This window comes from Toxotes jaculatrix, chromosome 12 (assembly GCF_017976425.1).
Source record: "Toxotes jaculatrix isolate fToxJac2 chromosome 12, fToxJac2.pri, whole genome shotgun sequence".
Taxonomy (NCBI): Eukaryota; Metazoa; Chordata; class Actinopteri; family Toxotidae; genus Toxotes; species Toxotes jaculatrix.
In genome coordinates, this window is record NC_054405.1 from 1,906,701 (window position 1) to 1,978,789 (window position 72,089).

At 41.6% G+C, this 72,089-nt stretch overlaps 4 non-coding genes across 4 annotated transcripts; 1 reads left to right on the forward strand and 3 right to left on the reverse strand.

The window, feature by feature from the left end:
- Positions 1–16,296: 16,296 nt before the first annotated feature.
- trnaq-cug lies at positions 16,297–16,368 on the forward strand. The gene has a single exon. It is a non-coding gene; the product is annotated as a tRNA-Gln (tRNA).
- Positions 16,369–39,233: 22,865 nt separating this feature from the next.
- On the reverse strand, positions 39,234–39,397 carry LOC121191317. Its single transcript, XR_005895085.1, has one exon. It is a non-coding gene; the product is annotated as a U1 spliceosomal RNA (small nuclear RNA).
- Positions 39,398–39,864: 467 nt separating this feature from the next.
- On the reverse strand, positions 39,865–39,979 carry LOC121191323. Its single transcript, XR_005895090.1, has one exon. It is a non-coding gene; the product is annotated as a U5 spliceosomal RNA (small nuclear RNA).
- A 400-nt stretch (positions 39,980–40,379) lies between these two features.
- LOC121191321 lies at positions 40,380–40,570 on the reverse strand. Its single transcript, XR_005895088.1, has one exon. It is a non-coding gene; the product is annotated as a U2 spliceosomal RNA (small nuclear RNA).
- Positions 40,571–72,089: the final 31,519 nt, after the last annotated feature.

Consider the following 72,089-nt stretch of genomic DNA (forward strand, 5'->3'; position numbering starts at 1 on the left):
GCAGGTTGTCAGAGATCAGCTGTGCTTCTCTGGCCTCAGCTCTGAAGTACAACCCCTCCCATCTGAGACACCTGGACCTGAGTGACAACGACCTGCAGGATTCAGGACTGAATCATCTGTGTGGTTTTCTGCAGAGTCCAGACTGTGGACTGGAGACTCTGAGGTCAGACTCCATTGTTTACTTGTGTGCTGAGATGAATATGATGTGAAAGTTGTGCTGACAGTAAAGTGCAGACATCACACTGATATTATACTGATCCACACTGAGGATCTTCATGGTAAAGTCTGTTTTCTTCTTCTGTGGTTTAGTCCACTGACTGTGGCAGAGCAATGTTGAGCTACAGATTTCAAAGCTTCATTTAACAAGAAAAAAGCTTCACTCTTTAAATCACATCCAAGTTTTTTCCACACTCACATCAACAAATATATATTCAGTATTTTCTTCTTCCAACACGACTAGAAAGTGATGAGACTAAAGTCAAAGTGACTCAGATATTCAGAGAAAACTCAGCATGTTTGTTAAATGTCGTCACCGTTACATGAAGTGAAAATCTTTTCCATTTTGTCTCAATCATTTGTTGACTTTCCTCCAAACTTCAGCCTGACATGTTTGTTCTCTGTCAGAACTTTAGGATCTTTAGTAGAATCTGAAACAAATGTCAACAACATGAGTTTGTATAGATGGAGCCACTGGTGGAGCTGGAAGAGTTTAAGAGCTGAAGTCACTATGTCTTTATTGAAGCAGCAGCATGTTGTCATTAATATTAATGAGAGCTGTGTTTGACTTTTAGTATCTGACTGTTTTTAAGCTGCATCCTGTTGGTTCAGGTGTTTGGAGTTTCCATTTTCCAAACTTGTACATTCTCAACCTTCTTCAGCTCTGAACAGATGATGAAACACTCAACGCTTTCAAGCAGGAACTTTGTCTCCTAAACTCACATCTTTTATTCTTTATTCAGGTTGAGGGGCTGCAGTTTGTCAGAGATCAGCTGTGCTTCTCTGGCCTCAGCTCTGAAGTCCAACCCCTCCCATCTGAGACACCTGGACCTGAGTGCAAACAACCTGCAGGATTCAGGAGTGAAGGATCTGTGTGGTTTTCTGCAGAGTCCAGACTGTGGACTGGAGACTCTGAGGTCAGACTCCATTGTTTACTTGTGTGCTGAGATGAATATGATGTGAAAGTTGTGCTTTATTCAGTATTTATTAGGTCAAATCTCCTTCAGAATTTCTAACATTCAAAGTGTGAAATGGTTGAAAGGAAGTTGTGAAAGTGCTGACTCTGATTTTCAAAGTGATTTTTAAAGCTTTGAAAATGATTTGGATTCTGACTCTTACAGTCCACATTGACAGTGTCAGCAGTTTGACTGAGTTGAGCTTGTGTTATTCACAAAGTCTCATTGAGATCAGGATGTTTGACAAGAACTGATCTGTACAACACGTGTGAGCAGGTCTGAAGGCACAAGTGTTCATAGCTGCTCCCAATGGCCTCACTCACAGGCACAGTGAAAAGCCTGCTGTCACAGAGAGGACACGTCACCATGGTTTAAATACGGAGAGGACATTTTCACACAGTGTCTCCTGAAGACATTCATAGAGCTACACTCAGCTGCTGAGCTGAACAGGGACACAAATATTTGTGGAACCAATGAAAACAGAGCAGAGAGAGAAGTTCAAACCCTGGCTCCTTTCTCAGCTCCACACAGCCGACCAATCACTGAGCCCACTGGGTGTCAACGTCCCACTGTGTCTTTCTCACAGGGACACAAACTGTGGGACACAGACCCCCCCTAAGCTGACAGCCACCAGGAAGGTGGGGCCAGGAATCCCAGAATGCAATGCTGGAACAGCAGATTCAAATGTGTGAGCAGAGAGTGTTGGATGAAGCTGAACTTGCTTTGGACCAAAGACACATGACTGGAATGTGATGAAATGTCTCATTCAACACACTGCACATGTGCTGAATGTCTGCAGCTTCTCAAACTCTCAACACAAACTTCAGCCACACTCAAAACATCAAAGGCTCAAACTATTATTTCACACAATATGAAAGATTTCATTTGAAACCTTAGTGAACACTTTGAAAACTTTCTTCCAAACTGTTAAACCTGAGTGTGAATGTGGGACTTTTTGAAGGAGATTTGAGCTCAGAGATTTGATGCTGATCCACACTGAGCATCTTGTTCAGCTTCATATTTCAAACTCATTGAATGAAGATTCAAAATCCAACACTTGCTAATTGACTCTTTACTTTGGAACAATTTCATCTTCACCTTCAGTTGACTTTTATATTTCTTCACATACAAAGCAAATATTCCACATTAAGACAGAAAGAAATGTTTCTTCACTCTTTGCTTTATGATCTGTGATGTTTATAGTGACTGAAGTTAATGAGAGCTGTGTTTGACTTTTAGTATCTGACTGTTTTTAAGCTGCATCCTGTTGGTTCAGGTGTTTGGAGTTTCCATTTTCCAAACTTGTACATTCTCAACCTTCTTCAGCTCTGAACAGATGATGAAACACTCAACGCTTTCAAGCAGGAACTTTGTCTCCTAAACTCACATCTTTTATTCTTTATTCAGTTTGAGGCTCTGCAGTTTGTCAGAGATCAGCTGTGCTTCTCTGGCCTCAGCTCTGAAGTCCAACCCCTCCCATCTGAGACACCTGGACCTGTGGGGAAACAACCTGTTTGATTCAGACCTGAAGTATCTGTCTGATCTTGTGAAGAGTCCAGACTGTGGACTGCAGACTCTGAGGTCAGTAGAGGGTTGGAGTCAGTCCATGCTGCTTTCATCAGTATTGTCCTAAACACAGTTCGTATCAAAGCAAAGATCCAGTGTCTCCTGTAAACCTCCAACCTTCTCAGTGGCTGCTTTCCTCATTGAAGCTGTGAGAGGAGAACGGGGACAGGCCTCAGGATCGGACAGAAAGACAGAGACGCAGAGGACAGTCAGCCAATCACAGCAGCCACAAGCTCATTGTGATCTGTTGTTGTTGTTGTGTTCATGTCAACAGGAAATAAAGCTGGATCACAGCTGACAGCCTCACAGGATGTGTAGAGACAGTTGTCCTCATTGGTCCAACTGTCCTACCATCACATCTAATCTGAGACTGTTTGTTGTCTCATTTCAACACTAAAGAATTGATGAGTTTGATCTTTGTCACAGCTCTGAGATCAGTCTGACTGCAGCCTGCAAATCACTGGCTCTGATTTCAGAGAAGCATCATGACATTTTGTCAGCATGTGGTCTGATACAGAGCAGAACCTCTGCTGAAGTCCAGTGATCACATCTGTATATCTGTCCATCTGTCAGATACTTTCAGTGACAGCCTCCATGTTTATTTGTCAGCTGATATTTCAGAAGCAGATCAGATGTTCATCAACACACAGAGACTCTTTCTTTAAATGGAACATGAGTTGACATGTAACAGCAGTGAATCCATCACTAAACTGTTTGTGCAGTAATGAAGCTTCATGACTCAGCAGTTTATTTCCACTGTGGACTTGAGTGAAATGTTCAGAGGAAACAGACTTGATGCTAAAAGTCTCTGCAGGTGTGTGAGCTTCCAGCTCAGTGTCTTCACTCCAATACGTTAACATGAGAGCTGAGAGGAAGCTGCTACACTACACAGCTGCTCCACTTCTGCTCTGAACAGGACTGAAGTCCCTGCTGCTCTTTATACTGGATGTGCTGCATCAGTGACTGACAGCTGATGAAGTGAGTCTCTGTAAACACTGATTTATCACCTCTGTTGTCTGTCTTCTTCTCTCAACAGCTGGGTGCTGTGATCTTTCTAAAGGAGAGAGTGAAGAGGACGGTGTGTGTGTTGAGAGAGGACGAGCTGTGTCCTGATGATCCAGAGAGGTTGAAGCAGCAGCAGCTTGTGTGTAGAGAGGCTCTGATTGGTCCATGTTACTGGGAGGTAGAGTGGAGAGGAGAGCTTCATCCAGCAGTGACTGACAGAGGAACCAGAAGAAGTGGAGAAGACTCTCAGTGCTGCAGTCTGAACTGCTCTGAGAACAGCTCCACTGTCAAGTCCACCATCATCCCTGTGTGTTCCTCTGGATCTGAAAGAGAATCATCAGTGTATCTGGACTGCTCTGCTGCTGCTCTGTCCTTCTACACAGTCTCTGCAGACACACTGAGACTCCTCCACCTCCTCCACCCTCCACCTGGACTTTGTCTTTTTTTATTCATTCACAGATGCTGAACCCAAAGTGATAAATCAGAGTAATCAGCTCCATCATGTGGTGTGATAGAGAATTGCAGCTAATTTGCACATTATTTTTTTCTGTCTTGCAGATCTTGAAGGTTCATAGTTATACAGTAAGTTGAGGCATCATTATGTTTCTGCTGTACAAAGTACACAAGACATATATTATTATTCACCATACTTCTTATTCTTTAGTCCTGATGAACGTTCTAATTAAATATGTTTCAGTCTCTTTACCTTGCTCTGACTGACAGACATCATGTTGGACCTGTGTGATGAAAAAATGTCATGTAAACATGTAAACTGTCTAAACTGACAGACATCACTCACCTGTACTGATATGATATGCATCAGTGTTGGAAAGAAAGAGCTACAGGTTAATGTGATAGAAACACATGTTTTTCTGTTTGGTCCACTCATTATTTGCATCTGTCACTGTAGCTTTTTTAGACCCATGGTGATAACTGACTTTTGTATGAATGAATCCTAAATAATCAGCTTACAGTGGGTATGGAAAGTATTCAGACCCCCTTAGATTCTTCACTCTTTGTTGCCATTAGCTCAAAAGCGTGCTTCTGCTAAATACTGAGCAAAGGGTCTGAATACTTATGGCCGTGTGATATTTCAGTTTTTCTTTTTTAATAAATCTGCAAAAATTTCCACAATTTTGTGTTTCTCTGTCAATATGGGGGCCTGTGTGTACATTAATGAGGGAAAAAAATGAACTTTGATGACCATGCTAATGATTTTAGCAAATGGGAACACTTTCCGTACCCACTGTATGTTTTTATTGTCCTTGTTTCAGATCAGTGAGGCACTAAAGAGTGACTTCCAGGTGTTGGCTTTTAACTCTGAGGATGCAAAAATGAAGGTTTCCAAGAAAAGATGAGAGAGAACGACTGAAACAGGAAAACAGAGTGGGTATTAATTGCAAGTCTCTGAAACTAATAGAACTTTTCTCAATCATTTGAACCCACTGAGATTTAAAATCCCTTCTTTTTTTTTTTTAGCAAGCAGAGCAATAAAGTGAACAATACAGGAAGTTACAGATGGACTGGTTGTTTATAACAAAAATAAACATACAATGTATATATGGGATATTGAATAGATTTAGGAGATCAGCTTGTGTAAAAAAATAAAGTGAAATGTTGACTACACTTGATCAAACTATTGTATAAACTATTAGTAAACAAGTCAAATGAGAGACAGCAACAACAGGAAAAATACACATACAGGTAGACACCTGTGCAACAGCTTCAAAAATGATGGTACTCATTCACATTTAATGGGATGAAAGTGTTGTGGCGAAGTGGGAAGCAACCGTGTTAACCAGGAAGGACCCAAATGCAGGACTCTGAGACAATGAAGTGCAGAGTTCACTTTTATTGAGAAAATGGCGTGGTGGGGAAGTGAGGCTGCTCTCGACTGAGGCAAGGCAAAGTCCGTTGCAGGTAGAAGGTAATGGGTGGAATGGTTAATGGAGCCGGGGGGAGCAGGTGTCCGGGAATGATTATCCTGGCAGTGGAGAATGGACAGGTGATCCTACAGGAACAGAGGGAGGACAAGATGAGTACAAGAATTATGACGGGAATCCAAAACACAGGTAAGTAACTTAGTAAGTGTTTCAGAGCCAACGTGTCTACCGGAGACGTGGTCAGACGAACTGGCGACGACAGGACTGAGGAGCCAGCTTAAATCATGAGTGGAAGATAGAAGGCTGATGATGGACTCAGAACAGCTGTGTCAATTACTGGTTGAGAACGTGACGTCCCCACGCTCAGTCCTGGCGAGAGAGACACACACACACACACCACCACAGACCAAACAGACAAACGAGGACAAACAATACACACAAGGCAGGGGACATACAGGATACAAAAGGAAGGAGGAGGGAAACCTGAACTAACCCTGAACAGAAAGGTGACAAATAAAAAATTGGGACTATGCTGTGTTAAAAAATGAGCCTTGTGTCCATATAGTACAAGAAAAAGAGACAAACTGGAAGTTCAAGGCTGAACTGCCAACCAGGCCAAGCAGGCTGCCCTATAGGTCCTCAGACCCTGAAACCCCCTTGTTTTGAAATGTGTGTCTCAGTTTTATAAATATCAAATGAAATGATGAGAGAGAGCCTCTCTATCATCTCTTTCTTTTTTGTAATGATCTTAAACTAACACACATCAAACCTGGGGCTTTGTAGTTTTCCATCATAAGATCACTAGTTGGTGTAGGACATATAGAGTGAGGTAAAGAGGACTCAGGTGGGGCCACACATCATTTTTGCCCCCACTGCCCAGAGTGACTTTATCCAGCCATGATCTCCCTTGATCTTCTTTGCAGGATAAACTTAACAGGAACATCACAGCCTCAGGTATTTAGTTTTTTAGTCAGGGTTACAGTCACTGTGCATGGTAAAGGCTTTAATGTGCCTCTGCATGAGCTGCTATGGTTGCTGTAAATTCACACAGAGTAATGGAACAAAAGTATCCTCCACAATCTGTTGTGTTACAGAAGCTCAGCATCATTTTATTGAACAAAGTCAAATCCATTGTTTTCTTTATACAAAGTTCCACACCACTTTTTTCTTTCCTTCATGTTTTAGTGCAAATCAATAGCGTTAGATGCAAAGCAAAAATCATTCAACCCCAATCAAAGCATAATATTCATTTCTTTTATTGAATTAAATGTAACCTTCAGACAGAAGTAACCCTGCCCAGCTGTCAACCTGCTTTTAAAGCAAACACATTCAGTGTTAGCTTGTTTAAGCTTCTTAGGGAAAAATCAAATCTTGCATATTGCACAGGTTTGCATTCATCCTCCACCTTCAGTAACTTGCTGCTTTTAAAGATACAGTAGTTTCCACTTTGAGCCGGACATTTTTCTGTAGATGAACCCACATTCATTATTTTATTGGCCAGTGTATAAGTGATGACTTGTTATGTTGTTGTTGTTTCTGTACTGTCAAGTTTTAATGTGATATTACAGCAATGAATAAAGAAATAAGCAGATAAATTAGGAAAGGAAAGAGAAAAAAAAGGGACATTTCCACACAGAGTAGAAAAATGTTTTTCTAATGAAGGGAAACATCAGTGAGCTCAGCAGGTTGAAGGGAGTAACACATTTACTGAGTGTTGAGTCAAAAATAGGAGTTAAGCAGAGCTCCATCTTAAACTCTGTGTTAATGCTTCCAGATGTGTGATCTGCCTTCTCACCTCCGTGACCACAGCTGCTGGAGGAGAGAGTCCACCAGGAGCCAGATGAGCACCGGCACCAACAGGGTGAGACTCCTTTCTTTTACTGTCTGGGCAAAAATGTCCATCCTGTTAGATTTGTTATGAGCTTGTGCTGATTTGAAATAATCAGATTTTGAAGATTATCTTTAGTTTGATTTAGTGCTTTAATTCCTAATGTTTTTAAATGAGTGTAATTGTCATTAACCTCAGTGATTCCACTGGTTACATATTATAAAATGTTCATGTAAGATTGAAGGGAAACCAACACTCACGAGCACATGTGGCATAAAACTATAAATAGTTTTATGATTAGTTGAAAAATACAAAATAATTATTAATCATCAACCCATCAAGTTCTACACTAATACAATCACACAGTTATGACCCTCAAGAAAAGACAAAGACGTTGTGTAGACAATGGACTTGTTTTGCTGGTGTACATTATTTTCCTTTAAATTTGTTTCTAGTTTGATTTGAATTCTGAACAAATGGTCACTACTGAAGGTGAACTGTGAGGGATTCATGGAAAAAATGTGATTTTTCCTTTATTACTATACATGAAAGAGTTTATTTGCATTTAGTTTGAAGGGAGTCAGTGGAGATATTAGATAGTAAAACGTTACAGACTGGCGATGCCTCCCACCTCCAGGATTGACATCCTGTCACTTTAACTTGGTCCTGTCCAGTGTTGCCATGGCTGCCAGTCACATCATATCCCCAAGTTGCTGAGATGTGGTTTTGCCTGTAAAGTCCTGATGTGGGCCTCTGTCCCTCTGCTGGGAGCAGCAGAAACACCTGTCTTCAGTTTCTCTGTTTGTCCTGTAGACAGCCGTCCCACTGATTGTTTGTCCTCCTGCAGGTCTTCATGCGCTGCCCGGATGATGCTGAACGGTTGTGCTGAGTGTGCGTTTGGTTGGGCCTCGGTCGGTGCTTTATGCTAAGTGAACAGTAAGTTTGATGAGTGTCTGCTGTTCAGAGACCAGTGGGAGTGGTTGTATGTTGATGAAAGCTGTGGATGGTGGAAGTGTGGAGTGGAGGTGTGTGCTGGAGTGTTACGTGTGTGATTTCCTTGGCTGTTGCTGTGAATGGGGGCTTTGTGGAGTGGGCTGTAGCAGCTCATTGTTTGGCCGAGGTGATAAACCTCACTCGGTCTCATCAAGCGATCGAGCGAGTCAGTGTTTGTCGTCCTGAGCAGCATCCACACTCGTTAAATATGTGGCGTTTGCTGTGTGTAACAGCACCTCTGCTCTTTTTCCTCAGAGCTTCGTGTTGAATCTACTGATGTTACAGCAGCAGTCTGAGAGGACTTTAAGTCAACTAGTTTGACCTGGACCTTGACTTTCTCGCTGTGTCCATCTCTGTAACAGGCTGCTGTATGCAGGAGGAGACCAAGGGAGCAGGAGACCAGCTCCAGAGCCCTCAGCAAGAAGACGCCATGAGACTCCTGCTCTCCTGTTGGACCAGAGCCCCAGCACCCAGCCCTCCACCAGACAGTGTCCCGCAGGACGTCAGTGCTCTAAATGTATAGACAAGTGTTGGTTTTCACCTGCCTCCTGTCTTTGTGTTGGTCAGAAGCATTTTATCCTGGCTCAGTGGTCACCACACTCATTTGTCCCACTTTGCTGCAGCAGTCTAAAGGGTGTAGCTGATGCAGTCTGACCTTCCTTCTCCTCCACTCTCTGTCTCTGTAAAATGATCCAGCCCAGAGTCCTGTGGGAGGACTCTTTTTTTCCAACTCCTTCTTTCAAACTTTCATTTTCTTCTACACTTTCCTAAAAAAAAAAAAGTATATATGTTTATTGCATGTTAGTACATAGATGTAGTAGTAAGTTATGACTTTTTACTCTTTTTACTGTTTAGATAAGTTTCTAGTCTGTTTAGTGTGTAAGATACATTTTAACTCTTAATTGTATTTAATAACACTTAATAAAAAAAGTCATGGTAAGTATTTACCCTGACTCTTTTTCCAAGTCCTTCCTTCAAACTTTGATTTTCTTCTAAAGTCAAAAAAAAAAGGAAAAAGGAATTAGCATTTAGCTGGTTGAAATACTTTGCTAAATACTTTGGGACTTATGTACTAAGATGCACAAAACCTGTATAAGTGCCAAAGTATTTAGAAAAGTATTTCAACCATTGAAAACATTTCTAAATGTAATAATTCTGTCGATTGAGACCAAACTGACTTCCATGACAGAGGTAAAAGGCAGTTCATATGTCAGTATAATGACAGAACATACACAACAGAAAATACTAATCAAAAATACAATACTTTTTTTTTGGGATGGTTTTTTATTCTTTTCTGACCTAATTTTTAGTTTATCTAAAGATTTTTTTTGTTTGATAAATTTCCCATTTTCCTTTAAATTAATGTTTAAAATTCTAATGTACATTTATTAACTGATGAATAAATTCAAACGTGCATTAGGTGTGTTATGTGAGAGCATGTCACACTGACTCCAGCCACTAGAGGTCAGGAGTGCACAGATTTAAAGTGCTCTGATTATGTCAGTTTCTGAGTCTCACAGTCTGAATTAATGTGAGTGATTTACTACCCAAACTTTCACATCTCCTGAGCTCTGGAGCCTGAAACCAGTGGAACACACATTCATTTAACTGTCAGATGAATAAACAATGCAAGTGGTAACTGTAAGTGGTAACAGTTGGTCTAATGACTGTAGTGATATTTCAGTATTTCAGCAGCTTTAGCAGCAGTTCTGTTTTTTCATCCATCACTGTGCTCACTTTTTCTCTGAAGTTTCCACAGACAGTTGAACCTGTTCAGCTCGTTGGAGTCTTATCTTCACCTAAACAGGGAGAATCAACTATTCTGAGCATCTGAACCTCGTAGACGGTCAGTCAGATTATCTATCACACACTCAGAGGAAAGATCCAGTGAAGCTGTTTAATTCTCTCTTGTCTCTCAGTCTTTAAAGAAGGTGAGAGGAAGGTTAAGTTACCTTCAGGTATTTGTTTTCATTTCCAGGTACAGAAAGGTCCCATTTTCTTCTTTGGTGTCTTGAACAGGTGAGGAATCCCCTGAAGATGAGTTCATGCAGCTCCCACGCTGTCTGTGAGAAGCAGTGTTGGAGCTGGCCTGAGGAAGCACTCGCTCAGCTCTCAGACTGCTTCTCACAGACAGAGTGGGAGCTCCTCAAACACGAGGACCTGGCTGAACACACAGAAGCTGTACTGAACTACATCAGGTTCTCTGTGGAACATGTGACAACAAAAAGACTCATCCAGGACTTCTCCAATCAGAAAGCCTGGGTGAACAGCCACATCCGGTCATTCCTCAGAGTCCCCGACTCCGCCTATAGGGCATGGTACAGCGCTGCTAGAGCTGACCTGAAGAGGGGGATTGATGCACCACACCTTACTCTTTTACTCTTCATTCTCTAAGTCTTTTTCTTCCAAAAACTTCTAAGTATTCAAGTCTTCTGCTGAGAAAAAAATCGCAAAGTAAATCAAATACAGGAGATCAGAGAACTTGAATCCAGAAAGCTTTATTCCTCAAAAACAGAATTCAAAAGCGTGAGTTTCTTCTGCAGAAAAAACTGACTTTTACCATCTGTGCATCACTTATTATATTGTAAATTGTAGGTGTGTTTCAGACCTAGGGACATGTCTGACCTTGCCCCTTTTTCCATTTCATTCAGAGTGTAATAGTATCTGTGACTTTACTGTAAACATTACATACAAACATTACGGCACATAACATACAAGCACATAAGTTGAAGCCTCTTACTCTTCTTTTCCATGCATGTGAGCGACAATAATATTAACCAGTAACCGTGTGGTGGAATCTTTCAAACTTCCAGTCTCTTCATGCTCTTTAATCACAGTCATCTCTGCTGGGTTTGAATTTGCTCCACATTCTAAAAAAGAAAACATTAGAAACATATTTACAACTACACTTAGATCTATGTTGTAAACAAATACATTCATCTAATACCTGTACATATTACTTGCATTTTTTAAGAATTATGTTTAATAAATAATGATTAAAATCTAGTTGTATACAAGCTGCAAGGACACTGTCCATCAAAGGCTGGCATCCAGAATCACTTGTGTCTCTGCTTAAAGTGCTTGAGACTGACAGTGTATCTGTCAGACTTGGAGAGGAGGAGCCTTCACACCCTTGCTGCAGGACACTTAGATCTGAAGATCACACACACACAAGTATAAGGCAAATAAAATCTAAAGTCCAGCACATTAAAACTATATCACAGACCTGGCTGGATATTACCTGTCTCAAGACAAAACATTACCATTACCTATAACTCTGCTTACCACAAGTAGTGAGGGTCACATATTCTGTCAGGTCTGAACGATCAGCCAGGTTCATAGATGCTTCAGTAGATGGGAGGTCTGAAATGCAGACAACACATACAGCTTAATATGAACTGATTAAATACTGTACTTTAGAATTCTTATCATCCACTTCTCACAATCACATATTTTTGTCTGTGTCAAGATACAAATCTCTCAAAATATAAGTGCAGCAAAATATGAATGTTTAAATGTCCTACCATCATCACTGTAGATGAAGAAACACAGATCTTTGAAACATCCTCATCCACCTCTGCTCCCTGTTGATCTGTGACTTTCAGTGTTGTAGTCTCTGGGATAAGAAACTTCTGCTGGACTGTACCATAACAACTCCACGTTACAACATGTTTACATCTTTATTCATTTAATACTAAACATCTGACTGACCTGCACTGAGAAAATCTGAGAAGCCTCTTCCAGTTTAATGTCCTTCTTCTTCCCTCCATGTTGTACTTTGATCAACATGTTGGTTTGACATAAAGGAAGAAAATGTCATATGTCTGAGAATAACATGTTCAAGTTAAAGTTTATCCCAACTACACACTGTTAAAATACACGTTTCTCACCGCTGTTCAAAACAGCAAGGCTACAGTTTATAAGCTCAACTGTTAGCATGCTAGCCAAAACTGACTTTTCAGCTGCGTCTGCGCCGTTGAGCCGGAAATTATTCTCTTAAAACACCGACATGCGGTTGCATTGTTGGATGGTTATTTCCAAAACAGTATTAATTACATTAATTAAATAATGGAGTAAAAGCAATGGGGTTACGTTCAACATCAAGTTCGCAGTCATTAGTGGTACTATGTAAGTAAATACAGTGAGAACAATGACAAAATATCACGCATTTAAAGTACTTTCTGATAAAAATCATGCTCTTACCAGCCTTGTGACGACGTTCCTTGTGCTGCTCATGCCGCGATAAAATGCGTCGTGAACTCCAGGGACAGAGTTAAAACCAGATCCTGAACACCAGGGAATAAAGTCCAAAATTCAACTCGGCCTGGGTGTACACCTTAACACAAACTGTAGTCAGAGTTATAAAATAAACCCCATAAATGTAACTCTTTCACACTTTTTTGTCTGACTCCAGATTTTAGTACTTTGTGAATTTGCTGTGTGTTAGTACATGTAGTTGTGTACAGTTCAGCTGCTGCTGTCCTTGGTGCTGAATTCACCAACCCAGCTGAATGGTCCTGAGTGCTTATTGTTGTAATTCATTTGGTATTTTTAAGAAGATTGAATATCATTAGTATGAGTTATGTTTTGGTTAATGTTAGGCTTTCAGTTATGATGGTTAAGGTTAGGTTAAGGGGCAAGGGAATGACTTATGGCAACATAAATTGTTACAACTATATTAAGACGAGAATGTGTGTATGTGTGTGTGTGTTTGTCCTTTGATGCCTTTGATGTATCAACATTCTACAGTCTGATGTCACAGGCTGCAGTAAGTGGACACACAGCCAGAGACAAGTTCAGAAGTCAAACAGGAGCAGAAACAGTTGGACTGGACAGGACTTGCTCATGATTTAGGAAGAAAGAAGCACTCAGATATTTCTGCACAATTATTGACAAGGAAGGGAGGAGCTACTGCTGTTACAAGGACAAGAGGAAACTACAGGAAAGTCCAGATCACCTCCAAGGTTTTCAGTAAGTCAAAACCTTTTTTAGTTGATGTCAGTGTTTTAGCTCAGTGGGATGTGTTTGTTAAATTAACATGATGTCTAATCACACAAGAACTTCAGCCCAAAGGTTTCAGTACATGTTCAGTTTATTTATGCTGATTGTATCTGTGAGATTTTCCTATTGTCAACTTAAGTATCCATCTTTGCTTCAAAGCATTATGGTTCATGTTAAAGGAAAGGTGCCTATTTTTTACAAATTTATCTTTTAAAGTTCAAATGTTCAAAAACATTCACATGCTTTTATGTAAATTGAAATCATTTGTGGTTGTTGCTTTGGATCCTCCTAAATGATGGAGCATAAAATCCACAGTCCATGTCCTGTGTAAAAGGGACGTCCAAAGTTCAAAAGAAGCAAACATGAGGCTTCAGCAGTCTGACTTATATAGTTGAAACAGGCGTCCTCCAAGTGTTTTTATCATTTATGTTGAAGATCAACCACCAGTGCTTTGCATGTGGAACAGTAGTTTGCCTGCAGCCACAGATCCAGACTCTGCAGCTCTGGAGGTGGAAGTAACTGCAGAGACGAGAAAGCACAACACCATGGGAGAGAGAAGAACATCCTCCTCTCCTTAGCTGTGTCTTCAGTAGCTAAACTTGTGTATCTATGCTGAAGATTAGAGAGAAAGCTCTGTTCTAAAACGTTTCTCTGTTTTCAGCTCTCAGGACTTTTGCAGCTTCTACCTCAGTCTCTACAGTTTGGAGTTTAGTCTCACTCCTGTGCTCTTGTTTGTACTTTGGGATATCAGCCTTATGTCACTATTTACTGATCATTTGCATTATCAGTAGCATGACAGCTGTGTCATGTTACTGATAATGCAAACCAAACTTTTCCTGCTTAACTGGGAAAAAGTTGTAGGACTAACAATATGTTCCCTTTTGAAATTAAAATGAAAGTTTAGCGTTCATGGTGATATATACATTGACAACTGGAAATTATTACTAATCATTGTAACTTATTTGGAAACCATTTCTGTACATACAGAGGGTCATTGGTAAATCTTTGGTCTAAGGTAGAAGGAGTTAATTTTAGAAAACCTAGGACAGAGTCCCTTCCTACATCTGCCCACTTTAGCCCAGTGGTTGTGGAGCATAAAGATAATTGTAGAAGAAGGCGTCTTGGACCTCCTGGCTGTGAGTGAAATGTAATGCAAGTACATGTCGGGTTTAATCTTCAGTGACATCAGCAGAAAAAGGGTGTGTCTTTAGATGGCAGGTGTCAATTTAAGATCTCACCCATTTACCTTGACTTTTTTCTGCTGGTTTTCTGCCACCACAAGTGAAAATGCAGTGATGTAACCACGACGTCCATAGAAAATTGATCTTATTCTTTATGCATCTTGTGTGTCTTGCCTATGAATTACAATAAGGTGCAAAACATCCATCATATGATGTTATAATAGATTATAAAGCTGCGTTTTGAGAACAAAATCCATCAACAGCCTCACATCTGTTGTTGTGGAAGAGAAAATTCCTTCTCAGTGAAATAAGATATTTTGAATGAAAAGCACTTGGGGATAAAATCAAAGTGAAGTTCTGTGTTACACCCACCATCATGTCTCCTCTGTTACTGCATTTAAGCTCCTTAAGGGGAGAAGAAAACTTCAAAGTCCACCTGTGGCATTTCAACACCTGACAGCAACAAAGCTGGAGCCTTTTTTCATCTGTCTGATGATTTAACAAACTATCACAGTCTGAACATGTCATGTGATGCATCTAATGCAGGTAATACTACTACTAATGATAACAGTCTCAACATACACACATATAATGATACTCTTAGAGTAAACATAATGTGTTGTCTCTCTCTCTCTCTCTCTCTGAGTGGATGGTGAGTGAGTGGATGGAGCGTTGCAAAGTGTTAGTGTAACTGACTCTTGTTGTTTCGTGTTGTGTTTTTCTATCTTTTTTCTTTCCTTCTTTCTTTCTTCTTTGTTTTAGCTGATTGTAGATCAGGTGCAGGGTTTGGTAGTGTAGCTACCTGCCTGGCTGGGCAGGATGCCAGCTGTGGAGATGGGCGCCGAGTTTGAGAAGGTAACACGCCGGCATGCAATCAAACTCGTGCACGGTGGAGGACGCAAATCTAGTGGTCGGTGAGGTGATGGGGTACGGCAGCGTGAAGTCTGCCTCCAGCAGGAATGGTGCAGTTATTTTTTTGAACAGCATTGCCAAAGTTAGTGAGTTGGTTGAAACTGGAATAGTTATCCAGGACACATTTACTCTTGTGCCTCTGCTGGTTAATCCAGCCAAAAAGATTATTATTTCCAACATCCGCCCGTTCATTGAAGACGAGACACTGTCCAAAGAATGAGGAGCAAACTGATGAGGAGGATATGTCTGATGAAGAGTTCTTGAAATTGTCTCAAAAAAGAAAAAAAAAACAGAAATTGTGCAAAATAGGGCAAAAACTTTTAAAAGAAGTAAAACTGTAAAATGTTCTATGGAGTGGAATGGCACTGTCACACCGACACAGGAGGATCAGCAGAGTCTGTATCTTCCTGCTGACATCAGAAAATTCCTGCAGGGAACTAAAGGCGGCAGGTGTGTGAAGGTGAAAGATCATATCCCAGATCTGAACCTTTTTACTGAGTCAGCGAGGCCCTTGACAAAAAAATCTGGGCATTTAGGTGGGGCAGCTGTGGCGGAGCACGTTAAGAGTGTGGCTTTGGACTGGCCTGAGATCGGAGGGTCAGGAGTTCAATCCCTCAACCAAGTGCAAAAAATGTTAAAGCACTTTGGTGTTCACTCTGCCACTCTATTCACTCTGTAAGTTGTCTCATCAGTTCATGAACTGAGTGACTGAACTCTCCCAGCTTCAGCCCAGAAATCTCAGGGACAGCTGTAGTGGTTCCATGGTGTAATGGTTAGCACTCTGGACTCTGAATCCAGCGATCCGAGTTCAAATCTCGGTGGGACCTGGTTGCTCTTTGTATTTTTAGGGCAGCCGTGGCGCAGTACATTAAGAGTGCAGCTTTGGACTTTGGACCAGCCTGAGATCAGAGGGTTGTGGGTTTGATTCCTCAACCAAGCGCAAAAAATGGATACGGTGGTGGTGAAGGAGACGTGTATCCTCTGCCTCTGCGACCATGGCTGTGGTGCCACTGAGCAAGGCACTGATCCACACCAGCTTCCCTGTGTGGGCACTCTTAATGGGGCAAGAGATAGACTTAAGAGAGCTGCTCTTTTTAAGCTGATGGAACTAAAGAAAGCTGATGTTCTGATGATCCAGGAACCCACAGGAACCCACAGTAACCTGGAGAATGAAGTTGATTGAAGGCAGGAATATACAGGACAGGTGTATTTGAGACATAAGTCCAGTTGTAGCGGGGGGTGGGGACTGTCTTCTCCAGAAGTTTCAGTCCTTCCTCCTGTGTAGTTGAGGAAATCATCAAAGGCTGTTTAATGAAAATCACAGCTCAGTATGAAAAGGTGACTTTAGTTTTTGTTAATATCTATGCACCAACCCATGGGGTGGACAGAGTGTTGGTGCTGAATGAACTGTGTGACAGACTGAGGGAGGTGATGGCTTCTGTCATACACACTGACCAGACTTAATGTGTACCTGGCAGGCTGATAAATGATAACATCACTCTAATTGGAGATGTCTTTGAGGTTTCTGGCTCACTGGGTGAAGATACTGGGCTGATCTCCATAGATCAGGAAAGAGCTTTTGACCGGGGAACACCAGTATATGTGGCAAACTTTAGCTGCTTTTGGTTTGAGCTCAGGTTTTATTGCCATGATCCAGGTTCCTTACGGTGACATTGCGAGTGTTCTGAAAATGAATGGGGGGCATTAGTGCTCCTTTTGATGTTCAGAGAGGGGTCAGACAGGGATGTCCTCTGTCTGGGATGTTGTACAGTCTGGCCATAGAGCCTCTTCTTCACAAACTAAGACATGATCTGGTGTTCATTTTCCTGGCTGTGATATCCCTGTGTCATTGTCAGCATATGCTGATGACATCATGCTGCCTTTAGGCTCCATTTTTTTACAAAGGCTGCTCACTGGACCTGCAGACCTGGTGTTTAATTCAATTTCAATTCAATTTTATTTATATAGCGCCTTCCACAATCAAAATTCTCTCAAAGCGCTTTACAGAGACCCAGAGTCTGACCCCAGAGCAAGCACTTAAGGTGACAGTGGCAAGGAAAACTCCCTTTTAACAGGAAGAAACCTTGAGCAGAGCCTGGCTCAGATGGGGGACCCTCCTGCCGATGGCCGGGCTGGGTGAAAGGAGGAAAAGGAGGAAGATAGGACAGCTAGGAATGGAGGAGAGGGGGAGAAGGACATGTAGCATAATACAGAAAATGGACAATGTTAGAGCGTCAGCATTTACATTACAGTTAGTGAACAGTTATTGGATAATGTGTGCTCAGCAGATTACAGTTATGATAGGAAACAGAGCACAGAGGCAAAAAGCTGTCATGACGTCATGATGTAATTATTTCCATTACAGTCTGCAAAGAATATTAATCTAATATATTAATATATATCTGTAGCAGAAAGGAACATTAAACATGTTAGAAATAGATCATTGTAAACAATAAACAGCAGCAGGTGGGTGGAGCCAGGACCATAGGACATGCAGCTCCGGAGCCAGAGGTACCTGCAGAAAGGTAGAGAAAGAGAGACCAGAGAGAAACAAACACAGGACTACGGGACAGAGAGGACACAGAGTTAATGACATGTAATAAAGGCTAATAAATGTGAGAGTGGGTCTGAGGAGAGAAAGAGAAAGAAGAAGAAGTGCGCAGTAGATCATGGGATGTCCCCCAGCAGCCTAGGCCTATAGCAGCATAACTAAGGGATGGTTCAGTTGCCTGAGCCAGCCCTACTAAGGGCTATATCCTTAACTGTACCAGTGTCTATACACTGTAAAAATGAATTTGGGTTTTTTTGTTTCCTCAACTCTTTTTCCTTAGTCCAACTAAAAGTATCTAAATCATTGGGCCAACTTGAAATATTAAGTATTAATATTGTCAACTCCTCAGTTAAATTAGAACAGTCTAGGTAACTCAGATTGTTGAGTTGTTTCAACCCTACAAGTCAAAGATTGGCGCGTTTCACTTGGAAAGGAGGCCATTTCAATCCAGACGCAGCATCGCCAGTGGACAAAATGAGGTAAATAACTACTTTTGTAAGTTATAAGGTTCAGTCAGTGCCATTCTTTCAGTGTTTAAATGGTTTCCATGTGAGGTTTCTTAAGTTATTTATTACAAAGAGCCTTTAAATCTACAAAATATTACCCTTTTTAGCTAGCAAACTGTCAGAATTCAGCAACGACATTTTGATATCAGAATTTCCCTGCCTATCTAAGATAAAAGCGGGCCGTCTAGTTGTTTTTGGCCACGGCTTTGGTTAAATTGTGTGTGCATGCATTGGTACCGTTCAGATTTAGCTTCGTTCTCCTTAGCTTTGTTTTTCGGCAAATTCACGACGCACACCTCCTTAGACCTGCTTTTATTTGCATGTGCGATTCCGGTATTAGGCGGTTTCAAATACAGTTGACTGTTCGATATGGTTTACTCTACCGTTACTGCATATTACAGTATTCCTGGCCGCTGTGAACACGACAGTATACAGTAACATTAAATAAATGTGCAAAGCATTTGGCTAGGAGGGGCAGGTGGGCGAGTGGTTTCAAATACAGCGCTCTAGTTCGCCTTTTCACTCCGCTTATAGCGTTAACCGATCAGCTTCCCGATCGTGGTCTGAAAGCACAGAGGAGCCGTGTACAACTGCAGGGACGAGCGATGATGCTTGTGTTTAACCCCCGTCACACAGCAGACGTTCAGTGAAGACCCAGGGCACTCATTCTTCCATGGCAGGGCAGCAGCTTTATTGTTTAACTCCGTTCTGTAGCTACATTTGACACAGGGTTATGCACGCTCTCTCTTTCTCTCTCCCTCCCTCACACGTACGCACACACTCACTGCCGAGTTTCTTAAAGAAGACACGCCACTCTTATAACAGATTGCTGTGGCTCAGCGGCAGAAACAACTTAATAGAATGCAAACAAACTGAAACCGGCGAAGATGCAACAAAATGCGTACTGGAGAGCAGTGAATCGTACTTAAGGGTCAAAATGGGTGCTGAGTACGAGAAATGCGTACATGTTGGCAGGTCTGGAGTTTCCCCAGATTGCATGTCGCTCGAAGCGATAGCGGTGAGGTAAGCTATAAGCTGTTGTAGGCTAATTCTTGCTAGTTGTTGATATGTTACTTTATTAAGTTTTAACATGTTTTTCATGCGAGAAAGGTTCCGTTTAGATCCCCAATAAAGTTTTCGGAGAAGTGAAGAGCCACCTGTGGGCCCAGCCGATCGGCGGCCGCCGGGGTGCTCGGCTACGAGCAGCCCAGCTGCTCACCTCTGAGTGTCAGCCGGGCTCTGTCGTCACCCCTGGGTAGAAAGCAAGCCGATTAACTTACCCACAGGTTTTTAGAGGTTAACGGCTGGCTAGTTAAATTCTTCTTGGAAGATAAATGTTGGTCTCATTGATGAAATTTGACAGCTGTGGCAGCCACACTGTTTGAATGAAAAGTGAAGCTACAGGTGTGTACTACTGGACAAAAGTGCACCGCTGCCTCTGGGTTCAGTATTTGGATAGACAGATGTTCACATCATAGAACATGAGAACGTGAGATTCAGAAGGCTACTGGGGTCTCAGCACTATAAATAAATAAAAACATATTAGTTATCAGCAAATGAGGTGTGGCAGTGTGGAGCAGTTCAACAGTGAGACTGCTGTATCAAATATGAGTCATTGTTGGCTGGTGAATTAGCTTTTCTGACATGTTGCTGCTTCATAAAATGTCCAATTTTTGGCAAAATGAAATATGAGTCCTGTAAGAGTGTAAGCTGAAAAAAAGAGAATCGTGATTGATTTTTCATTTATTTATTTTTGGACATGTTTCTGAACATGTTCCTTTTACAGGTCTGGAGGACTGGCTTGGAGGATCTGTGCCCCAGATGACTTGGATCTGCAAGTATTGTAAATTTTCCACACCGAACCAGCGTAGCATTATAAAACATTACAAAGTAAAGCACTCACATTACAGCAGATCATGCCCCTTGCCATGTATTTATAATGACTGTGTTTGTTCTTTTAAAACACAAGTTGCTTTAAAGAATCATTTGTTGAGGCATGGGTTTCATTCTTGTAAATCTGAAGGACTGACTTCTCGATTACAGTGTGATTTATGTGATTTTTCTGAGCCTTGCAGTCTTAAACAATATTTTACTCGTTTGAGATGTCATTTGAAAAATAGGGAAACTCTTAAGTGTCCTTTTAAATTGTGTGCATTCAAGTCCAATGTGTATTCTACCTTTACAGCACATAAAAGTCGACACCATAGTAATTGTGGATTTACAGATTTAAGAGCTGACCTGATTTCTGATTATAGTCCACCAATTTCTACCAGTGAAGAACATACAAAAACTAATCCTATAGAGAGTGATATCCCTCAAAATGATTGTGATGAAGATAATGAAGAGAATGGAGACTCAGTTAGGCATAGACTTACATCTTTATTCCTACGAATGCAGACAATTTTGCATGTCTTCAAAACAGCTACACAGGAAATAGAGAATGAACTCTATGAAATTGGCGTTTTGGCAGGAGAGTTCACTAGTCGGTCCATTGAAAATGTGTTAAGGATACATTATCATAACCTTGACAGCGCTGTTTTAAATCTTTTGACAGAAACACTACAGGAAACAAATCCTCTTTACTTACTTTCAAAGACAGGTCCTTTTGGCACTGACCATAAGAGGTCATTGTATTTCAGAGATAATTTCCCTGTCATTGAGCCAGTGGAGTACAATTTAGACGCTGGTGACAAGAAGAAAACCTTTGTTTATGTGCCAATTCTGAGTGTTTTAACCGAGTTATTACAAAGGAATGATATTCTTGACAAAGTGTTAGTTGAACCTTTTAACTCGCAGTTTGGTCATTTTAAGTCATATTGTGACGGCTCCTTCTTCAAGGAAAACCCACTGCTGTCCAGAAAACAGCTATCTTTTGCACTTAGGCTATCTATAGATGACTTTGAAATCTGTAACCCTCTGGGTACATCTAGAAAAAAAACAGAAAGTGTGTGCTGTATTGGGTTTTAGCCAATCTGACAGTCAAATTTACATCATCTTTATCATCAATATACCTTGCTGTGTTGTGTCGGAGTAATGATGTAAAAACATTTGGATATGAGAAAATTCTGGAACCACTTTTAAAAGACATCGAGCTACTTGAAAACCAGGGACTGTTTATCCAGAGGTTAGGGGATAATGTCAGTGGAACTGTTCTCTCTGTCTCTGCTGATAACTTAGGGGCTCATTCCCTGGCTGGTTTCCAAGAATCTTTTAATGTAGAAAAATTTTGCAGATTTTGTTTAGTCGGTCGTGAAGATTTTCAGACAACTGAAGTGAAAAGTGGATTATTTTCTCTCAGGACAAAATTGTCCCATGAGGCTGATATTGTCGAGCTTAGACAAAATGAAAACATACAATGTATAAATGGTGTTAAAAGAGACTGTGTTTTGAATTGGCTGAGTTACTTTAACACGGTAACTGGATTCCCACCAGTTGTGCCCATTGAACTTAGTTTGTGTCTGAAGAAGTTAATTTCAAGTAATTACTTTACTCTGAATGTATTGAATACTGCCATTCAGAACTTCCCATACTCATTCTCTGATAAGAGTAACAAGCCACAGACAATACGCCATAATAATAAAATATAATGAGCTCTTGGCATCATCCTCATTTACATCTGCGTCACTGTACTTCTTGGAATCTAAAATCTCTTCCCACAGACATCTGCTCCTGGAGGCCTTTCCTGATTTTAAATTGAGGCCAAAACACCATTTCCTGGAGCACTATCCCCACCTCATTCGTTGTTTTGGACCTTTGCTGGAGTGTTGGACAATCCGCTTTGAAGGAAAACATAGCTTTTTTTAAAAAGTTGTGCGGGATGTGAACAATTTCAAGAACATTTTGCTAACATTGGCCACAAAACATCAGCTCATGTTGGCTTACCTGCTAGACATGCCCAGCCTTTTCAAGCCACCAGTGGAAGTTGCCAATGTATCTGTGGTTTCAACAGATATTCTGGATGAGTCTGTGAAACATGCAATTAAGATGAAATATAAGGATGTTACATCCGTGTCTCTTGCTACCAATGTCACTCTACATGGCACAAAGTACTCTGAGGGAATGTTTGTTTCGATTGGTAGCACAGGTGGACTGCCCGATTTTGGTAAAATTCTAAAAGTACTGATTGTGGCTGACAAGGCATCATTCACCACTGAATGTTTTTCATCCTGGTACTTGGAGCACCTTCGATGCTATGAACTGACCAAAAAACCTTCCATAGATCTTCTAGTTGCTGAACCAGAAGAACTGAATGACTACTGCCCACTGACCCCATATATGGTGCATGGAAAACTCCTGGTCTCACCCAAGACGTTTCTACTTCACTGAGGTAAGGCTTTTTTATTTTTTTATTTTTTGACCATTTCTTCTCTCGACATCCTCTTTAGCCCTCCTCTCACTACTTCTCCCCCTGTCCTCCTCTCCTCACCTTGTTCTCTTCTCTCTTCTTCTTTATGCATCTCCTCTTCCTATCCTTCTTTCTCTCCTCTTTCTCTCCTCCCCTCATCTCCTTCTCTTCCATCTCATTCCCTTCATCTATTATCTCCTTTTCTTCCTTCTCTCTTCTCCTTCCTCTCTTCTCTTTTCCTCTCCCTCTCATCTCCTCTTTCCACCTGGAGTAACGGCCTTATTATTAAGCCCTATGGTTTCTAAAAAGGCCTACCAATTTTAAACTAATTAAATGAAGTTACAGAAATGGAATATTTTGGAAGTGTTAGTGAAAAGCTTTGAAATGTTGTTGTTGTTTGTAAATGTCTGTGGGAACCATGTGCATATTAATGACAATTCCTGGGGCTATTATTTCTAATGATTTATCAATACATTAATTTTGCATTTTGAATTTAACTGATTCCCTGAATTGAAACTGAATTGACACCAACCACTGTCTTAAAATTATGATTCTCTTCTTTTAAGTGGCCAACATGTTGCTGCGCATCATTCTTGCAGCTGATGACATCCGGAGATTGCAGATTGATTGTCTTCCAGAGACTGTGGATGATTTAAAGACTTTACTAAAAAGCAAGCTCAACCTAGCAGGTAATATAGTTGTCCAGTTTAGTGACCCAGAATTCAACAATGAATTCTGCAACTTGACTGACATATCTGAGCTACCATCGGAGAAGCTAAGCTTGAAGATAATTCTGAAGGAACCGTCCATCTCACCTCCCTCTGCATCCTCACTGGACACTTGTGGTTCAGAGCAGCCAGACAGTGGGTCATCAGTTGAGTCTCCATCAACCAGTCGTACCAAGCACTGGCATCACCCATTTATCATACCATCCTTTGCTTACGATGTTGAACTGAAGCTCAGGAAAGGGAATGAGACTTATGCAAAGGATGGTTCCCTGCTGACAGTGACTCCTGCAATGAAAAGCAACATACTTGATAGAGTAGGTAGTATTATGTATGAATTGAATGGATATCCAACGGCAAGACAAATTGAAGATGTTGCCAAAGCCCTGGTTGAAAAGCATCCCTGTTTGAGGGACCCAGGTTCTTTAGATGGATGGCAAAGCTGGAAGTTTGCCTTCAGTTTTAAGATGGGTAATCTTCGCCAGAAGTACCGTTTAGCTGGTTGCCCAGAGCTTACAGTCAATCAAAAGAGGTCATCAGATTCGGGCAACAGAACCAACAAAATGAAGAGAGCAAAGTGGTCAGAGATCAATTTCCTGCCCGAAGTTCCTCAAGGACAGACTCCGAACAACCTTGAAGATGAAAGAAAAACTCTGAGAGAGGAGATGCAGAAAAAGAAGAGAGACTGGAAACTGATTGATGCATTGATGGGGAGCACCTTTGCCTTGCGGAGGAAGGAGATTATTGAGGATGAGTCTCCAGTATCTGAAGTTGCAGATAGATGGCCAGCACTGCTTTCAGAAAGACAGGTAATTTCAGTAAAGTGATATTTTTCCCCAATGTTTAAAAAATGTTTTCATTTTCATTGTTTAGATGTAAAATATACATGGCCTTTAAATGAGTTGTTGTGCATAAAACTAGCCTCCCCTCCACCTATCCTCCAGAGTCCAGAGCAGAGGGCAGCTGCTGTGTACTGTCCAAAAAACTGCAGCCATACCAGCCCTCTGTGGAATAGTCTGCCCAAGCCTTCTCTCGTGAATGTTACAACGCTGCAGACTGTTTCAGTATAGGGTCTCTTTGATGTCTTATTTGGGTATATCCTGTTGTGTATTCACTTATAACATCATTGTGTTTCAGGGATGGATGGGATTAATGAGGAGTTTCTGGTCTCTTTGCAGATTGCTGCAGAGTTCATGCACCTGGTTTCGCTTGATCTCCACCAGTCTTTCTTACATGGACTTGACAAGTATTCCTCAACATTGCTGGACTTCTACAGAGTGTGGGGCAGTAGCAATGCCATGCTCCACAGTCTCTGATGTTCAAGTAATGTTAGTCTGATCTTAATTGACTATATTGTTGCTACTCATCAACTGATAGAAGCATGCATACATTCCATCTTCAGGTCTTAATTACTGCAGATGGGACACAGTTTGTCTTCCATTACTGTTGCTCTGTGTTGTAGACTTCCAACCAGAAGAGAAGAGCTGCGGCGTTGCTTGGACTGCCTCACTACCTGAGAGAGGACCCCTCCAACTTCTTCAAAGTTTGTGAGGTGTGTCATAACTATGCATAACATACATAACAGCACACTAAGAAATACACATAGACTTTTACTATAGAATTTTATTTGTTGATGTGAAATATTAAAGGGGTTAGCTACAAGTTTATTTCCTCAATTCTCAACAAACTCAAATTCTTGATAATCTAGTATACATCCATGAATTTTTCAGTTAACACACTATATACTCAATTTGATGTCATACCTAGAATGAATAGTACGTTGGTATGACATTCTGAACACAGCCCTCCTGGTGGCTGACAAAAGGACTAGAACCCATCATGGCAGCTATTAAAAGACAAAAGCCAGAGTCAACGGGGCAGTCAGGGCAAAGTTTGCTGCAGGGAGACAGAGAAGGGAGTGCTTTTTTATTAATTTGAAAATAATTAGCATGCTAGAATCTTTTGTGTTGGATACCTGATTTTTGTCTTTTCACCCTCTGTTTTCAGGCCTCTGATTCTGAGGAGGAAGTGGCAAAAGGAGTTGATGTGGGCCTGCTCTTCATGACGAGCCAAGCTGATGATGGAGACATGCTCACAGACATTCTAGATGTTGCTGTGATACTGGAGGACAAGATTGTCATTCATCAGCTAAAAACTGTACCACACGCCTTTGCTGTGCTAATTGGCCTCTTGTATAGTCTCAACATTGACTACCCAAAGGGACTGAAATATACCTTTGAGGTGATGCAGAAGGTACTCATGGATGTTGGCAGGGCAGCATGTTCATCCAAAGTTCTTGCACTCAAAAACAAGCTTCTACAAAGCATAGTTTGATGAGATCTTGTCAAGTAGTCCATGTTTAGTTGTTTTCCTATGGATAAAGACAGGTGGGACCCCTTAAAATGTTCACAATTTTTCAAGTGCAACTGTTAAAAGCACCTCGAACTTTATAACTGTTATGCTGTTGATTACATGTATTTGGTGTTATGAATTTATTCGGTGTTATGAATTCATGTGGTTTTATGGATTTATAGCTTTGTGACCAAATACATATTATTTGGGGAAAAAAAGTAATTTCCTTTCAGTCCACTCAGTCTTTTTAGAAAATAAGTGATTTAGTTGGCCTGACAAATAATTCAATTTAAAAGTATTCATCAAACCTAAAATTGTTAGTGAGGTCGACTTCCACTGAAAAAGTTACCTGGCTGCCTTGAAATTTTATGTTGATTCAACTAATGGGTTTAGTTGGAACAACTGATGTTTCCTTGTTTGAGAAACAATGTAATGTAATGTAATGTCATTTCAACTAGGCATTTAGTTCAAACAACTTAAATGTCCTTGTTAGTAGTACAAAAATTATATTGACTAAGCTTAAAATATCAAGTTGATCTGTTTGTAACTTTCATATTAGTCATTTAAACTTATTATTGTAAGTCATAGCAACTTACATTAAAGTGTAAAGAACTAGACATTTTTAGTTGGCCTAACTTAAAAATTTAAGGCTGCCAGGTTACTGTTTTTTTTTAAGTTGAGCCAACAAATCCATTTTTACAGTGTGATGGAAATAAAAACCACAGTAAACACAGTGAATCAAACACTTTGCCTTTAAAAGTGTCACTAAGTGTTGAGCATTGTTTTAGCGTCCTTTTGTTTTATCTGCACCAACGTTACAAAATGAATGATGAGACTAAAGCAGCCAATAGAATTCACAGCACAGAGAAGCAACAGGACACAGGCCAATAAAAAGACAATAGAAGTTTAAACAAGTGAATAAATAACACAATATGACATATTACTGCTACTACTACTACAACTACTACTACTAGTAATAGTAATAATAATAATAATAATTGTTCTGACTTTGTCAGTTTTTCAATAAAGTTAAGTTGTGTTGTGTGGGGTTGAGCTCCACCTAGTGACGTTTTCTGCGTACTGCAGCTTTTCTGCCGGACTCTGGTGTGTGTAGTGATGTTCGAGAATCCACCACAAAGTTGATTGTCGAGCCCTGGAATGGAACCGTCGGTATGAGTGAATGCATTTTGTTTGTTTGTTTGTGGCACTGGGGTCTTATTTCAGGTAGTGTTTGAGATGTTTATTTTAAGTTTAGGAAAACATGCTAATCGCTCAGCTAAGCGCTAGCAAGAAGCTAGTTAAGCCATTATAGCTAATTTACCTTATTGTTTAGCCTCATTGTGTGTTCTGATGTGAACTGTAGTATGTATTAATAATTATTTTGTAACATGTTGTGTATCTATTTGTGTTTCAGTTTTACAAGAAAGACACAAGAAGAGTCAGTAAAGCAATAAGGAAAGTCTACTGGGTCTTTTTATTTATTTGTTAGCTATCTGTCAGTCAGACAGAATAATAATAAAAATAACAATCAAAACACTGTTGCTGTTATTACAACTCCAGCTCCAGGAGCTTTAGGTCCACATCTACCTGAAGGTGGTGATTTAACTCAAACAGCCACATCAGCACAAATTAATGAACATTATTCTGTAAAAACACCAAACAGTTCTTCACTTCAAGAAAACAATGGAATCAAATCAAAAGAGTGAACAACATGAATGTGAGAAAGTGAACACATCATGTCTAATTTCTTTAGAATGAGCCATGGATGGTTTCACTTCACCTCTCTAACATCTGATCTGGTAGAAGGAGCAGAAAGCAGCAGCCTTGTGGTCTTCAGCCTGCTCTAATGTTTGAGATGCTCATTACTACACTTTATCCATGTGAAAGCAACAACACACTGATTAACAGCTAAGAACATGTCTGTCACTTTTTACTTAGAGAAAAGGAGCAAGAAATGAAGGAGCAGGTGTTAGAAGAAGAGAAACATAAGAGGGAGATGATGAACAATCACTGTTACTGACATTAATTGTTTTCTGTTTTAGCTCAATATAAATGAGACATTTAGCTTTAGGAGAACATGGGGAGATATGAGAGGACAGGACCGAGGTCTGCACACTGAGGGGACACACATTGTCCCTCTGACTGACCAAGAGAACAAACACTGATCTCACAGTGTCACAAAGTTCACATCATCATTTAAACTGCAGGATACTGGTCTGCGTTTGATTCAGTTCATTTTTTAGGCCCATTCTGCAAAACTCAGAGGAAACATGTGAGTCCAAACAGCAAACACACTCCCCCAGGGACACAGTGAGAGGTAAACATCAATCTCATTTCTATTATCAGGTGATTTAATGATCATTTTCTCCATTATGAGCAGTCATCAGCTCAACATCTGCTGCTTCAACAGCACAGTGTCAGGTGTTTTACCTGTCACAGGTGAAGCAGCTGCTGTGACATCAACAACAAATGCTTGACAAAGAGGATATTTGTGTTTCCCAAATTTAAGGCTGCAACAACACACTCACACAACCTAACATGTCTTGAAATGCAGTTCCCAACATTTCTGAATTTTCAGTAACAGTCACTATTCTGTAAAGTTCCACATTATATCTGTTCTTGAAGAGAGGGGAACAATCATTTCTACCAGCAGTGAGCAGACCAACACTCATCAAGTCCTTCATCCCTACAGCTCTGAAGAATCCATCAGTACCATGACTCACGACTGTTACTCACCTAAAAATAGAATAGAATAGAATATACTTTATTAATCCCTTTGGGAGGTCCCTTGGGGAAATTTGGGATGAAAAATGACATTTTGGGATGAAAAATGACATTTTCACTGTGCGTCTCTGAGTTCAATATTCAGCTGCTGAAATTGTAGTGTCAGGTTTTGTGCAGTGTGTTAAGAATCCATCTATGCTTCACCCCTCCTCACCCTTCAGTGCTTCACCCATCTGTGTGTATTTCAGTGAGGGAAATTCCATTGGTGGTTGGCCTTGCAGCACTTGTTGCTGCCTTGTGAGGCTCTGCCTGCTATTGCTGCATCACAAGGGATAATCACTCATGCTTTGCATGCATGTGTTGGAGCTTTAGAGGCACTGGAAAGTTTGTTTAAAAACCCAATGGAAAGAAACCCAGATTCCATTAAAAAACAAAGTGTGGTTAGAGAGTGGTTGTTAGGAGGGTGTTGTGGTGCACGGGAGAAAAAACTCCATTAGACATCAGGCCTGCAAAATACCAGGAAAAAAAAAGATGCACACCAATCAAATGGAGGGAATTAGAGAGGGATACGTCCAGTTACGTACAGACCTTTCCTTGAACCTGGTCAACAGTCTGCCACTGGTCATGTGTAAAGGCCACGTGCTGTACTTTTTTGATGTAAGATGGGAAGGGCTACATTTTAGACATGAGTAGAATCATGCAAAAAATAACTAATGGAAGGAAAAAGGGATGTGGTCAGACATGTCCCTTGGTCTGTAACACACCTACAATTTACAATATAAAAAGTTATGCACAGATGGTAAAAGTCATCAGTCATTTTCTGCAGGGCGGCTCAAGCTTTTGACTTCTGTATTGAAGAATAAAGCTCTATGGATTCAACTTCTCTGGTCTCCAGTGCTTAAGATGTGCCTCTTTGAAAAGAAGAGTTGAACACTTGAATGAAGAGTAAAAGAGTAAGGTGTGGGGACTCGGCCAGACTTGGATTCAGCTTCAACTGGCCCTTAGCTGGGTCTACAGCCTGGCCTGAAAAATCCACATCAAAAGGAAACAGCAAAGGACGACAAAGGACTGAGCTTTATCCACCTGCCCACATCAAACATTATCATTAACAGGAGTCTTAACAGAAAATGTTTGGTTTGCACTGGCAGTAACATCACACACCTCTTATACAGATTGGAAATGATCAGTAAACCATGAGATCAGGCTGAGATCTCAAAGTACAAACTATAAACACAAACCATAATGTCTGGTAGACAAGTAGAGCAACCATAAGAAGTGATCTGGACTTTCCTGTAGTTTCCTCTTGTCCTTGTAACAGCAGTAGCTCCTCCCTTCCTTGTCAATAATTGTGCAGAAATATCTGAGTGGTTCTTTCTTCCTAAATCATGAGCAAGTCCTGTCCAGTCCAACTGTTTCTGCTCCTGTTTGACTTCTGAACTTGTCTCTGGCTGTGTGTCCACTTACTGGAGCCTGTGACATCAGACTGTAGAATGTTGATACATCAAAGGCATCAAAGGACAAACACACACACACACACACACACACACACACACACACACACACACACACACACAAACAGATAGATAGATAGATAGATAGATAGATAGATGACACTTCACAACATCAACATCAGCAGAGATGGAAACATCAAAGGACAAACACACTCACACACACATACTGGTACTTATGTTGACCTTCTCTCAAACGCTAATGGTCCAAGATCTCAGGAGATTGCTGAAAAGCTATGCATTGCCGACATACTACCATACAAAGGCATTTATACGCCATTGTAAAGCCACGCCCACAGGCGAGAGCACAAACTGCATCAGCCAATCATCTCTCTTTGAAAATTGAATCTACAAACTCTGCTCTGTCTACAAACATGTGGACGCACTCCTAACACAACTCAGTCAACCTATTGTCTATGCAGTTTGAATACTTCCCAGATAAAATACACATCTCGACATGTAAATTCACTCACACAAACACTTCATCTTTACACAAGATAACCACCTACCTGTAACTTTCACTTATTCAAATACATTCTCAACAGACCCTGACCTGACCCATTTCCTCTCACATTCTCTGCTCTGACCAAACTCTGCATTTTCACACACTAAAAACAAACACCATGAAGGGGAGGAGCCACTCCATGTTTAAAATCAAATCCTGTTTGTCCTTTGTTGCCTTTGATGTATCAACATTCTACAGCCTGATGTCACAGGCTGCAGTAAGTGGACACACAGCCAGAGACAAGTTCAGAAGTCAAACAGGAGCAGAGACAGTTGGACTGGACAGGACTTGCTCATGATTTAGGAAGAAAGAAGCACTCAGATATTTCTGCACAATGATTAACAAGGAAGGGAGGAGCTACTGCTGTTACAAGGACAAGAGGAAACTACAGGAAAGTCCAGATCACCTCCAAGGTTTTCAGTAAGTCAGTACATGTTAGTAGTTCATGTCAGTGTTTAGTTTAGAAGTTAATGTTTTGAAATGTTTTGTCCAATTGATGTTTGTGAAATTAGAACAAGTAATCATACCCATGATTGTGAGATATTCTCATGGTTGCTCAACTTCTTAACTTTGTTTTGGTGTGATGCACTGTAGTTTGTGTTAAAGGAAAGGATTTCTAGGAAGTCTGTACTGTCTGCAACAAGATCCTTTCTAAAGAAATTCTAATGGAAATGATGGAGCATAAAATCCACAGTCCCTGTCCTGTGGAAAAGTTGACTTCCAGAGTTGAAAAGAAGCAAACATGAGGCTTCAACAGTCTGAGTAGATCAAGTTTCTATCTTCCAGGTATTTTTAGTCCAAAATTCCCCTCTTTGTGTTTCTACACCTAATGTTTCCTTGCAAAGCTGTGGTGGAGAGATGGAAACACAGAGAGGACATTCTGCACTAAAAGACAAACATTTGAAGATACTCTGCCACTTTAGACTCTCAGCTCTGATTCTTGTTTTCTGCTCCATGCAGCTCATCTACAGGACTGTATTAAGTCCTAGTTGTTGAAGGAGCAGTGAAACTATTTCATATGAGGAAATGGTGCATTCATTCTTTGAAATGTTTCCTTTCTTCTGTTTCCTTGTCTTTTGATGATGGTCACTAAGCTCCAAATCTTGTAGCTGTTCAGAATTCAGCCTCAGTCAGTGTGAGAGAGCTGATATGTTTAAAGGTTCATAGACTGAAAAGGTTCTGGGAAGTTCTCTTGAAAAATGGATCCTAAATTTAACTTTGAGGAATTTAATTGTGTGCCTGCTCCAAATGCTATGCTAGGTCTATGTGGAGCAGCTTGTGTGATACATTATGTTTCTGTTTGTTTTCTATGAGACTGTGAATATTATTAGCTGACTGGATGAATAGAACACAAGAGAGATTTGTTTGTGCAGATAGATGAGACCTTAATGTGTCGACTAACCCTTATTTTAATACAAACACACACTTTGTTCTGCAAGTAGTTATAGTTTGTTATGTCAGAGCAGCATCACACAGTGTGTGTGTCCGTGAGGTGTTTATGGAACTGACAAAATCATCTTGACATCTTGAAAAGAAGGATGAAGGAAAAGTTCTCACTGCAGCAGCTGTAGAATTTTATTATTATGACCACAATTACACCATAAGAGCCAGTTTGTCTCTGTCATTTCCAGGCTCTGTGTTTCCAGTTCACCATTCACCACACAATGATGTACTTTATTTCTTCATGATGACTCTTGAAAGTTTTTGAAAAGAGAGGAGAAAATTTCTTCTGTCATTTTTGCCTTTTTTTCTCACAAAACTCGTTTTAACGATTTTCATGATTCAAAGAAAAACACATTTTCTTGGTGGTCGGAGAAAATGAGGAACTGTTCCATCATTTATCCAGAAGTTTCTATAGTAATGTGATCATTATTCTGTGACTGTGACAGGAGGAGTTCAGTGAATTGATGTGACTCGTCTGTGCTCTTTCACTGCTCATTTTAATGAAGTATATATTCCCTCTCTGTATTATGATATTGGATTGTAACTAGTGCTGCACGATTTGATGAAAATGTGCGATTGCGATTATTGTGGACAATATTGCGATTTGCGATTACGATATTATAAATGAATGGTGTCATGAGTCCACTTGCTTGAATATCAAGGACAACACAGAATAATGAGACACAAAAAAAATAAAAAACCTGAAGATTACAGACTGTTCCAAATAACTTAATATCAAAAATTAAAAAATAAATAAATATTTTCAAAATGTATCCGTGATTGTACGTTGTGGTTCTTTCAGTTTTCAGTTTTATCTTTCACGTTACTTGGTTGGGCTTTTATTTGCATGCGCTCGTCGAATTTTTCTCTGTGTTGTCTCATATGTTGATAGAGATTGGTCGTATTACCTCAGGACGTAGCGACTTTAGCTTTGCAGGTTTTACACTGCACGTCTTGCAGGGTCGCCTAATACTATTAATATCATTCCTGGACAACTGGGTAAGCAAATCGAGCGCACCGTCACTACAACTTGCCCCGTGCGCAGATTATTGCAGGTTGTAGAAACGGTGCGCTCGATTTGCTTACCTAGTTGTCCAGGAATGATACTAATAGTATTAGTATTTCGCGCGCATATTATACCTATTTCGTGGCCTCGAATTAGTATTTCGTGCGAACGAATCAGTTTCCATGTCGGTCACTACTGTTTGCTGAAAGCCGCGTAGTCACGTGACCACACCTGCGGCTGCCCACAGCGTGTGGATGTGGCGTCAATTAATCCACATTGGTTTACATTTAATCGCAAATCGCTGTCTTTTATGCGGTTACGTAACCGCACAGCGTGATATCGCGATTACGATTAGATTAATCGTGCAGCACTAATTGTAACTCAGCTTTACCACAACACTGTCATTGTACACCTGTATGTTTTGTTCACCGTGTTGATCCATCTGTCTTCCTGTATTCATTCTCTCACTCCCTCGCTCACTACAACCACATACACTAAATACACTAAACTGTAGTAAACTGTGGAAAAGCAAATCCATTATGTGTGAAACATAATGTGGCTGGATGATGTTCAGAGGAAACAGATTTTCTGAATGAATGAGGTAAAGAAGTTTATTAACAGCAGTGGAGGTGGGAGACTGGGGTTTGTATCCAGAGTCCACTCTGTGGTTAGGTTTGGTATTTACAGCTATTTAACAATACACACAAGCTAACTTGCATACGGCCTAATACAAATGTCACACACACACATTTCATCAGAGAGAGCAGCTCTCAGAAATAAGTCCAGCAGTGGAGACAGTCCAACAGGCTCCACATGTTTCTGTGCTGAGAGGAGACTGTACTGAAGCTGTCAGCTGTACCATCAGCCTCTGAGGCTGCTCTGCTCTCTGTGTCACACACTGCTACTGTACATGAAGACTGCTGTCAGCTCGGCTCAGCTCCACTCATCACTAACTTCATTTAGAGCAAACAGAAGCAGCAGAAAGTCAGAGGCTTCGCCGTGAGGAGCGCAGACCTCTCTGTCATGTCAGGTGTTTTCACTTCACAGACCTTCACAACTCGAGTCAGCATCAGACGGACACACGCACAATAAACATCCACGGTAGCTGGAATTTCCCTCTCAGCTCCGGTGTTTCCTAGTGGAAAACGCCAGGACATGAAATGAAAAGAGTGAAACGATCCTTTGCCTTGAAATCCAAAGAGGAAAGCGACGGCGGGGATCCACACGGTGTGTATCCAGAAGTAAAGCATGGTGTCCTTTAATCAGCTGCAAAAGCTCCGCGCTCTTCCCGACGAAGCTCCGTGTCCAGCGGTTCATTTCCAGAAGAGAAAGCGCTGCAGATGAAGCCGAGCGGAGGAAGAAATCCCAGTGTGAACGCTGCTGATGAACACAAGAGCTGGAGACTCTGTCGCTGCTTCTTCTGCTGCTTTCACACGGACATTAGCGACATCTACCGGAACTGTTATCCAGAGAGGAAGAGACTGTGTCTGTGTGTGAGTCCTCTGTCTCTTAGCTAGCAGTTTGTCTCTGTGTTATTCTGTCTCTGCACCGTTAAACATTCATACTCAGGTGGACAGTCACAGTGGACACTGTCTAATGTCCATATTAAATTATCCCATATTAAAGCTGTGTGATGTTCACTGACACTGACCATGTGTAGTTTAAATACATGTGTGCAAGTTTATTTTCCTTAAGACAGAAGATGAGCTGATTAATGCAGGAAACAACATGAGTCAGACTCAAGTATCTGACTTTATAATTCTAAAAACATGAAAAATAGCATATTTTCCACTTTTGATATATGATGGTATTATAAAAATCTATATGTCTTTTGAGTCTAAAATCCTTCTAGTGTATCTACAGGAGCTGATTAGTCCCATATATACAGTGGTGTTCCAGTATATGTCAGAGGTCAAAGTGAAGACAGTCTAGTTGGTCTCATTGGATAAAGCCAGTTATCTGTGTGCAAACAAGTGTGACAGCAGATTTATTCCACTTAGTTCTGTCAGAGCCACTGAAGCTGTTTCTTTACTTTTTATTCTTCCCTCCAGCTGCAGTGAGAACATCTACAGAAGAAACATTATTATTATTATTTACTGTCCAACACAACTTTTTATTTCCACTGTCACAGGATAGAAAGAACAAAGAACTTCACTAAGAGCCTTGTTTCATAATTCATTTCCAGCCCACAGTGTTTCTGTCCTCCAGCAAACCTTTGGATGTCAGTGTGTCAAGCTAATGTTGGTGAATCTGAGGCTGTGTTGACTGAGAGAAGAAGCTGTGAGATCTTTTAGACCCTGAGGACTCACTCTGGACTGATTTGATAGATGCTCCACAAATAAAAGTGCTTCTCCACTCAACTAACTACTACTCCTCATAGGGACTGTCTGCAGGAACTGAAGCTGCTTTTGGTCAAAGAGATATTCATGTGTTCACTGTTCACTCAGGACCATTCAGCTGGGTTGGTGAATTCAGCACCAAGGACAGCAGCAGCTGTTACAGTGTGAAGTGCAGCAGCTTCAGAGTCCTTCTCACCTCACTATGGCAGCAGAGAAGCAGCTAAAGGAGACGCAGCAGCCACAGATTTGTTCCATGCTGCTTACACACTAATTGTTCTCACACTTGTATGAACTAATTACTTCACTTTTTTTTCTTGTAATTAATGTGACTGACTCTCAGAGACTAACAGAACATTTACCTCCAAGCAGCAGTTACTCCATCAGTATAGAGTCTCATTATTCAGTCGTGTAACAGGACGGATTCAGACACACTCAGCAGCAGAGGACAGTGGAATCATCTTCCCTGATCCATCCTGTCTGTCTCATCCACATCCTGTAAGACGTTCTGCTTGTCAATAATCCAACCATCATAAATGATTGTCCCTCAGTGCTTTCACTGTAAAAACAGCCTGTGTGACACCATGAACCTCAGTGAGATCTGGACATAATGTCAAGTTGTTGCTGTTTAATGTGATAACAAGTTGTTCTGATGGTGAAAGTGGATTAAATAATATAACAGCAATAAGAGACAGAAGACCACCTGACAGCATTAATGGACACGGACAGATATGTGCTCACACACTGCCGAGCTGCACACACTGTTAAACACTGTCACAGCTCATTAGCATCACGTTCTACCTGCAATTCAAGATCAACATGTTGGTTCAGGATGGTGCAAAACATGAGACAACAAACAATCAGACACCAGACATGAACTGCATCATGTTAAAATCAGAGCAAAGCAGCAACAACTACAAAAAGACAGAAAGTCAAACATGTGAGAGCACGATTGAATGTGGAGGAACTGAAGGAAATGTTAGGTTTGTGTCATGTCCGACAGTCGACAATCAACCAAATACCCAACAAATCTAAGTCATTTAGCTTTGTAGCTCTGCACACATCCTTCTTCAAACACTGTGGTTTATGACACAGCCAGTTAAGTCTGGACTTCAAACCAGTTCAAACACAGTCATGCAGCATGTAGATGCAGAATATAGATCATTTTCTCAAACAGCTGCACCAGCACTGAGGAATAAACATCAATGATAATTCATCATGATTTATGCAAAGAAAAAAAGAGAAGTTTAATGTTTCTGTTGTTTTACTGTTTGAAAGAGGAGAAACAATGTTTGGATATTTGAAGACTAAAATCAGCTGTGAAAAACATTTTCCTTTTTCTTCTTTTCAGAGGTTTTTGAAAAACAGATAAAATGAATCAGTGGATGTGTCAGAATATGGAGAGAATCTTCATCCACTACAAACTTGTGACTTTTGGAAATTTCCCAAAGCAAAACTCTGTTCATGTGACTCAAACCAGTAAATGTCTGGTTTAAGCTAATTTAACCTTTAGGCTGATGAATGAACGACTACCTGCTGCATAATCAGACTCATCACTACATTATTCACTGCACAAGCAGCTGCACACTGGTTCACACCTGAGAGAATAACGTCTGTCACTGTTCAGTTAGAAGAGCAAAGAAGAAGCAGGTGGTAGAAGAAAAACTGATGAGAGGAGGAAACGGAGGAGGGTGAGAAAAAGATGAATAATTACTGAACCTGCAACATCAACAGACGCCTGTCAGTGCCAAAGAAATGATTCTTATCAAGAAAGGCAGAGATTAAAGCAACTAGCCTCATCTTCATGTTCCAGATGCTCACACAGTTTTTGAAAAGTAAAGTAAACCAGATGAAAATAAATTCATGATTTGACTCAAGATGAAGAAAACATATCTCAATGACAGTGAGAAGACTGAAGGAGACATGGAGCTTTGTCCTGGTTTGAAGGACAGAAGACGGAGGGCAGTCTGTGTGTGGCTGCTCTGTCTGGGGAGACTGGTGGAGAAGAGACTGAGGTCCAAACTCTGACAGGACACAAGAGAGCAGCTCCAGCCCTTTGACAGAAGACAGGCTGGGAGGGAGGACAGCTGTCCAGCTGTGGATCAGCTACTGGACACTGACGGGACACACACCATCCCTCTGGCTGTCCCACAGAACAAACCCTGACTTCATATCAGGTGAGGATGTGGCCTTGGTTTAAACTGAGGACTACAGGAAAAGTATAAGCTTCATTTGTTCAGAAGCTGTTTCCAGTTATTGGAATTTTAAAATAAATAAAATCTCAGTTTGATCACAAACAAAACAGATTCTATAAATTCCCTTGACAGAAGTAAAAACCAATCTCATTTCTATTATCAGCTGATTAAATGTTCATTTTCTCAGCTCACCATCTGCTGGGCTACAGAGCTGATCAGCTCAGCAGACGTGTTGTGATCTAATAGGATCAGACAGGTGGAGACATGAAGGATGAAAACAGCTCTGCTCCAATGAAGGAAGCAGAACTAGAAACAGGCAGAGACACCTGCTGTACTGATTTCATCAACACTAACAGAGAAACACAGAGATGGAGTGAACTTTCATTCATGCATCTTAGTTTAATCTTTAAAGTTTATTCTGGACCATGGAAAATAAAAGCCCCAGAAAAAGCTAGTACTCCTGACATCAGGAATGAATTTTAAAATGACTCATGAGCTGATTTAAAAATCTCAAATGTTTTGATGTGCATTTAAAAATATAAAGTATGAGGGAAAGCTGTGTTTTTATTCAGTGCATTGAAAAGTCACCACTTCAAGCTTCTCCTTCCTCCACCTGTTTCTCTCCCTCCTTTCATCTGTCCCTATGTAGACTCACTCCTTCCTGTTCTGTCTCTCTGCATCTCCTTCATTTCACCTTCAGCTTTACTTTTCATGTCAGTATCATCCACATACAGAGACTATAGAAGCAAATGGGTCATTTAGCAAAGACGAACACATCAAAGATAAAACACAAACTTTCTACATGCTCCTGTCAGAAACACACTCAAACAGCAAAATTCTCTTGTTGTTTCTCAGGCAAACACATGCACACCCTCCTACAGACTGTCCACACTGCTGCTCTCTGTGTCTGTGAGATCACTCAGTGATGTGATGAGGCCCAAGCGTTTGACGTCCAAATCAAGCTCTTGGTACAACTGTCACTTGTCACGGTGTCCCGTTTGCAAGCCAGCTTATCAATTGCCGCCACTTAGCAACTCCGCCCATCTGTCTGCTGTGTACTTTTCCCTGGTGCTATACAAAGATGTTTGACTTTTCACCAACTCAAAAGGCTCCGCCATACGGCAAAGCCGGCCAAAAATAGCTTCAACTCATTGGTGTTCCCCACCAAAGCCTAAAAATAAAGCATACTAGAACAACATCTAGCACACATTTCTCCCACAAACAAGCAGCAAAGACGGACAGGAGAGCTCACACTTCATTTTCTCATGGAAAGGCCACGCCCACTTCCCCAATTCCAATGGGAACACGGGTAATTGTCATGACTAAACACGCCACTCTGTAGCATACGCCAGAGAGCTTCTGCAGAGCAACACTGCCGCTTTGTGGACAGACTGCAAAAGCTGACATATAACTCCAAATCAACAAAATGGAGAGTCTGCAACAGGTTAGCACATGGGCATTCCTGACACATTGTGTTTTCTTCTACACGCACGCATCGGGGGAGAGCGCGAACGCAGTCCCCCACTACCAGAAATTATGCAGTCGAGATTCCCACATTTGGGGAATTCGCAGGGGTCAGCACAGCCGGAGTGCAATGGCTGAGCCTCACCCTGGGTGAACCACCTTGTTAATCATGGTATCTCCCCTGCCAGGTAAGTATGAGCTGCAGTTGGATGAGAGCGGGTGGTGGTCACCAGGCACAGCACTCTGGCTGACGGTGCCTACAATGCATAATCCCACATTTCAGTGCCTTGAGCATCAGCTCCCCTTTGTCTGTTACGTTTATGGCTGAAAAGACACAAACACTGCTGCAAATAAGCTGCGGCGTGCGGCAAACACGCTTTGTTGGATCCACCCATCATGCACTGCTCTGCCAAAAACAAAGGAACACTGTGTGAAATGCCACTAGTCAAGCTGTCTCTTGGGAAAGAAAGCAAAGGCCCACGTGGTACACTTTTCTTGTCTCAAAGACGCCAGCGTCCCCACCAAAGCCTAAAAATAAAGTATACCAGCAAAATCACAACATCTAGCACACATTTCTTCCGCAAAGAAAGAGCAAAGTCGGACAGGGGAGCTCACACTTGTGGCGCTCTATAATGATGTTTGACTTTTCACCAACTCAAAAGGCTCAGCCATAAGGCCAAGCCAGCCAAAAATAACTTCAACTCATTGGTGTTCCTCTCCACGGAAGTCTTTAGTAAAAGGCGAAAGACTTGTGCGTTATGAAGAGAAACAAGAGTCAGAACAGGTCTGTCTCAGAGAGCAGCTGAGGACCCTAGTCGTCCCAGCTGCCACCGTCGCGGTACGCCTCCCTTGGCTTGCCGCGTGCTAAATCCCAGCCTCCCCTCCATTGCCCCGCCCCCGCCCCCGCCCCCAGCGTGAAAAATCCAGTCCTGGCTTTTACATGGAGACTACAAAGTCTGGGAAATGATCAGGCGTCTTCAGGGAGTCCGCGACCAGTCATCGTAGCTGAAGTGCACTGTGTTGTTGAGCGGGGTTCCCTGGGTGATATCAGTAAATCAACTGACTGGTTGGGCACAATTCCCTTGATAAAAACTTAACCGCGTTTTCCTTCAGCCACTGTAAAAGTTTGATTCCTAACTAAACATTTGTGTTAGAGTTTGTTTTTCTACAAAGCAAGAGAAAGGTGCACCGTTCCCGGCGGCACTGCAATGCCAGGTCGATGCGTGGAGTGAGCGGAGCAAGCTCCCTTTTCAGCTCCCTCTTCTAAAAATGGGTTTAACATGTTATCCCCATATAGGGGACATATCAGATATTAAACTGATAAGAACAGATACTACACTTGATCTTAGCCAAAAGGCCGAGAAGCGATGAGGCCCAAGCATTTGACGTCCAAATCAAGCTCTTGGTACAACTGTCACTTGTCACGGTGTCCCGTTTGCAAGCCAGCTTATCAATTGCCGCCACTTAGCAACTCCGCCCATCTGTCTGCTGTGTACTTTTCCCTGGTGCTATACAAAGATGTTTGACTTTTCACCAACTCAAAAGGCTCAGCCATACGGCAAAGCCGGCCAAAAATAGCTTCAACTCATTGGTGTTCCCCACCAAAGCCTAAAAATAAAGCATACTAGAACAACATCTAGCACACATTTCTCCCACAAACAAGCAGCAAAGACGGACAGGAGAGCTCACACTTCATTTTGTCATGGAAAGGCCACGCCCACTTCCCCAATTCCAATGGGAACACGGGTAATTGTCATGACTAAACACGCCACTCTGTAGCGTACGCCAGAGAGCTTCTGCAGAGCAACACTGCCGCTTTGTGGACAGACTGCAAAAGCTGACATATAGCTCTAAATTGTTTGCCAGTGACCTGACGTTCCCCGTGATGATTGCGGGGACACAGGGTTTAAAACGCTGTTTCCTCAGCCGTCTTCTCACTCCTGCCCTGCATCCTCGTCGTCTCCTCCTCAGTTCCTCTGGGATTTGGGGATTCTCTCCGGTCACGAAGGATGGCGGCCTCAGAGCCAGCAGCTGATCTCGAGTGTAAACAATGCCGGGGGTCTTCTCGGCATGGCTGCTGGGGGCCCCGAGCAGCCCAAGCACCAGGAGCAGGAGAAAAAAGTGTCTAAATCTCAGAGTCATGCTGCCAAAACACTGAAAAAATCTACTGGAGACAGAACAGAAAGTAAAGTAGACAAGAAACAGACACACTAAAACACTAAACACTAAAGAAAAGCTTATAAAAATGTTAAAAACTACTGCAAATGCAGGGAGCTGCTGCTACAAGCTGCCATCTGAGACAGCGCTAACTTGAATACCACCTGATGAGAATTCTCTGACTATCCATCATCTGATAAAGGCTTTTACTGCGTCTGATAACTTATAGGTCCATTCCTGTCCAACATTGAGTAAGATGTAAGATGGAAATATTTAAAACAGCTACTTTTTGTGTGTGTGCCCAAACACTTTTGGGCTGAACATCGTGTTCTTGTGTGCTTAAATATCACATAAAGTTAACAAACAAATCATCTGAACAAAACATTTCACTAAATGAACTAAACACTGACAGGAACAACTAACATCTATTGATTTACTGAAAACCTTGGAGCTGATCTGGACTTTATCTATATCTGAGTGCTTCTTTCTTCCTAAATCATGAGCAAGTCCTGTCCAGTCCAACTGTTTCTGCTCCTGTTTGACTTCTGAACTTGTCTCTGGCTGTGTGTCCACTTACTGCAGCCTGTGACATCAGACTGTAGAATGTTGATACATCAAAGGCATCAAACGACAAACACACACACACTCACACACACATACTGGTACTTATGTCTTCGTGAGGACACTCTCTGGCATCATGCATTCCTCGCCCTAACCTCTCTCTCTCTTAGCATCTCAGACCTATGTCAGTACCTGTGCCTCTGTCAAAGAATACAAAAAAAAAAAACACTAGACCCGTACACACATAAAGTCATGTATTCATGTAGTCATCTGTGAATGTGTGTTTGATGAGTGCAAAGTGAAAATGCAGCATGAACCTTGTTTTTGTAAAAGCTTCTCTTGTTTCCTTTGCTTCCTACAACTGGATATTTTTCAAGCATCATCTGTCATATTGAAGAAATAAGTTCATTCAGTAGTTATTTCTTTTTTTATTGTCATCATGTACAGTGGACTGGTAACCTCGCTCACAGCTGCTTCTTAGTTACACAGTTTACATTTCCTGCTTTGAGAGGAATACACTGTGGAGGGTGTGTGGAGGAAAAACAAAGCAGTAGCTCCCTCAGAGAGGATCAATGAATGAGGCCAACTGATTCTTTGTATAATAACCATCTGTGGTTATACACCTGAGAGCAGAATGATAAATGAATGACATCTACTTTGCACCTATGTTGCTGGGACAAAAGATGATGAAAGAATGATAAAGAATTATACCATGATCAGAATTATTTTCTTTCTGGTGAAGAACAGATTGAATATGGAGGCTCCATTGGACATAATAGCTGTTTATCAAAGGGCTGCTGGTGTCAATATTATGTGTTGATTTTTTTAACATTGGTTTAATAAGAATCTCTCTGCAAAGTGAAACCAATTTTGTGGGAAGGCTGAGTTACCTTGAAGCATTTCACCACCTGACAGCAGCAAAGCTGGAGCCTTTTTTCATCTGTCTGATGATGAACAAACTGATATTGAAGGGTCACTGCCCTCCAGAATGACCTTTGACCCCATTATAAACTACTAGTGGAGTCAAAGCATCTTCAGCAAGCAGCTGAACTCCTCCTCTGCCTCTCTTTCTTCCCTCTGAGCTCCTCAGGCTGCTGAGCTGTAGGACTCTTCAGACTAACTGCTACAGACGGCTCCACTATGGCTCTGATTTGTCTGCTAAATAAAGCTGTTTGACAGTTGATTTAAACAGCATGTACAGTTCAGCAGCTCTGAGGAGAAGAAGTGAATCAGTGTCTCAGTGTCCAGGTAAATGGGAGCTTCACCTTTTTGTCTCTGTGTCTTCTGTGAGCCAGTGGAGGAGTTTCTGTGGATGAAGATACTGAATGTTAGTTGGAACATCTGCACAGATTATAGTACAATGTGACTCACAGAGAAATACATCAGATCAATGAAGCAGATGCATCATGAAGCAATAAAACTGTCAATTGTATCAATGTCAGTGTTTCAGTATATAGAGTTTTTCTTGTCAGGTTGTGAATTATTTTCAGTGTTGAAAAGTTAAAACACTTTCAACAATAGTTGCAATTACAGCTTTGAACTGATGATCCATCACCTCAGAGGATGTTTTTTTTTCTGATTTGTTGTTGTTGTTCCAGATGGTTGAACACTGACACCAACAGTCCCTACAAAGATCCTATTATTCTGCGTTGACTGGCTGTGGATCATCTTTCTTCCTCCTTTAACTCTTCTATGAAGAGACATTGCAGCTGGTGTCTCTGTCCACAGCAGAGTGAACTCCTGTAAAGGAGAATAAGTGAAGTGGACAGAGAAGATGGAGACTCACTTCTCTCTCTGCCAGGATATTTAGGATTGTTTCCATTAATGATGAGATCCAGTTCTCTCTGTGGAGTAAAGGCCCAGTGACAGAGACCAACACACTTTAAACTGGATCTGAACCAGAAAGTGATGCTCTGCTCTACAGTCACTTGGCTCTCAGTCAGAGGCAACGTGTTATTAAAACCAGGTAAATGAGGGAAACTTTCACAGGTTTTACATGATGAAACAATGAAAACCACTGGGATGGAGTCAGCAGAAATAGGCGGAGGAGCTCTTTATTCAGGACAGAGACCAACAGCAGAGGAAAGTACAGCTCCAAGAGTCATTAGCTCAGAGTGGAGAGAGAGCTGTGTAATGTGCTGTCAGATTCAGAGCTTAAATCAATACACATCTTTTTTCAACTGTATCCTGATACTGGATGGATGGAAAGTCACGTTTGCACTTTCAGACTTTCTACTTGTTTTGTAACTGACAAGAGTCTGTGGAAAATCATGATGCAAAGAGGAAGAAGCATAATAACTCTACAAACCCTCTGATCATCCCAACAGCAAATTCACTAATGGACCAGGGTTCACACATTTACAGTGTGAACCATGTGTGAATGCATTACACCATCACACTGAAGCTCCACTCTAGCAGGTGAAAAGTAGCAGCTGAACTGCAGCATGTGGACAGAAGGAGGAATATATCTGTCTACACCCTGCAACAGTAGAGTCAGTGGAGACGAGGCTGCAGTGCAGGAGAACTGGACTTGGGATCTGGGAAAAAAAGGGTAGGATGAAAATAAGAGATGATAGAGAGATGACTGTGCAACTGTGATTTCACCAATTTGAAGTAACACTGAAAAAATGGAACCATATGAGAAAAATAAAAAGTGTAAACAGTGAGAATTGTTTTGTACTGTAGAGAGAACAGCAGTCGTCTCTGCCTCTTTCCATGGTGCTGACTGAGAGCTTGTTAATGCTTCACTTCACAGTCCACATTGTTTGGAGTTGAGGAAAATCTACAGCAACAGGATTCAAAATAAAGTTGCAACTCTCATAAACCTTCAAATGATTCTTTTTTAAACTAATTGTCTTCATCCTGTGTTGCAAATAATAATATGTGTGAACTTCATTATAGAGGCTAATGGGCTCATCATTGGCTAATTGCAGCAGGTTACTGCCATCAGCCTGGAGGACACTTTATGCTACTTCCAACAGGATTTCAGCAGATACATTAACATGAATGTTGTACACGCTCCATCTATCTGTTAGTTGAGTGGAGAAGCACTTTTATTTGTGGAGCATCTATCAAATCAGTCCAGAGTGAGTCCTCAGGGTCTAAAAGATCTCACAGCTTCTTCTCTCAGTCAACACAGCCTCAGATTCACCAACATTAGCTTGACACACTGACATCCAAAGGTTTGCTGGAGGACAGAAACACTGTGGGCTGGAAATGAATTATGAAACAAGGCTCTTAGTGAAGTTCTTTGTTCTTTCTATCCTGTGACAGTGGAAATAAAAAGTTGTGTTGAGTAAATGTCCATCATTTACACTTTACTGTGTTGGACAGTAAATAATAATAATAATGTTTCTTCTGTAGATGTTCTCACTGCAGCTGGAGGGAAGAATAAAAAGTAAAGAAACAGCTTCAGTGGCTCTGACAGAACTAAGTGGAAGAAATCTGCTGTCACGCTTGTTTGCACACAGATAACTGGCTTTATCCAATGAGACCAACTAGACTGTCTTCACTTTGACCTCTGACATATACTGGAACACCACTGTATATATGGGACTGATCAGCTCCTGCAGCTCCTGAGAGCTGCTCTCTCTGATGAAATGTGTGTGTGTGACATTTGTATTAGGCCGTATGCAAGTTAGCTTGTGTGTATTGTTAAATAGCTGTAAATACCAAACCTAACCACAGAGTGGACTCTGGATACAAACCCCAGTCTCCCACCTCCACTGCTGTTAATAAACTTCATTACCTCATTCATTCAGAAAATCTGTTTCCTCTGAACATCATCCAGCCACATTATGTTTCACACATAATGGATTTACTACAGTTTAGTGTATTTAGTGTATGTGGTTGTAGTGAGCGAGGGAGTGAGAGAATGAATACAGGAAGACAGATGGATCAACACGGTGAACAAAACATACAGGTGTACAATGACAGTGTTGTGGTAAAGCTGAGTTACAATCCAATATCATAATACAGAGAGGGAATATATACTTCATTAAAATGAGCAGTGACAGAGCACAGACGAGTCACATCAATTCACTGAACTCCTCCTGTCACAGTCACAGAATAATGATCACATTACTATAGAAACTTCTGGATAAATGATGGAACAGTTCCTCATTTTCTCCGACCACAAAGAAAATGTGTTTTTCTTCGACTCATGAAAATCTTTAAAACGAGTTTTGTGAGAAAAAAAAGGGAAAAATGACAGAAGAAATTTTCTCCTCTCTCTTCAAAGACTTCAAAGAGTCATCATGAAGAAATAAAGTACATCATTGTGTGGTGAATGGTGAACTGGAAACACAGAGCCTGGAAATGACAGAGACAAACTGGCTCTTGTGGTGTAATTGTGCTCATAATAATAAAATTCTACAGCTGCTGCAGTGAGAACTTTTCCTTCATCCTTCTTTTCCCATCACACACACACTCACACACACACACCATCATGGAGAATATAGGACTTACAGCAAATCAGGATCTGTATTGATCATTCTTCATTGTTTTACCTGATGCTGCTCTGACATAACAAACTATAACTACTTGCAGAACAAAGTGTGTGTGTGCATCTTATAATAAGGTCTCATCTATCTGCACAAACAAATCTCTCTTGTGTTCTATTCATCCAGTCAGCTCATAATATTCACAGTTTCATAGAAAACAAACAGAAACATAATGTCTCACACAGGCTGCTCCACATAGACCTAGCATAGCATTTGGAGCAGGCACACAATTAAATTCCTCAAAGTTAAATTTAGGATCTATTTTATTATCTATTTATTCAAGAGAACTTCCCAGAACCTTTTCAGTCTATGAAGCTTTAAACATATCAGCTCTCTCACACTGACTGAGGCTGAATTCTGAACAGCTACAAGATTTGGAGCTTAGTGACCATCATCAAAAGACAAGGAAACAGAAGAAAGGAAACATTTAAAAAAATGAATGTACCATTTCCTCATATGAAATAATTTCACTGCTTAATAATTAAGATCCTTCAACAACTAGGACTTAATACAGTCCTGTAGATGAGCTGCATGGAGCAGAAAACAAGAATCAGAGCTGAGAGTCTAAAGTGGCAGAGTTAAACTTCCAAACTTATTCTGTCCTCACAGTCATCAACAGTTTTCCTCCTACACTCAAAACACAGCAAATGAACACTCATCCAAATGCATCACATGCCACCTCAAACACATCAACATATTTTAGATTCCAGTTTCAGGACTAAGGTTTTCAAGGCAGGAAGAATTCTCAGCAGCCTAAATTTCCTCCACAGTGAGGAAATCACTGATTGTTTTACTGTCCCTTAACCAAAGAGGGTGAACATGAACACAGCCTGAAACACTTCATGCAACAGCTGATCCAGCTTTAAGTCCTACGACTCATTCTGCAGATTTACTACAGGACATAATTGTATTGCACTGGAAATGAACTAAAAATCAAGGCTCAAAGCCAAAAGGAGATTTGAACCTAGTGTTCAGTATAAGACACAAGTGGACTCAGTGATAGGTAAATGTAAGAAGGCTGAAACTTTAAAGCACAATAATAAGTAGATGATTGTAGAAGTGGAAACAGTGTGTGCTGGTTAGTTTGCATTGGACTGGGAGATTATTTCTCCTGAGTCTTAAACTGTGCTTCTTTGTTTTTGGGCCAAATCTTGAGAGATGATGAAAGTGATTCACACATTGGAAATAAGAAGAATTTACCAACACATCAAACTGTTTCCTGTTCACAGCATTTAAACCACTTTGTCTGTGAGAAGCAATGAATATTGTGTTTTCTATATGGAGCTAAATGTATAAACATTTCACCCACTGCTGATTGTCTGTGGAAATGAAGTGAGATGTGTTTGTGCTGTGTATAAATTTCACACCCTGTTGAAGCTGGTGGAGAAGAGCTGCATCTCTCTGTGTCTTATCTGGATTCTACTCTTGACTTTTTCACTGAGGTGATGCTTCTCCTCTCTCCATCTTTAATTCAAACTCAGGTAATGAGCTCACAGCCTCACCTTCACATGGACAAAAGTTTGTCTTTAGGTTATTGTTTAGTGATGCAGTGAGGTTTGGACTCTGTATTCAATATGGATCATATGTGACTTATTATGAAAACCAAACTGTTCCCAAGATCAGTGTCTTCTTAACAGGCCTGAGTCTGACAGCTGAACAATGAGGCTGAAATCCAAACAGCTGCTTTGAAGTCCTCCATCAAGTGTCATCATACATCACAGACCTGAGCTACAGTACATTGATGGAACTTCCTAAAATAACACACAGCACTCTCCACTTTGTGCTGTGACGTCCAGAACTGGAATATTTACAGTAAAGTCACAGATACTATTACACTCTGATCTTAATGACTCCTGGAGCTCCAGGTTCTCCTGTTGTTGGTCTGTGTCTGTGACTCCACCAACAGTGGACTGACACTGGACCTCTAGCTGATTGTGTGAAACCCTATGAGAGAAAACCCACAAAAAAAGAAAAGAAAATTCCACAAAACAAGGACCAAATCTCAATCCTCTAACCTTACTCCTGTAAGAAATTGGCCTGATTTGCCCAATATGAAGAAGGTCAGTGGTCGCCATTTTAATAGCAATGATGATGTCATTACTGCTATGGACTTTCAGGAGGTCCAAGAAGCCATATTCTACAAAGAAATTTTCTTTATGCTCCACAACCACTGGACTAAGTGGGCAGATGTAGGAAGGGACTATGCTGAAAGTAAATGTCCTAGGTTTTCTAAAACTGACTCCTTCTACCTTAGACCAAAGATTTACCAATGACCCTCTGTATGTACAGAAAAGTTTCCAAATAAGTTACGATGATTGGTAATAACTTCCAATTGTCAATGTATATATCACCATGAACGCAAAACTTTCATTTTGGTTTCAAAAGGGAACATATTGTTTGGGATGTAGTGAACTTGACTGGGGCCTAAAGAGACAAGGAGGCATAAAATAATGAAATTATATTGTTTCATATATCATTATTATCTGCTGTTGTTATGTATGATTGTGTATATTTTTGTCACTTTTATGTATATAGAGTATATTTATTTAATTTCTGATAACTTTAATTTCGAGTAATTCAATGTAGAAACGTGACTGCATAACGCTAACCCTTTCTCCACCGAAAGAGAAAGAGAGAGAACTCTCTCTTTCTCTGCTTCTCTCTTTCTCTGCTTCTTTCTTTCTCTGCTTCTCTCCATCTCAACTTCTCTGCTGTTCTCTCTTTGTCTTCCCTCCGCAGACAGTTCTTCTCTCCTTCTCTTTCGCCACGAAAGAGGAGAGAAGAACTTTCTCTTTCTCTGCTTGTCTTTCTCTGCTTCTCTACTCTTCTCTCTTTCTCATCTCTCTTTCTCTTCCCTCCACAGAGAGAAAAAACTCTCTCTACAGTGTTACTACAATATAAGGAATGCTGTAGAAGAGAACGAAGAACAGAATATTGCAGAATAGAACATAGAACAGACTGCTGTAGAACAGAACGTAGAACATAGAATACTGTAGAAGAGAACGCAGAACAGAATTCTGTAGAATAAAACGCAGAACGGAATGCTGTGGAATAGAACGTAAAACAGAATGCTGTGGAATAGAACGTAGAACAGAATACTATAGAATAGAACGCAGAACAGAATACTGCAGAATAGAACGTAGAACAGAATACTGTAGAATAGAACGCAGAACAGAATACTGTAGAACCGAACATAGAACAGAATACTGTAGAATAGAACGTAGAACGGAATGCTGCAGAAGAGAACACAGAACGGAATGCTATAGAATAGAATGCAGAATACTGTAAAATAGAACTTAGTAGAGAATACTGTATAATAGAGCATAGAATGCTGTAGAAGAGAACACAGAACAGAATGTTGTAGAACAGAACGTAGAACAGAATGCTGTAGAACAGAATGCTGTAGAATGGAACGTAAAACAGAATGCTGTAGAATAGAACATAGAACGGAATGCTGTGGAATAGAACGTAAAACAGAATGCTGTGGAATAGAACGTAGAACAGAATACTATAGAATAGAACGCAGAACAGAATACTGTAGAACCGAACGTAGAACAGAATACTGTAGAATAGAACGTAGAACGGAATGCTGTAGAAGAGAACACAGAACGGAATGCTATAGAATAGAACGCAGAATACTGTAAAATAAAACTTAGAAGAGAATACTGTATAATAGAGCATAGAATACTGTAGAAGAGAACGCAGAAGAGAACGCTGTAGAATAGAACGTAGAACAGAATTCTGTCGAATAGAACGTAGAACACTGTAAAATATAACTTAGAAGGGAATACTTTATAATAGAATGTAGAATACTGTAGAAGAGAACGAAGAACACAATACTGTAGAACAGAACGTAGAACAGGATACTGTAGAATAGAACGTAGAACTGAATACTGTAGAATAGAACGCAGAACAGAATACTGTAGAATAGAACGTAGAACGGAATGCTGTAGAAGAGAATGTAGAACAGAATGCTGTAGAATAGAACATAGAACGGAATGCTGTAGAATAGAATGCAGAATACTGTAGAACAGATCGTAGAACACAATGCTGTAGAACAGAACGTAGAACAGAATGCTGTAGAATGGAACGTAAAACAGAATGCTGTAGAATAGAACACAGAACAGAATAGAAAAGAACGCAGAACAGAATACTGTAGAAAAGAACGCAGAACAGAATGCGGTAGAATAGAACATAGAACGGAATGCTGTAGAAGAGAACGTAGAACGGAATGCTGTAGAAGAGAACACAGATCAGAATGCTATAGAATAGAACGCAGAATACTGTAAAACAGAACTTAGAAGAGAATACTGTATAATAGAACGTAGAACATAATTCTGTAGAATAGAACGTAGAACACTGTAAAATATAACTTAGAAGGGAATACTGTATAATAGAATGTAGAATACTGTAGAACAGAACGTAGAACGGAATACTGTAGAACAGAACGTAGAACGGAATGCTGTAGAAGAGAACGTAGAACAGAATGCTGTAGAATAGAATGTAGAACGGAATGCTGTAGAAGAGAATGTAGAACAGTGTGGTGACGGGGTCTTGGGTGTTTTGTTAAATACTTGCTTATGCTATACCTATCTATACTTTGTTTCACTGTGTGCACTGAAATATGGGGATTTACGGGGATTTCCGCAGGGTGTTTACCTGATAGACACCAGCTGTTTTGTGTATCACTCTCTGTCTAGACAGACACCAGCTGTTTTGTGTATCACTCTGTCTAGACAGACACCTGCTGTTTTGTGTATCACTCTTTGTCTAGCACTGCTGAACCTTGAGGGAGCTATTATTAAAGCATGTAGGAGAAAAACTGAGATAAGATTGGCTTGGACAGTTATAATAGTCATTATAAATAATGAAACTTCCTGACACCATTAGATAACAACATATGCCCAAGGTACATCCGACGGGAGGAGCCTATAACTCATCCAAGGAGAAAAAGACACCATTGTAACTCAGACCTGTCAAGTACCTGAAAAATAAGATTTAGTGAGGAAGTGGTTGACACTGATAAAAACTGGCTAATATTAATTACAGAAATGGGAAGGGACATGCCCAAACATGTCAAAAACACGCCCAGACATGTTTATATGTTGGGTTCCACAGGTGCAACCCAACATGTAAAATATGATGTACATTTGACTAAGTTTCAGTTGTTCCTGCAGGACTGCTCATGCTCTTGAACTCTGTATTGAGGAATAAAGCATCCTGGACTCAACTTCTCTGATCTCCAGCCTTTGATTGACTCTGTGCATTTACTCTGATTAAAGATCTGAAAAACTTAGAATTCTACAGGAGACAAAAGAGTACAAGAAGAAGGTGTGGGGCCTCAGCTGGGCCTGAGCTCTGCTTCAACTGGCCATTGACGGGGTTAAGCCACCCAGCCTGCAGAAAAATCCACATCAACGGAATGCTGTAGAATAGAACGTAGAAAGGAATGCTGTAGAAGAGAACACAGAATGGAATGCTATAGAATAGAACGCAGAACAGAATACTGTAGAATAGAATGTAGAACGGAATGCTGTAGAAGAGAATGTAGAACGGAATGCTGTAGAACAGAACGTAGAACGGAATACTGTAGAATAGAACGCAGAACGGAATGCTGTAGAACAGAACGTAGAACGGAATACTGTAGAATAGAATGCAGAACAGAATACTGTAGAACAGAACGCAGAACGGAATGCTGTAGAATAGAACGTAAAACGGAATGCTGTAAAATAGAACGTAAAACGGAATGCTGTAGAATAGAACGTAGAACACTGTAAAATATAACTTAGAAGGGAATACTGTATAATAGAATGTAGAATACTGTAGAAGAGAACGTAGAACATAATACTGTAGAAGAGAACGTAGAACAGAATACTGTAGAAGAGAACGTAGAACAGAATACTGTAGAACAGAACGTAGAACGGAATGCTGTAGAATAGAACGTAGAACGGAATGCTGTAGAAAAGAACGTAGAACGGAATGCTGTAGAATAGAACGTAGAACGGAATGCTGTAGAACAGAACGTAGAACAGAATGCTGTAGAATAGAATGCAGAACAGAATGCTGTAGAATAGAACGCAGAACAGAATGCTGTAGAATAGAACGCAGAACAGAATGCTGGAGAATAGAACGTAGAACGGAATGCTGTAGAAGAGAACGTAGAACGGAATGCTGTAGAACGGAATGCTGTAGAACAGAACGTAGAACGGAATGCTGTAGAATAGAACGCAGAACGAAATACTGTAGAATAGAACGCAGAACAGAATACTGTAGAACAGAACGTAGAACGGAATGCTGTAGAATAGAAAGTAGAACCGAATGCTGTAGAAGAGAACACAGAACAGAATGCTATAGAATAGAACGCAGAACAGAATACTGTAGAATAGAACGTAGAATGGAATGCTGTAGAATAGAACATAGAACGGAATGCTGTAGAAGAGAACGTAGAACAGAATACTGTAGAATAGAACGCAGAACAGAATACTGTAGAATAGAACGTAGAACACTGTAAAATATAACTTAGAAGGGAATACTGTATAATAGAATGTAGAATGCTGTAGAAGAGAACGTAGAACAGAATGCTATAGAATAGAACGCAGAACTGAATGCTGTAGAATAGAATGTAGAACGGAATGCTGTAGAATAGAACGTAGAATGGAATGCTGTAGAATAGAACATAGAACGGAATGCTGTAGAAGAGAACGTAGAACAGAATACTGTAGAATAGAACGCAGAACAGAATACTGTAGAATAGAACGTAGAACACTGTAAAATATAACTTAGAAGGGAATACTGTATAATAGAATGTAGAATGCTGTAGAAGAGAACGTAGAACAGAATGCTATAGAATAGAACGCAGAACTGAATGCTGTAGAATAGAATGTAGAACGGAATGCTGTAGAATAGAACGTAGAACGGAATGCTGTAGAAGAGAACGTAGAACAGAATGCTGTAGAAGAGAACGTAGAACGGAATGCTGTAGAATAGAACGTAGAACAGAATGCTGTAGAAGAGAAGACAGATCAGAATTCTGTAGAGTAGAACGTAGAACACTGTAAAATATAACTTACGAGGGAATACTGTATATTCTTTACAGAGAATGAGAGTTTTCTTTCTCTTTCTCTGTAAGGCGCTGTATAATTAATGAATAAATTGAATTGAATTGAATTGAATTGATGGTAATAAAATAAGAGTTAGAATGATATCCTCCATCATCTCTGACCTTCATTTTCATACAGTAGATAAGATAAGATAAGATAAGATAAACCTTTAATTGTCCCACAATGGGGAAATTACACTGTTACAGCAGCAAAGAGCAGATGCAATAGGGTACAGGCACTCAGAATATACAGAATATACAGATAATACAGATAGAATATAAAGGCTCCAAGAAAAAAAATACTTATTAGAGGAAACAATAATAATAAATACTATAAACAGTATGACCAAAGTGACCATGTGAGGTTGACACAAACAGACAGCTTTAAATGGCTCTTGTCCACACCTGTCACCTGTTTGGCTGTAATTAGTGTGTGTGTGTATAAAAAGTCAGTGAGTATGTGGGCTCCTGACAGACGCCTGCACATTTCATCTAGTGCTGCACTGACTTTGCTGGATTCTGAACCATGGGGAAAGCAGAAGAACTATGAAAAGACCTACAAGAGAAGATATTTGAACTTTAGAAAGCAGGAAAAGGATAGAAAAAGATATCCAAACATTTGACAGTGCCAATCAGTAGTGTTCAAACTCTGATGAAGAAGTGGAAAATATGGGCTTCTGTTGATACCAAGCTACGCTCAGGTAGAGCAAGAAAAACTTCAGCCACAAGTGGCAGGAGAATTGTTGGGGATGCAAAGAAAAAAGCCAGAAATAACTTGAGCTGACATATAGGCCTCTCTACAGAAAAGTGCTGTGGCTGTTTGAAGGTGCACAGTGGAGGTGGAAAGCGAATGTTTGGGCAAGATAATGCCCCTTGCCATGCATCCAGGTCAAGTAGAACTTGGCTGCAGGAGCACAATATCCAGGTCTTAGAGTGGCCAGCTCAATCCCCGGACATGAGACCCATTGAAAATCTTTGCTGGATTATCAAAAGGTCTGTTTTAAGCAAAGAATTTGGAACAATTAAAAACAGTAATTGAAGAAGAATGGGAGAAGATTACCCCTCAACAGTGTGAAAGGCTGGAGAACATGCCAGCCAGGATTAAATCGTTACTGCGTGCTAATGGCAGGAGTTCTAAATATGAATTCTGTTATGTGATGCTTTATCTTTTGTTCAGTTTTGAAGACATTCTTTGCTATTTATTAACTTTGATACCGACAATGTTGAGAACTGACATGTTGACACCATGAAGAATTTACTTTTGCTAATTTTTGGACAATAAACAAAAATCTTTGTGTGTGTCTGATGCAGCCACACTTTGTGAAATCCTAAAAAGATTTTTATGCAAATATTGCATGATATTATTTGAGATTGTGTAAAATTTGAAGGGTGTCCCAAAACTTTTTTCCACTACTGTATATATATATATATAATGTGCTTATTGAATTGATGAATTTGCTACTTTCTTCTATACACCCCTCTGGTGATATTGACAGTACAATTGCTGTACTGCAGAGAGGAGTATCTATCTATCTATGCTATATGTGTAAGAAAAGATCTTTGACTCATAGTGAGGAAACAGTTTATGGCCATAGTTTAGTCACCTTGAACCTGATGACACTCCACAGTAGCACAAGACTCTGACAACACTCTGTATGAAAGGATTTGTAGGACTGTGTCAGAAACAGGTTGATGCTCTGAGCTTAGAACAGAGTGTACTGCCATCTTGTGCTGAAATAAATGTCCTGCTAATAAGCTGGGACTTGACAAGTGCCACACAAAGGATCCCTGGTTTGAGTGTTTACCCCACAGTCACTGAGGCGTGGACGTCACTGGCTGTAGTCATGCCAAGGTTGTCTAAGGTGTGTGGCCAGTGGCTCTCACTGCGGGAGGAGCTGCTGGAACTGGGCCGGCAGTTTGATCCTCAGCTCCTCCTGTTCACATGCAGAAGCGGCAAGCACTGCCTTCAGTGTGTGTGTGTGTGTGTGTGTGTGAGTGTGAGTGTGTATTTGAATGGGTAAACAAGAGCCAAATATAAAGCCCTTTGGATATAAGCACTATGTAAATGACAGGCAACATATAGAATAGCAAATAGTGTGAGTAGCAGACAGTCAAAAATAGTGTATTAGCAATTTACTGTACATGCCAATGAAAATAAGTGCAGGTGTAAAGATACAAGTTGATGCAGTGAGATTTTCATCTTTGCTTTAAGGTTATTGTGATGACAGTGTGTGGTTTTATGATGCTATAAATCATTGATAACAGACTTCTATCAAATATTATCAGACACTGAGATTGTGAATGAGCGACTTAGTAAATACATTTTATTGACGTCATATTTAAATGGAGACATGAGACTAATCTATACCAGTGTGAAAATCTGGACCTTGAGTGAGAAATAAAGAGACGATACAAAAGGAGGGGAATGGCAAAACTGAGTCAAAAGCTTCACAGCCACATTCAGCTGGGGTCTGGTTTGTCAGTCACATTCACCGTCGTGAACACACCTGGACGTTTTATCACCTGTATCACAGTAAGTGTGAAAATGGAGCAGAAAAAAAGAGGGAGAAACTGCAACAAATAACCATGAGCTGCCTACCTTTAGGTTCTCGTAGTGTTTGATGGTTTTGCAGTGGTTGATCTCAGCTTCTTTGGTTCTGCTGAAGAATGGATTACATACTGTACAGAAGAAAGCGGTCTTTGGGACTAAGAACTCCATACCTGAGGACACATACCCACGCACACATGAGAGTGACTGTGGAAATACACATGTAGAGAAAACAGTGATGAACAGTCACGGTGAATAAATACTGTCATACCAACTAGATTGCTGGGGTCAAAAGGGGGGAGGGAGTAGTCCATGCTCACGGGTGTTTTCATCTGTAATGTCTTCTTCATACTCTCTTCTCCGTTTGTTTGGTCTTTGGACATCTGTTGCTTTCCTAGAAGAGACAGGGACTGCTTTAAAGTCCAATCTAGAACATACACAGGGATAAAAAGACCTGGTCCTGGCTTTGCTCATCAAAGCAGATAAGCTAATAATTAAGCATTTTCCAGATGGACTTCATGTGTCTTCATCTTGGTGCTGTTATTAAACACCTGCAATGACTTATTTCAAGTACCTGCCCCAAGGACAACGTCCCATCATCAAGCTTGATTCTCTACCCACTGAGGAACTGCTGCCACTCACAGTTCTACTTCAAAGAAAATCAAAGCGTACCTGTCTCTGCAGCTGGAGCTCCCGTCTCTTTGTCCTCCTGGTCCTGCATCTTCTCCTGTCCTTCTGTTTTGTCCAACACCAGCACCGTCTCCTCCTCCTTGGCCTGGCTGTGACTGAGAGGACTCTCCTCTTTCTTATCGTCCTCACTCTCTGCGGTCACTGCTCCTATAGCTGGGCTGTTTGAGGAGCAGTGTGCAGGGGCAGCTTCAGGTGGGTTACCTGATGCTGCAGGGGCAGGCACGGACAGGTGTTGGACCTCTGGGGTGGAGTCCAGGGTGGGCAGTGGTGTGATTTCTAAACATAAAGACAGATATCAAGCCAAATTTACAATTTGAAACCAAAAAAATAAAGAAAAATATCTAGGAAAGACTGCGTTTCCTTGTGTTGATGGTAGAAGTGAAATCAGTGTGAGGCTGTACCAGTCTCAGGTGTTTGGCTGAGAGAGAACTCAGCCTGTGGAGCTAGTAAGGTGGATGCTGCAGCGGTGAGGACCGGACTGGGTGTTAAACCTGACGACCTGTCTGAGGAGTCAGCTGTTGGTGCTCTCACGGGTTCGGACTCTGAGCAGAATCGCTGTGGCATCCGATACTGCTGTTTCTATGGCAAACTCCATTGGTGTGTCCTAGAAGCAGAAATCCAGAAAAGGACTGACTTCATAAGACTGTGGACATTTAAGCCTGGGACACCTCCCATCAAACATGTAGAGAAAAGCTTGATGGGATATACGCAAGCTAAAATGTACCCCTGTAGTGTCCTGAGGGACAGATGTGGGAGCATCCTCCTCCTCCCTGTCTGTGGTTTCCATGGGAACAAGAGCAGGAGAACACGGAAGGTCAGTAACATCTCCTACTTCATCTAATGTCACAAAGTCACTCATGTTGAATGGGAAGTGGTCCTCTGCTTCAACTTCCTGAGGAAGAAGAGCCATTGTTGGGCCTTTTTCACCAGGTGTGAAGTGTTCACAGACCACGAGAGGTCAGAGGAAATGTGCATGACCAGGAACTTTATGCTGTCCACATGCTCCACCACCTCCCCATGCAGACAGGAGTGTGTTCAGTCTTCCTGGACCTCCTATAGTCCACTATGACCTCCTTGGTCTTGCTGATGTTCAGGATGAAGTTATTCCTGTTACACCACTGTGTCAGATTCTGGACCTCTTCTCTGTAGTGGGTCTCATCATTGTTGGATATGAGACCCACCACGGTGGTGTTGTCCGCAAACTTCACAAGATTCAAGATTCAAGAGTCTTTATTGTCATTATGCAAGCATAACGAAATTTTTCAGAGAATCTCGGCTTAAAGGCACATGTGAATAATAACATAAATACTTAAAAAAGAACACTTGTGAAAATATAAACACAAAGTAAGTAAAGTAATAAAGTGCAGCTTAGTGCGGTCCAGTGTATGGAGTGCTGTCAGTGTTGATTGTCTTCTGTGTGGTTGTCACCAGGGATGTGTGTGTGTGTGTGTGTGTCTGTCTGTCTGGGTGTGAGTGTGTGTGTGAGAAGGTGGGTGTATTGGCTGGAGGGGGGAGGGTGCCTGTGTGAGGGTTCTGTAGGGGGGTTGAGTGTTTCACTGCGGGGGGGCTATCGCTTTTACAGCTCTGGGGAAGAAGCTGTCGACCATGTTTGTGGGGTGGATGGCAGAGCAGTCATGAGTGAAGAGTGTGAAGAGGACAGGGCTGAGGACACAACCTTGCGGCGTGCCAGTGTTGAGGATCAGTGGGGCAGATGTAGACTCTCCTATCCTTCCTCACCACCTGGGGCCTGTTGGTGAGGAAGTCACTGATCCAGGAGCAGAACGGTGTTGACAAACCCAGGTTGTGGAGCTTCAGGGCCAGCATGTCCGGGGGAACAGTGTTAAAGGCTGAACTGAAGTCCACAAATAGCATCCTAACATAGGTGTTAGGATGTTGCAGGTGAGTCAGGGCCGTGTCAAGTGCTAACGAGACTGCATCCTCCGTAGAATGGTTCTCCCTGTAGGCAAACTGGAGGCTGTCCAGGCCAGCAGGGATGGCATCCTTGATGTACTTTAGGAGGATCCTCTCCAAGCACTTCATGAGGACTGGAGTCAGAGCGACAGGTCGGTAATCATTGAGGCAGGTGATGGTTGCTTTCTTGGACACAGGCACAATGATGGAGGACTTCAGGCATACAGGGACCGTGGAAAGCTGCATGGACAGGTTGAAAATGTCCAGAAAAACTCCTGCCAGTTGCTCAGTGCATGACTTCAGGGTACGACCTGACACCTTGTCTGGACCTGCAGCCTTGTTGATGTTGATCCTTCTCATGGCGGAGGTCTCTTGGTGCAGCTGCAGGACGAGAAGCTGATGCTGCACCTCTGGCTGAGGACGATGTACAGTCCTTCTGCTGCTTGGAGAGTCGAAGTGTGCCAAGAAGCTGTTTAAGGTGTCAGGCAGAGTGGGATCATGGCCGACCTGCTGGTCGCTGCTCAAGGTTCACAAACAAGTAGAAATGCTGCACTAAGCACAAGATGAAAGAAGCAAGCACACAAAAGGAAGATATTTAATATAGAAGATTAGAGCAGAGGAGGAGAGAAAGATGATGAGTGTCCTGTAAAGGATGTGGGTGAATGATGAGAGGCCTTACCGGTGTGCTGAGACCAATACACTGTTTGACATGGATTATCTTCAGCTCACAGTCTTTAATCTTGGTGGGGATGAAGGAGTGGACTTTCACTATCTCTTGAGCAATCTCCGTGTCTGCCACTGACACAAGCACCTAACATACAATACCTGTGATAGTAGTTTAAGCTATGACAGAAGCAGCTTGCATGGCTACATGTATTACTGGTGTCCAGGTGTTTTCTCCTCTCCTCCTGGTGTGATCACACCAACCTTTCCCATTTGTTTTGCCAGGATGAGGTCCGAGGGCGTGTCAAAGGGCTGGATCAGCTTGATGATGTCACTCTCTGACCAGCTGCTCTCAGGAAGTCCTGTGATCAACACCATGCCTTTCTGTAGGAGACATTACAGAACAAGTGAATTTGACAGACATTTAGCTGAACTTAGGTTTTCCTTTTTAATACATTTCTAAACATACAATTCTGTTTTCAGACTGATGAGGGGGAAAATGACCTGAAAGGATTTTAGTATAAGGCTGAAACACAAGAAAATGTGATGGAAGTGAAGGAAACTGTACCTCATCAGACGTCTTGTGTTCAGCCTCAGCTCCTGCAGTGGGGAGTAGGAGGGGAAGACGCTACACTCAGTATGTTTTCATACACATCACAACTACAAGCCAGCAAATGCAAGACATCACAAACCAGACTACATGTGACTAAGCTACAGTTTATTCCATGTGACTATGTACAGTTAACAGACTGTGATTTTAACTAGATATACTGAGTATTTCTTGACAGTGATAGATGTGGATATATTAGCACTGACTGCCTGCAGACTAGCAGTTTTTTGTTGTCCTACCTGAGTCTTCCCCGGCAGGACCCTTCTCCTGTCCTGAAGCAGGTTTGCTGTTAAGTCAGAAATAATCATATCTGACTGCAGGTTTGAAATCAAACAGAAATGAGACTTCAAACATCAAAAAATAATAATATAAAAAAGGAATTGAAACTAATTTTGTGTATGAAATGGTTTCTGAATCAACAATTGCATTTAGGCAGAAAACAAACTCCACTCAGCATTATTGTGGAAGCTTTCTGTTTTCTATGATTGAAAGGGTTTAAAGTGAACATGCCTTCAGTGCCACGTGTGTGTGTTTTCCACATGGTACCTTGGCTGTTGAAGCAGTGATTTTCTGGTCTCGGATGGAGAGATTTGTGGAGTTAGCCAGTGCCTGAGCGTCTTCAGCCTTCACCATGCATACAGATGCCTCCAGCAAGGGAGGGAGACAAAGTGATGACGTGGGACAGACAGAAACTACGATGCCATTGTGCAAAGCAGAAGCAGGAAATCTGCACAGGCTAAAATATCCACAGCCACTGTTTTGTTGACTGAAAAGTGACAGATGAACAGGCCAATGCTATTCTTTCTTGTAAAACACACTTAGAGAAAATGTTAATTCTGCACATTTTAATACAACAGAAAATAAGCATCCTCTGTTTTCAAGAAATGGACTGATTACTGAAACATGTTCTTTCTTTTTGCCTGTAATATTCACAACATGAGCAAACTGCAACACTGACAACACTTCGTTTTTCTTCTGTTTTTTTCCTATCATCTGTTTGAAACTGCTCTGGAACATCAAATCTCAAAGTGAAATTTCTTGTAAAACACATGAACATGTAGATACTCTTAGACGTACCTTGTGTCCTTGGCTCTTCTCGCTCTCTTCTTCTGAGCACGGCATGAGGATTTGCATCTGGAAACAGTTGTTTGAAATGTTTGAAATGTTGCTCTATTAAAAGCTTCAGCCTTGAAAGAGTTGAAAGAGCAATAATAGGTGAAAATAGATTTTTTTTTTAGAATCTCTAACAACTTAAGTAGCACTTGTGTGTAATCATTTTCTCCAATTTTGTCAATGAGAAATGGCAGGATCTTTAACAAAACCAGCATCTGCCCAGCTGACTGTTTCAATTTATTGTCATTTGATGACAGTGTATTAACAGATATGGGGCAAGGCTTATCCCTTGCATCCACAGGAGAATAAGGGAAACAAATAATTGCACTGTTGAATGCGTCTAAGTCCATATGCCCTGAAAGCACAAGATGCTTTAAAACACATTTGATTTCATATGGGGCAACACCTTCAAGAATGACATGCATGATGTCCTGTGGGGTTTGATTGATTATATCAAAGTGAGGAAATTCTGTTCATTTGCTTCTCCTGTTTATGCCATATGTCAGTTTTAGATTGTCTTTCAGAAAGTCAGTATTTGCCTTTTCAGTGTCATTACATTGCCTGTTATGACTTGCCATTGTCCTTTTAACAATTAAATCTTCATTAAATTGCTCCTGCATGTCTTCAAAGTTGCATTCGCAGTGCCTGCATTTACTGTAGGCAAATCCCACTCCTATCTTAAATCCAGCCACTTCATGCTGAGCTAGAGTGTCTCCGCACACAGACATAAGTGCCCCATAAATTGTCCTCTTACCATTTGCAGTGACAACCTGGACACCATCACTCAGCTCAGTTAAGTCTCAGTTAATCCTCTCAAGTATCTCATCAATACCACAATGGGAAAGATCTTTTGATTTTATCATGGCAAGCAGACGAATGGCAGCAAGTCTTGATCTATATTTAGGGTTGATGTTACCTAAGGTGTAATAAATCAAAAACAATTTGTTTTTGTTTGCCCGAGATCCAAGAGGATTGCATAGCTCAATTTCATTCAAGATTCAAAGGGTTTATTGTCATTTGCACAGTAAGGAAACAGGTTTCCCTGTACAATGAAATTCTTACAACTTTCATCTGTATATAAAATCAACTGCAATGCCATGGGAAATTTTAAAAAACAGTGGGTGCGACTTAAAAATGTCTCCATCAATGAAATCATGAAAAAATCCATCCTTGCATGTCTGTGGCCTCTCATCAATCATTGCAATTGTTCTTGGATGTGGCAGCAGCTGCTCCAAACTTTTCACCTATGGTATGTAATGAAAACAATGGTCCTTAATGGTAAGAGCTCTGGAGTCTCCATGTTTCACATAACGTACTGTTTGTTTTGCGACAACTATCTCTGGTTCAACTGGTTCTAACAGTTCTTTGATGGTCTTATCTTGCAAATGGGTGGAATCAATTTGACAGAAAGGGTCAACAAACTGGTCAAATATTCCCATTGCATCACTCTTTAGTTGATCCAGGTGCACTTGTGTGCCTACACACAATTTTATGTGATTGCATGACCAAATGAGTTTCGAGCAAATAGTTCTCATGCATTTACTATACAAAAAATCATTAGATTTTTTTTAAATGGCATGGTTAAAATTCCAAAAATGAATAGGTATTTGTTAGTTAGGATCAGGGATGATATTTGTTAAAAGATTTAATTCCATGAAAGTTTAATCTAATATTAATGTATCATTTTTATTGCAGTTTTTTGACAGATTTTTTGTCATGCAACAACATGAGATGAACTTTTTTTTAAACTGAGACATATTAATTATGTATTTTTGTGTCTTACAGCGAACAAGTCTGTTGTTGATGTTGACAGTCCAGACACCTACAGTCCAGCAACCTTGGCCAAGCACTACAAGACCCTACAAACTTTGTATAAAAGAAAAAATCCAAACCACCAGGATGTCTCTCATCTCTTGGATTTGGAATTTGTAGCCAGAAGAGCATTTATTGATTCAAATACCGTTCACAAGGAGGACAGGCACGAGAAGGTTCTAAAGGCATATCCTTGTTTCAAGGACATTGGACATGTAAGTCAGTGTTGACTGTGCATGATTAAAACCATGGTATCACACACAATGTTTAAAATACCAATTTCCTGATATATGTTATATTCAAATGTCTATATTGGTATATTTGATATGTCGTAGGTGATGGAGGAGCTTCAACGCATTTTGGATAAAGATAACACCAATTTCATCAATGAACTGAAGGGAAGATGGCACGACTTCTGCCAGAAGGTGCAGTTTTTTGGTGTATGGAAAAAGGCACTGAAACCCCAATGGGAATGGACAAAGGTAGGGAATGCTGTTTTGGTGTTATTAGTGAATAGGGTTTGGGTAGACCTTCAGGCATGTTAATTGTCAAGTACATGAGCTACTGTTTCGTCGTCTTTCTTTTTCATCTATGATGGCTATCCCATTATTTGCTGAATGTTTTTTTTTTTTTTTAAGCATTGTGTCTGTTGTATACCTTTTGATCAGATTTGACCTTGTGCACTTTGTCCAAGTGAATCTTTTCCTGTACAGCTGAACAGGCTCTTGAGATTCTATGTGTGCTGCCATCACTGTTCCCCTTCATGTCTGCTCCTCCAAAGAGGGTACGAGATGTGAGTGAGGCTCTGGTGCATGTCCTTGAGGTGAGCTGTGTAAAATGTTGCAGAATAATTTTTACTGCAGTATCGGAAAAAAATTATCACTGAAGGTGCTGATGACTGGCAATGTACTTCCTATTCACATACTGTATGTTCTAAGCATCAAAGACACCTAAAACATTTGTGAGGATTTTCACTGGGTAGATGTCTTGGCTATGTCACAGTATGTACAAAAACGGGCGCATTACATGGTAGAAGGTTTTATCACCTTAATGATAACCAAGCCAGACTAGCCTAGCCTTGGTTTTTAGTTCTTTTGGAAGGCTAGATGTGTGTAAACAGTAAATGCATTGGGGATAGTTAAAAACAGCACTTTCAGATGGAGCTTTCTCAGTACTGTAACTTTTGTCAGACTTTTACTTTGTAAAGTTATGTGTTTGTAAACAACCCTCTACCCTATGTTCCAAATGACCAAAATGTATTATCCAGAAGAATGTCTGTGTTATGTGTTACAGGAAGCAGAAGACCCCAATTCCTACTTGAAGAAACGCCCTCTCTCCTGCCCAGTCCTGATTGTCAGTCCGTCCAACTGCCTCCTAGTGGTAGGAGATATGGCAATAACCACCTTTCCAAAAGACAAGCTTGCCGAGAGTGCTTTATACCTTATGGCCTACTATTATACCCTACACCTGACTTATCCAAAGTGTGTAGCCACTCTGCTTTCAGTCATACAGACGGAGGTCCTCTTAGACCAAATCCATGAGAGAGATCTCACATCGTCTTACAAGAAGAGCATGGCTGAGTGGAAAGCTTTTATTGGCCAATAAAACCAGTGGTCAGACATGGCGTAGGATAGCACTTCCTCTCTCCCCCCAAGGGTACTACAGTCCCATGTTCATTGCTATTGATTCTTGGTCTGAATTTGGCTAAGTTAGCAGTTGTAGTGTGCCTAGTGTGTCGATGCTTTGAGTGTGCCTGTGCAAAGCACATATTTTGTACGTGTATCGAGGGGCAGATTGCTCAGATGTTTGGACCTGACCTTAACTCACTCACATATTTGGCATGTTCTGCTGTGTTTTCATATTGCAGTTCCATAAATACTGTGAGAAATGTAAAATGAAGCCGTTTCCCTTTTATGCAGTTCTCTGGGACTTTTTGCTGTTTAAATAAAAAAGTTGGTTAAATGCAAGACTAGTTTTCATTTTTTCTGTCTTATAAGAAGTAGTTAATGTCTTGAATCTAGAACAGTTTTACTTTTGTAGCGCTTACAATAAAATAAATACACTTGAGATGATGACAGGATGGTACGGTTTATTATGGCAAAAGAGCACTGCATAATACAAGTCATGAATGCTAAATTCAAGTCATTTTGTCTCAAAATGCCAGCTTCTAATCTTATTTCAAGCAGGTGGTGGACTTAAATATAGAACAGTGTAACAATTATAGAACTAAAAATTAGTTAAATATACTTGAAACAAACAGGGTGACAAAAAAGATGCTACTTTTGAGGGGAAAATACTATTTTTGCGCATCACAAGCTTATTATGAGACACAAAACATCACAATACTAGTCAAATATAGCTAAAAATGAGTTTTCCCAGCTAATTTCAAGATCACTCTTATCTTGTAAGGCTTAAATATAATGTGTTATTTCAAGAAATCTTACCAAGAGAATTTTCACCTGTTCCATTCGCAGATTTTTTTGCTTATTACAAGCAAAAATATCTGATTTTTGGAATGGCCTTTTTTTCCAGTGCTCCCTGCGGGTGTCAGGAGCAGAGGACCGAGCAGCCACGGCACCCTCACTGCGGGTTTCAGGAGCAGAGGACGTACTCGCCGCAGGTTGTTGCAAGTGAGAGGTAGGAGTAGAGCAGGGACTGCTGGCTGTGGAGGCAGATGCTGTCGCAGGATGTAGAGCACACAGTTGCTGTGTCACAGTCTGTAGAAGCTCAACCTCCTCCAAAAGCTTTTTCAGCCTGTCTTTAATTGAGTGCAACCCATTAACCATGAAGGTCAGGGTTGGTGGTGGTGGGGACAGTGCTCCAGTTTGTGCAGGCAGTGCTGGTGGAGGTGGAGATTGGGGCGCAGGGTTTGTCGACGGAGTCCCCGGGGGTTGTGTCGGTGGAGCTGGCAGTGGTGGTGTTTGCAGTGGTGGTGGTGTTTGGTAGAGGGTCCGAAGTTTTTCTTTAATTGCGGCTTTCTTGGCCTTGGTCATGAGCTTTGTCATGCGCTTTCCCTGTGGGAAGAGAATGAAATGATTGAACGAAAATGGAAATAAGAATACGGTTTATGTTTTCCATGAAATTGTCGTGTAAAGTGTACCATACCCGGGTTCTCCCATGGGCAGAGATGAGGTGCTTGTCGAGCCTCGCGTAGTCTTTCTGTGATCCGCAGTCTTTGATGGGGCACCTCAGTCTCCCACCATATCTTAGATGTTTCTTACTAATGAAGAGACGCCTCTTTTTATCATCCTTCATGTCATGCCGGTCCCGCAGATGGCGGGAAAGGGACACGTAATGTCCTCCACACTCTGGGCACTTGGTCTTTGTCTGCGGTACAGAAAGGCGTGGCAATGTAAAATGTTTGAAATCTATATCAATGTCCACAATTGTTGATGAGCAACATTGATTTCCCGATATGTCTATTTACAGGAAGAGCACGTCTACATCCAGGATAGTGACCTTATACATCTACATGAAAGAATGTCAGATATGTCTACATCCAGGAAGAGCACGTCTACCTCCAGGATAATGACCTTATACATCTACATGAAAGAATGTGTCAGATATGTCTACATCCAGGAAGAGCACGTCTACATCCAGGATAGTGACCTTAAACATCTACATGAAAGAATGTCAGATATGTCTACATCCAGGAAGAGCACGTCTACATCCAGGATAGTGACCTTAAACATCTACATGAAAGAATGTCATATATGTCTACATCCAGGAAGAGCACGTCTACATCCAGGATAGTGACCTTAAACATCTACATGAAAGAATGTCAGATATGTCTACATCCAGGAAGAGCACGTCTACATCCAGGATAATGACCTTATACATCTACATGAAAGAATATGTCAGATATGTCTACATCCAGGAAGAGCACGTCTACCTCCAGGATAATGACCTTATACATCTACATGAAAGAATGTGTCAGATATGTCTACATCCAGGAAGAGCACGTCTACATCCAGGATAGTGACCTTAAACATCTACATGAAAGAATGTCAGATATGTCTACATCCAGGAAGAGCACGTCTACATCCAGGATAGTGACCTTAAACATCTACATGAAAGAATGTCAGATATGTCTACATCCAGGAAGAGCACGTCTACATCCAGGATAGTGACCTTAAACATCTACATGAAAGAATGTCAGATATGTCTACATCCAGGAAGAGTACGTCTACCTCCAGGATAATGACCTTATACATCTACATGAAAGAATGTGTCAGATATGTCTACATCCAGGAAGAGCACGTCTACATCCAGGATAATGACCTTATACATCTACATGAAAGAATATGTCAGATATGTCTACATCCAGGAAAAGCACGTCTACATCCAGGATAGTGACCTTAAACATCTACATGAAAGAATATGTCAGATATGTCCACATCCAGGAAGAGCACGTCTACATCCTTGATAGTGACCTTCTACATGAAATAATTGGGTTCTTACCTTCATAGTCGCCGGGTGATAACTGCAGGTGAAAACCGGTCCTATTTATATTGGGCTGAGGTTGGACACACCCATTCGGAACGAGCTGATACCAAGTTCGTTTTCCGGAAAAAGCACCGTCCGATTCCAGGAATTTGACCTGCTAACATGAAGGCTTTGGGAAACGGATGTACATTGGGTAAGTGACACAGACACATGCCCGGGACAGTTACTTTACTGAGGGGAACGTTTTAGAGCAAAGAGTGGGTAAGTTCAAGTTCCAGAAAAGGTACCTGGATCCGGTAAGTACCACCGAGCTGTAAATTGGAATTCCAACTTTTCAACACGTGGTCATGCAAAAATGAATTTTTGGTGTGTAAATTATTACATGGTCTCGTGCTGCCACGTAGTGGATAAAAATAGAAGTGCAAAAGTTCAATTTTTTTGAAAAGGGTTTATTCATTGAAAAAGTATAATATAATGACATTAAACGCTTTGATAATTATCCTCAAAGTGTGAAATATGTATTTTTGCTGTTTTCATGCGTTTAATATGTATAATGTAGTAGTTGCAAGGATTTGAAAAAAATTCCATATAAGCGACACCGCAATGACAAGATTTCTACTAACCTGTTACTAACCCCAAGCTAACAGATCATAATTATCTACAGCAAGAGCACATCTACATCCTTGATAGTGACCTTAAAAAAAAAAAAAAAAAAAAAAATCTACATGAAATAATTGTGTCATGAGGCAGCTCTGCTGCCTCTGGGGTTGCCTGCTGTCTTCCTGTGTGTGTGTGTGTGTAGGTGTGTAGGTGTGGGTGTGTGGATTCCAGGACGGCACCTCCCTCATTCTCATCAAGGTGATTCCGTTCACCTGTGGGCAATCTACCTTCCCAGCAAGAGTATAAGAGGCTCGGTTTGTCTGTCAACCCTCGCCAGATCGTTCCGTCATCTCACGTGGTGACTACTTCTCTGTGCTCCTGGCTATTAGTTCTCAAGTCGCCTTAACTTGTTTCGCACTCGGATTGTTATTACCTGACTCCTTCTAACCACCGTGCTCTCCTCTCCTCTCCTGCAGACTCCTCCGGTTTTCCCCCATCCAGCGTCACCACCACTCCGTTTCATCCGTCTCTGCCTCGCCGTCCCGGAATCCCTCCTGTCCTCAGCCTTCCCCCTCTTTTGTTGATTAAGTTGGAACTGTCAGAATAAACTGTCCCTTTTCCTTGCTGCTAAATCTCTCTTTGTCTGCTTTTGGGTCCAGACCTAGACAATTTAACTAACCATAACAGAACGATCTGGCCTGAACAAATATGGACCCAGCGGACGCGGAGAGACTCCCGCAGGCAATCTCCCATCAGGGAGTAATCATCGGACGTCAACTTCAACTGATTCAGGATCTACAGGAAAGTCAACTTTCCCTCGGACAGCAGGTGGCTCAGATCGGCCAGGCCGTGAAATCTTTGGCTCAGCGGATTGCACCCACCACGGCGGCTCCGACCGCCATCGGCTCCATCTCCGCCTCTCCCACCCCGGCGCCGGAGGATGTTCATATTCCTACTCCCGAGCTGTTCGATGGGAATCCGGACAAAAGTAAGGGATTCTTATTACAATGCCAGCAATATTTCATTATGCAACCCAAAGCCTACAATACCGACATGAGCAGGATCGCTTTCTTTGTCGGCCTGCTGAGAGACAGAGCCCTGGCTTGGGCGGAAGCGTTCCTGGGGGAAGCCGGTCCAGGCAGGTATTCCTTCACTCAATTTTTAACTGAATTCAAACTGGTTTTCTGTCATCCCAATGCCCCCGCTAACGCCTCCAAGAGGCTTCTAAACCTCCGACAGGGATCCCGTGCCGTGGCTGACTACGCAATTGAATTTCGCACGCTGGCTGCGGAAGCAGGCTGGAACGAGGCGGCGCTGCGTGCAGGATTCGCTAACGGTTTGAACGAGGAGCTCAAAGACGATCTTGCTGCACGAGATGAACCTGACTCACTTAATGAACTTATTTCTCTCACTATCCGCCTAGACTCTCGACGGAGGGAGAGGCGACACGAGCGCGCCTCACGGTTCTCTCAGCGGTCCAGTCACGCACAAGGCTCACGTAAGTCGGGAAATGGATTTCAATCAGCCGGCACCACCACTTCTGCTCAGTCCCCGCCTACCGATTCCGAGGAGCCCATGCAACTTGGCCGAGCTCGCCTAACACCTGAGGAGCGTCAGCGTCGTTTGAAGGCGGGTGAGTGCCTTTACTGCGGCAAAACTGGTCATGTCATCTCTTCCTGCCCGACTCGCCCAAACTCAGGGGTCCACCAGTGCATCTAGGGAGTCTGGTGGACGACGAGGTCCCTTCTCAAAACCTCCCTAGACTACAACTCCAGGCATCGTTTGCAGCTCCATCAACCTCTCCCTCTCCGCGCTCTGATCGACTCCGGGGCTGAGCAGAATTTCCTGGACTCAGAGTTGGTGCGCCAGGCAGGAATCAAGGTGCGTCCCCTCACCGGATCTATTCCTGTCTGTGCTTTGAACGGCAAGTACCTGGCCAAGGTAACCCACCGAACTGAACCGGTTCATTTAGTTCTTTCTGGTAATCACCATGAGCATATCTCCTTTCTGGTGTTCTCCGCTCCCCAAACCCCTTTGGTTCTCGGATTTCCCTGGCTCAAAATCCATAATCCCCACATCGATTGGGTTGCAGGTAAAATAATTAACTGGTCTATACTCTGCCATCAAACTTGTTTACACTCTGCCGTGCCACCCCCAGGAAAGAACCCCGCTCCTGACACCACACTCCAGTCCCCTGACCTGTCTTCTGTTCCTCCTGAATATCACGACCTTGGAGAGGTTTTCAGTAAAGATAAGGCCCTGTCACTTCCGCCCCACAGACCCTATGACTGCCCTATAGATTTGATACCTGGTTCCTCTCTCCCCTCTGGCCGGTTATATAACATGTCTAAGCCTGAGAGGGAGGCCATGGAATCCTACATCCAAGACTCCTTAAAAGCAGGCATCATCCGCCCATCCTCCTCTCCCCTAGGGGCAGGCTTTTTCTTCGTGGAAAAAAAAGACAAAACTCTCCGCCCCTGCATAGATTACAAAAACCTGAATAACATCACCATCAAAAACAAATACCCACTGCCCCTCATCTCCTCCGCTTTCGAGTCTCTTCACGGCTGCACCATCTTCACCAAGCTGGACCTCAGAAACGCATACCATCTGGTAAGGATCCGAGAGGGGGACGAGTGGAAAACCGCCTTCAACACCCCTCTCGGCCACTTCGAATATCTAGTAATGCCATTTGGTCTGACTAATGCTCCCGCCGTGTTCCAGGCATTGGTGAACGATGTGCTTAGAGACTTTCTCAACCGTTTTGTTTTTGTTTACCTGGATGACATTCTCATTTTTTCTCAGGACCCCCATCATCATCAGAAGCATGTTCGCCTGGTTCTTCAGAGACTGCTGGAAAACAGACTATATATCAAGGCGGAGAAATGTGACTTCCACTCCGATACCGTTTCCTTCCTTGGATTCATCATTTCAAATGGACAGGTACAAGCCGACCCCAGTAAAATAAAAGCAGTGGAGGACTGGCCCACACCATCAAACCGGAAACAGTTACAAAGATTTTTGGGGTTTGCTAACTTCTACAGACGTTTCATTCGCAATTACAGCACCATTGCAGCCCCACTGACCAGTCTAACCTCAACCTCTCTCTTATTCCAGTGGACGTCTGAGGCGGAGCAGGCGTTCACCGAGCTCAAGAGGCGGTTCACCTCCGCTCCAGTCCTCACCCAACCTGACCCGGCCCGACAGTTCATGGTGGAGGTGGACGCCTCTGATGTGGGGGTAGGGGCTGTTCTCTCTCAACGCTCTCCCACTGACCAAAAACTCCACCCTTGTGCCTATTTCTCCCGCCGCCTCACCCCAGCAGAGCGCAACTATGATGTTGGCAACCGAGAACTCCTGGCAGTGAAGTTGGCATTAGAGGAGTGGAGACATTGGTTAGAGGGTGCGGAGCAGCCGTTTGTGGTGTGGACTGACCATAAAAACCTAGCATATCTTCAATCTGCTAAAAGATTGAATTCTCGCCAGGCTCGCTGGGCACTTTTCTTTGGTCGGTTCAAGTTCACTATCACTTATCGGCCGGGCTCCAGAAATGTCAAACCTGATGCTCTCTCCCGTCAGTTTGATACCGACTCCAATCCGTCCACCCCCAACACTATCTTGCCAACTTCCTGCGTGATAGGAGCCCTAACCTGGCCTTTCATGACTGAGTTGCGTGCTGCTCTGCTGGTTGAACCTGACCCTGGCACCGGTCCCCCTGACAAGCACTTTGTTCCCCAGGCTGTCCGTTCCTCTGTTCTCCAGTGGGCCCACAATTCAAAACTCTTTTGTCACCCGGGAATCAAAAGAACTCTCTCCCTCCTCCAAAGCCATTTTTGGTGGCCCTCACTGGTCACAGACACTCGCAATTACATAGCTGCCTGCTCCACCTGCTCCAGAAATAAGTCTTCACATCAGTCCCCTGTCGGTGAGTTACTTCCCCTGTCTGTACCACAACGCCCCTGGTCACACATAGCCATAGACTTTGTTACTGGACTACCCCCCTCCAATGGTCACACCACCATTCTCACTGTCGTAGACCGGTTTTCAAAATCTGCCCACTTCATTCCCCTGCCTAAACTCCCCACTGCTCGAGAAACCGCTGACACCCTAGTTTCCCAGGTATTTAGGCTTCATGGCATTCCTACGGACATCGTTTCAGACAGAGGACCCCAATTC